The 60,948-nt window shown below is 27.1% G+C and overlaps 5 protein-coding genes across 6 annotated transcripts in view; 1 reads left to right on the top strand and 4 right to left on the bottom strand.

The window, feature by feature from the left end:
• alpha-Man-IIb (alpha-Mannosidase class II b) overlaps window positions 1–3,925 on the bottom strand; it is a 31,991-nt gene extending 28,066 nt beyond the window's left edge. The window contains exon 1 of one of the 2 annotated variants that reach the window (XM_011497681.1): window positions 3,356–3,925. In XM_011497681.1, coding sequence (XP_011495983.1) covers window positions 3,356–3,655 — 300 coding nt within the window. In that variant the 5' untranslated portion in view covers window positions 3,656–3,925. The remainder of the gene's footprint in view (window positions 1–3,355) is intronic. The other variant, XM_011497682.1, reaches the window with a different exon arrangement.
• Window positions 3,926–23,022: 19,097 nt separating this feature from the next.
• Window positions 23,023–29,770, bottom strand: LOC105360701 (aquaporin AQPAe.a). The gene is made up of 4 exons (XM_011497683.1): window positions 29,586–29,770; window positions 26,371–26,514; window positions 23,549–24,010; window positions 23,023–23,120 (listed from the first exon to the last, which is right to left on the bottom strand). Exons 1-4 carry the CDS (start codon window positions 29,760–29,762, stop codon window positions 23,112–23,114), a joined length of 792 nt encoding a protein of 263 aa, XP_011495985.1. The 5' UTR covers window positions 29,763–29,770; the 3' UTR covers window positions 23,023–23,111.
• Window positions 29,771–49,367: 19,597 nt separating this feature from the next.
• On the top strand, window positions 49,368–55,756 carry stc (nuclear transcription factor, X-box binding stc). The gene is made up of 12 exons (XM_011497844.1): window positions 49,368–49,454; window positions 49,537–49,614; window positions 49,682–50,009; window positions 50,295–51,264; window positions 51,337–51,507; window positions 51,796–52,185; window positions 52,661–52,942; window positions 53,199–53,489; window positions 53,898–54,361; window positions 54,560–55,090; window positions 55,168–55,274; window positions 55,511–55,756. Exons 3-12 carry the CDS (start codon window positions 49,716–49,718, stop codon window positions 55,626–55,628), a joined length of 3,618 nt encoding a protein of 1,205 aa, XP_011496146.1. The 5' UTR covers window positions 49,368–49,454; window positions 49,537–49,614; window positions 49,682–49,715; the 3' UTR covers window positions 55,629–55,756.
• A 2,385-nt stretch (window positions 55,757–58,141) lies between these two features.
• On the bottom strand, window positions 58,142–58,648 carry LOC105360845 (transmembrane protein 203). The gene has a single exon (XM_011497845.1). It carries the CDS (start codon window positions 58,646–58,648, stop codon window positions 58,235–58,237), a length of 414 nt encoding a protein of 137 aa, XP_011496147.1. The 3' UTR covers window positions 58,142–58,234.
• Window positions 58,649–58,715: 67 nt separating this feature from the next.
• Rpp20 (ribonuclease P protein subunit p20) lies at window positions 58,716–59,873 on the bottom strand. The gene is made up of 4 exons (XM_011497684.1): window positions 59,782–59,873; window positions 59,238–59,418; window positions 58,924–59,089; window positions 58,716–58,852 (listed from the first exon to the last, which is right to left on the bottom strand). Exons 2-4 carry the CDS (start codon window positions 59,409–59,411, stop codon window positions 58,734–58,736), a joined length of 459 nt encoding a protein of 152 aa, XP_011495986.1. The 5' UTR covers window positions 59,412–59,418; window positions 59,782–59,873; the 3' UTR covers window positions 58,716–58,733.
• Between the last annotated feature and the right edge of the window lie 1,075 nt (window positions 59,874–60,948).

Genomic DNA, 60,948 nt, shown 5'->3' on the forward strand with positions numbered 1-60,948 from the left:
AATGCCTAAAGCATATTTATTAAAATCTTATTGAAACATTTTAAAATTAATTTCGTCTTTCATTGTCAAATATCAAAAAGGATTAAGTTTTCGATTTTTTATTACTTTTGTTATTATACGCAAGAAGAAATTATATTCTATTCAAAATTATTTTTATAATGGATTTTATATCGAAGTGAAAAATATTGTAGTTAATTTTTAGGAAAGCAAAAATAGTTGAATTCATTATTATCATAGATCATTATTATCTCTGTTCGGAAAATAATCCCACAATTTGACTAGTCAGCCAAACGTGCAATAATTAACGTAGAACAATAAAACCCACTAGATGTTATGTGGGGTTGCCGGGCAAGTAAAGGGTGAATGCACTGATTAATAATTAACACATGTCTTTATTATTTCTATTTATTTGAATTGATTTACAAAAGGGTGAATTACAGACGAACTTTATATTTCTTGATAATCTTGTGGTGTTGAAATATATTTACTATGAATGAAGCAGGTTATAATCTATTGAATATTATCACTAAGAGGTTATCGTGATTGTAGTGCTCTGATCGAACACTGGAATGCCATTGTGTTTATCTTAACACGTGTGTAGTTGCCTTTAAATATCGGTCGTAAGAGAGCCGAGATGGAGGTTATGCGAAGCTGTGCGCCATCTGTGGCGGGAACAACTTGTAGTTGGAGGGATTGAGAAGCCAATGTGGCATTTATAGCTGGTCTTGTTCAAGAGTATGTCCGGGAAGCTTCCGTAGTTGGACTTTATCCGTCCGTCTTCTACATAAGCCGAGAAATCAAGAATGAGTACTAGCTGTAAGGACTTACTTGCAGTGTATCGTGATTTTCCAGTCTCTCTTCGATGGCTTGTTATTACGTTCCCTTGCAATGTTGCAACCCTTCAGTTCTTCCTTGTCTCCAAGTGAGACCACAAGTGGTCAGGTCCCACGCAATCCAGTCTTGATGAGATCAATTCAACTGTACACTAATTCACAATAGTGGAAAGAACTTATTATTAAAACTCAGCTAGCTAAACGACTCATCTCTCCGGTCCTCCTCCGTGAGAGTTGGTCGTGACTTATCCTTCACTGTAAGAAGTATTTGGAAAGAGTAAGTGAGGGTACATTACGTAGTCCCTTCTTAAAATGATTCACTGATCCCGCTCCACTTGGGATCCCTTCTTCCTTTATTAATTAACCAATCAGTGGTTGATCTTGGGTCGCACAATAGATTATGCACGCCTTCATTTCCACTTCCTTCCGGGCTCAGTTCCGAATTTGCTAATTGGGAAAGTGTCGGAAGGTGGCGAGCCTTTTCCATTGGTCACCTCTCTTTGGTTGCCTCATCCCTCTCTGGGACTTGGCTAGAAGAAGGGTCCGCTTGGGCGTGGTCAATTTTCCAATACGATCGACCAGATGTGGCATAGCCAAGAACAATGCAAGCATTGTCTTAAAGGCCGAGTGCGCACGTATCTCAATGGATGAAAAATGGCATGTAAAGAAAACAACCATGAAAATAAGATTATGTAAGATTGAAACTTATCAGTAATTTATTGACTGAAATTCTTTAAATAGTTATATGTAATCAGATTAACAGCTATTATTAAATTGTATTCAATAAATTTATTACTTGTTACTATTAATCGCTTTAAATGTAATAAATTATAATTTCATACCAAACTATATTCGCTTTGTTCTAGTAAAAAATCCTGTGATTTATTGATCAAAAGATTGTAGTTAATATAATATATAATTGATATAACTCATTAACTAAAAGATATGACCTATTATTTATTTGTATGAAAATTGAAACTATAAAAATTTATTATTTTTAATTCAAATTTTTTAATAAAAATTAATGCAAGTTCTAATGGTACATTACTATTTATATATAAATGGAACAAAAGTTCAACAAAACTTATTTTATAAATTAGTACATGTATAACTATTTATTAGAAATTTGATGGGTTACAAATAAACACATATAATTTGTTGTATATACAAATTATTTATTTCAAATTGCATAAATATATAATCTACAACGGTTATATTTACTTTTGCAAAACTGTTGTGCTCTTCACATATTCAGCACATATTCACTTGGTAACAAGATTTGAAAATTAGCAACCATTTTAGTTCTGTTTTAAATTTATATTTGTATTTATTTGTTATTTATTTGCTTGCTTTATATTCTTTTTTTACTTACCAAAACCTTTATATCAATATATATTTTGAGAAAATAAAAATATTGTTTAAAATATTAATAGAGCTTTCAATGCAAATTATGTAAGCTTTATTAAGTCTTTATTAAACATTCCATTTTTCAGCAAGAAGAAATATTTAATCGTTTATGACTGAAGAATAATATCAAAAGACAACCCATACTTTTAATCTAATGGATTTTCTTTTTACCAATATTCTATATGATAGGATATTTTGTGATTTAAACAGTGAAAATATTATTACTTAGTGTTTAACATATATAAAATTCTGATTCTCTATTATCATCATTTTAAATAATATTTATTATTTTTATTTTAACCATAAAATAATTTTAAATTCATTTTTTTTAATTCTATATTTTTAAGTATACACTCATTTATACTATAAAATTTATTATAATTAAAAAATATATAATAAAATGACATGCCTATTTTACCATCTGTTTAATATATGCCGGGTTTAAACTATTTATTGTCTTCTATTAGATAAAATGAAGAAAATCATTTAAAATTTTCCTTTTAAACATTTGATTTTATACACTTACCGTTTATTCTAAATAATATTCATAAATCATTCATATCATACAACATAGGGTAAAAAAGAGTGGAAAGCTAAAGCATTGTTAGATTGTCTATGTCCAAAAGGAGAAATTGTCATAAATTTTTTAATAAAACGAAATATATTTTATCAGGTAATTTAACTATACAAGATATTTTTAAATATAAATAATAAATAATTTATTGGAAATAATAAACTTCCCATTACCATAGTTTATTATTTAATGAGTGTTAAAAATGAAAGAATATTTTATTGTAAAAATGTGATTTTTATCTCTATATTGATATAAAAATGTAATTATAACATGTTTCAATTATAATCCTTGTGGTCGTCTATAACGGAATAGTTCTTTTTATTGTCCCTATTTCTTTTATTATATAAAAATGAACTTTTTGTACATCTGATTCAATATTTAAAGTTAAATCAAGCTTATAAAAAATTTGCTTTTTATAATTAAATGTTTAATCATGTAATTAAATGTTGAGAGAACAGTGTATTGAAAACATATATCTACTTATTCATAAAAATATGTATTATCGGTTTAATGAAAAGAATTAAAGTTTGTATATCCTTACCTGAAAATCGAACTTTTTGAATTCAACCTGAGCGTCGATATCGGTTTTTCTGGTCAAAATAAGCGGACATGTGCCATGAGATAATTGGGAATCTGGTGGCCCGCTATAATCCGGCATAGCAGACGAAAGTACGCGTTGAATCATTCCACTTTCTGCAATGAAGTCAGAAACAGCGGCACTCGATCTCGTCGTATTTGAACGTTGCGTCTGACTTACGTAATATATACAGAGTAATATTAACAGAATTACGGCACCCAGGACAAGTATACGCCCAGAGCCGCGTCTTAAAAGTTTGTACATTGTTCCGTTCTTTCAGGCACTCGCAGTTTCTTACACTTTTCTTCTTTTATTTTATCTCACTTTTGCATGCCACTTTATTGTTTTATGTTAGCATTTCAAACATACATGAACTTTATAGTTTTATGTTAGTATTTTAAACATTCACAAACAGAATCAAACTTCTACTTCACTTTCTGCTGTTGTCGGTAGACTTCAACTGACATCTACACCTTTTTATTTATTTTCCTATAACAACACAATTAATGCCACCAATCATACTTGGATTTTTGGATATCAATTTATATGTAAAGGTATTATTCTAATTTTCTATTATGTTTACTATCAGAGAAAATTAAGAGGAAATTGTCTTTCATTAATTAAAAAGAATATACATCATACTAATTATGTAGATAACATAGACGATTTTGTAAAAACCTAAAAAATTTTCATTTTTTATATTAATAATATATTTATTTCTTGATTACTGTATTTTAAATATAATAGAAATAATATAAATATATAATATATAATATATTTCTTTATTCTAGATTAGAAAAATTAACTTTTTAATAAATAATACTCAGCAATACATGATTCTGAAAATTTAATTGCTAATATTATAAAATTCATAATTTTTATATTATATTTATAATATATATTTTTTATAACTTATTAGATTCTGTTTTATTGTTATTTAAAAAAAAAGTTGAAAATTGTACAAAGCTACACAATTTTGTTTTGTATGGTAAAAAGTGTAATTCTTTTATGAAATTTTATATTTTAAAAAAAACTTTTAGCCATGCAAAACATTTTGCAAATAATACAATAATACATAATTTACATAAAGATATAAAATTTATTCAAAATCATATATTTGCTATTTATGTGAAATATTGTACTTTGTTGCTTCCCGTGAATCTATTCCGTATTTTAATAATATACAGTTTATATTGATAAAATAATAATTTAACGTCATACAATTTACTTTTACAAGGATATAGAAATTCAATGTGCACCATAGCCCACTTTTTACGTACTTCAATTAATTCACCGTCGTTTAGAGATTATAAGTTGAAACATTCTAAAAAGGTAATAAGCTAAATTATATCACTAATGAAATTATTTAACATCTGCCAAAATTATGACTAACCATTATAATATGTGAATGTTTTATTAATTAAAAAAAATAATTTAGTTTTCTTATTCTGTATTTAAATAACTACTTTCATTAAAGATATATTTGAATAACAATTTATTTATTTATTTGAATAACAACTTCATTTTGAAACGTATGAAAAATAGAATACTACCATTTTTTATATAAAATTTCGTGTAAAATCTTAGTTGTTGCAATTTGAATGAAAATGAACATTTTATATTTCAATGATTCATAAATTAGAATATTAATTTATTTGTTAATCTAAAAAATGCAAATTTTTTTTTATAAATTTATAATCAATTTTTAAACAATTATAAATGTTGATCCATTATTTTCTTAATTAATACATTACAGAAATGAATTTTTTAAATAAATTAAATATTTAAGCAATTTAAATCATAAAAAGAATGTAAAAACAATAATGAGCAATAAAAGACAGAGATAGTCGACAAACGGATAATTACTAAAAACCTAAAATTGATGATATGTTTGTAAACGGGTTAAAAGAAAACGTTAAAATTAAAAACGTTTAAAAAAGTTAAAGAAAAAGAACGCAGATAAAAATAATATACAGCTAAAATAACTCATTAATCCATTAGAAGCTTCAAATGATTTGTCTAAAAAGTTTTACATACTTAATTTAAATTGTAACTGTAATAAGTATTTCAGCATCTAACAGTGATACATAATTCAAATTTATCATACGATGTCTATTCATTTATTATATTCAAATTTTAAATTAAAACGTATAACAAATGATTTTAATGATTGAGATACAACAAAAATACTTTTTGTTATAATGAAATATTATTGAAATATTATTGAAATTTCATGCTATGAGAATAATCGCTTATATTATAAAAATATTCATTATAATATCAATTAAAATACTACTCATTTTACAACAGTATAGAATGTATTTTATGCTGCATTTAATGCATCAATTTTCAATTTACAAAAAAGAATAGTTAATATAATAAATAAAAAAAGTATTATTGTGTTTTGTTTAAAAAAAATTGTCAGCTTTTAAGAAGAAATTTAAATTTTTAAGAAAGCTTTAGGAAAGCTTTACTATAACTATAATATTACATTAAAAAATATTGCATACTAGAAAAGCGGCTCAAAAATGTAAACACAAACTAAATATAAATATATAGGCATACGTGGATATAAATACAGAAGGGGTGACGGTGTATTGAAGACTGAAGCTATAAACGGTAATGTTAAAGAGCGATATAGAACTTGAATCCAAATGATACAGGAAGCCCTGCGTATCAATGCCAAAAAAGTCAAAAGTAGATTTGAATTTCAGAATAAATGTGTGGTGAATACAGACGAGCTAACATTCACCTGAATGGTATCACGTCTGTCACTCACGAGTATCGTGTCGTTGAGAAAAAAATAAAATCGACCATACATCGTATTTAAAGACCACGCCGATACTAACGCTTTTATACTTCAAGGTTACTCGGGAAATATTGGTCGCTAGCATCGCTAGCGTTGATTCCTTCAGCGCGCATGTGTCAATAATTCATAACATGTTACGCTATAACGAGCTATATTGTAATGTATAACATATTAAACATGTAGCATGTTAATTAAATTACTAGTACGATTTCATATATAGCTGTTGAACTCGATAGCGCAATAATTGTTTTATGGTCAAAGTTCTACTTATTCAAATGAATTTATCGTTTTTTCAAATTTATTCAACAAAAGTGAAATATGTAACTTAAATCTGTCTATTACTAAAAAATTAAAAATAAAGAATTATTATTTCATAAAGCTTAAGGACATGTAAATCAGATATAAATGTATATATTTACACATTTTAAAGCAAATATAAACATTAAAAATTATTTTATATAGGTTATTAGGATGCATACAAAAGAAATGTTAAATGAATTGTTCCATTTCTTTATTAATTTAAACGAACATAGGCCATAAAAAACTCTCGTGTAATACATTATGTAATAAATTTGTAAACATTGCAATACATGTAATTTTGCTTAAGAAAATAATTCATTTCAAAACTGTTTCTTGATCTTAAATTGTATCTTTAAATAATCAGATCTTTTTTATATTCTATATTTGTATCTAAATTCCATATATTCTAAATTTGTATCTAAAAGAATCACTAAATTCTATTTTCAGTAAACATTTGTTATCTTCATTTAAAATTTTTTGTTCCTTACAAAAAATGTCAATAAAATAATTAACATTTCAGCAAAGGGTAGAAGCACATTGAGAACATGTTTTATTTACATATAATAAATATTTATACAATTAAGATAAATTAGTTAATAATTAATAAACACAGTTGAAGGACATTTTATTTTTAGTTTATTGTTATCTAATTCAATACATATAATGTATTGTATGAAATTAAATATTTTTACATAATTTAATAATTGTGAAGATCCATAGAGTAAAAATAAATTATTTTTTATTTAAATCTTTAAAGCAGAATCACAAATAGATGATCATTAGCTTGACACATTATATACTTGAACATAAATTGAAATTTATTAAAATGAATAATAATATATGTTAAAAATGTATTCGACTACAAAAAAATATTTTCATTTGTTATTTTTAAAAAATTGCAATAAAAACTAATAGTTTATAGTATAACAAATATAATTAAATAAATGAGTTTTCTCAATTATTGAAAGAAAATTATACATAATTAAATCTTCTTGTTAAGAAATCTTGTTATGAGTATGTTAACAAAGTTAGAATATGCACTCTAAATGAGGATATACGAAGTGCTATAAATACTTTTGTGTATAAACATCTCATAAAATTGATGTTATATTCTTTATCTTTGTTAATATTTAAAAAATTTTATTATTTCTACTATTTATAAATTTCTAATTTTATACATTTTATAATTCATTTTTACATTATCTAAATACTAATTATCATTTCATCTGTTTTTCTTGAAAGTGTTCCCTCATTATCGATATTGCTGTAATAAATCAGTGAATACAAAAATAACCTTTGGATGACAATGAATGTATCCAACAGCAGCAAGACCAGTATTATTTAAATAAACAATAAATATCATTATCATCTATAGTAGACAACTGTGAATAATGAGTAAGGGGGTGATGCAGATTGTATGGAAGTTAGCCATAATTAATTATATCCATGGACTTAATTAAACTATGGAACTTAAAATAGAATGCTTATCATACTTATAAAAACTATATATAAATCTTGCACATAGTTAATTTAAAGCTAATTTAATATGAATATATTAATTGTGGGTGTCCTAATTTAATTAAAAGAATTTGTTATTGTATTACAGTTTAAAAATAATGAACATAAGCAAAGATAAATGAAGGTTTTTAATCATTAAGAAAAAATAAATAGTAATTCACTATTTGTAATGAAAAATTAAAAACATATTTTTAGAGGAATGAGAGTGAAATATTTTATTATTTTTAAAGGAATTTATAAATAGTTTTTAAAAGTTATAATGTAGTCAAATGGATAATAAAAAAATAAAATATTATGTATAATATTCATCTACTTTGAAAAAATTTTTCTTTCTTAAATGTAATAAATACTTTGCACATTGCAAATCATAAGTATAATGCATCAAGTGAATTAGGTTTTTTTTAGCTTCAAATGCTTTGTAACTATATCAACTTGGTATGTAACTCCCAACCTATTACAGATAAAATAACTTTATATTTTCATAACTAAACTTTTAATAAATTATTATTTTATTTTTATTAAAATCATTCATAGTTGTAGTTACTAATTATTCAATCAAATACTTTATATAGACAAACAAAAACAAAATGAATAGAAAATTTCAAATATGTAATCATTTTTAAATATTCTATTAATATAGATTTTATTTCTAAAACTTATGTTTGATGTATTTAACCGATCGTCCACAATATATCTATTCAGTATTTATCCATATTATATATTATTATATTTATATAAATCATAGCAATAATTTAAAAATGGAAATTCTTTGACTGGTACACACTTTACATTACATACACACACATTACATCTTTCGATTACAAAATATATTTTACAAATTGGAAAATACAATTAAAATTTTAATTATCTAGAATAAAATCATTTATACCTTTTTGAATCATTGTATTAATTAATGAATAAATTAATGAATCACACTTTTGTTTCATTGTATTTTAAAGACTTTCTATAAAATTCTTAAAATTTGTTTTTGAAAAAATAAAATTTTATAAAGTTCATTTTAATTTACTAAATTATTGTTGAATAATTATAATAACTATAACAATATGAAGAGAAATTAAAGATTTTGGAATAATTTTATTGTGGTTTAATTGATTGAAATTTAAAAAATTCAAATTAAAAAATCTAAAGTATAAAATAAAGTATGGTTGGTAATGATACATTTTTGTTATCAATATTTTATTTTTAATATTTATTATTATTTATAATTCTAACAAATAAATTTCTATTTCTTACTTTATGTTACAATTCAGTATCTAGAACAATCTCATGGAAAGATGAATGAGTCTCATGATAGAGGAACTAGATCTACCTGAATATAATTGGATCATAAAAATTAGAAAAAATCTAGCTTTATTTCAATTAAAATGTATTTTCCAAAAATATTGCTTATGCTATCCCTTTATAAGTTTTTTTTTATTAATTTTTAGTAAAATGACTGTTCAATACTTACCTGCTATTTTTAAATATGAAAATCCATTAAATTATAAGTACACAGAAGTGTATAATTCTTATTAATTATTAAATAACTGATATTTTAATATGGATATTTTAGACAATTATTCCAATTATATCCTAGTTAGTCATAGGACTCATGGAAACTGTATGTATGAAATGTTGATGTAATGGTTTATTCTTAAATTGTCACGATGATATACTATATCATTCTCAAACTTATTGATTTAAATGTTTTTTAATAGTATTATAAAAGTTTTACATAATACATATATTAATTTTTCATATTTTTTTTTAGTTTGAATCACTCATCCTACATTTATGTATTTATTTATTTCCTCTAATTATTTCTATTTTTTCACATATATTTGTATACACTTTATTTCTGTTTCTGTCCTTAACTGACAAATTGAAAAAAATTGTTCTTTTTTTTTTAAATTACATTTTTAATTATCTTTACTTCCCTTTTTCTGTGTAACAATCTTTTATATTTGATTGTTATATATATATATCTATTACTTTTATTTCATTATTTATCATTTTATCTTAAAATATTTTAGTCATTTAATATCAAATTATTTTATATATAATTATATATATATAATATTTTATTTTCTCTGGGATATTCTTTATAAGTTCTTATAAATTATTTTTTTTAAATCCCTGTTCATTTTTGTTTTTGTCTGTTTCTTCATTCTTAATGGATTTTATATTAATACTGCCAAGGATTTTCATTAGATTTGATATTGTTCATATTTTAAGTTTATTTAATTTAATTTCTTCAAATTTGTTTTTGTTTCAGGGCAAAACTGTTTACTATTGCTTTATTCAACCTGAGTGATCGTTTTATCAGTATATATTTTATATATTAATTTTTATATTATTTAAACTGCTTATTTTAGTTTACATATATGTATATCTACATAGATGCTCTAATAACACAGTGCCTGTCAATTATACTCATTATATAATATAGTCAAGCAATTTTAGCATCTATCATAATTTTCATAATTATTTTTAATATTCCTTACAATTTTTCGCCTTGGCCTATCAATATTATTTACAGTAATCATTTTACAAGTAATCAGTATTTTTCTTCTATTGTTATTTCTCAAATTTGCTCTTTCTATTCACGATAGAAATATACACATATTAAAAAGAATAGATACACAATAAAAAACACTTTCTTATTACTCTATAAAAAATTTAGCATTCCCTTAATTTGTTTTTTACTTTCTTATAAATTAATTTGATTTGGAGTTTCTATAATTCTATTCATAGCTTTGTAATCAAATCTATTTTACAAAATTCTTACTATAAATGTACATATTATTCAAAGTTACTTCTAGATCTATGAAAAATTTATTGTAACTTGGTAATAATTACAAAAATTAAACTGTTTTTATCACTATTGACATAATTACGATAATTTATATAGAAATATATGATGACTCTTTTTATATGATTTTTTCAAATTTGTTTTCTTACATTTCTTTCTTTTTAACCGTTTTTTGTACGTAGTTTCTTTATCTATATATTTTTTTAAATCTTGCATATTTATTTTATATATTTTTATGGTTCTTACATTGTTTTTATTGTAGCTAATTTTTTTTGTATTAAAATTATACTAAAAAATATATAATATAAAGTTTTTTTACAAACCACATAATACACCAATCCTAGATCATTCCATCCATTCTTAGATGACGTCATGAATATATAATTTTAAACTTCACATCTGTAATTCTACTAAACCAATATTTAAATTTTGAATACACCAATCAAACTTCTTTATTTTGTTTATAAGATAATAAATATTAATATCTTATTTTATTATATTATTACAGTGATATTTGACCTTTCCATATCCATGTAGTATTAATAAACATTATATACAGTTCGATATTTCTATCTATTTGTTATTATGTTCTAAATGAAATTTTTATTGGAAATATCTAAAATAATTTTTAATATAACGTATATTACAAAAATAATTTATCAGTACTTTTATAAATTTATTTTGATATGAAAGTTATTAGTTTTATATAACATTTAAATTAATATTAAAAATAATTTAAAAAGTCAAAATATTGCATCAGTTCAAAAAAATCTGTAAAATGGATTTTATCGTTTTCTTATTTATTTTGTCTGATAATAGTTATCATTCTATTATCTCATAAAATAATGATTATTCAACTAATATTATTATAATTATTATAATAAATCATTTTAGTATAAGATATTTTAAAATACTATGAAACTCTATACAAAATTTAATCTTTACTCAAAAATTAATGTTAAGTTTAGAAATTCCAAATCTTATTTTAAAAATTCAAGTATGTTATTACTAAATTAATAAAACAATCTCGATGTCTCTAATTAATTTTTTTTCTTTTGGTACTTTTCTTCCATATTGCACTTTGTTCGAGATTGTAAGACTGTAGAAAACCTATGTCGTTAAGCATCTGGTAAAAACATGTCATTCAAAGTTGTCAAAAACTAGTCATAAAGATATAAGAAAGACCCACGTCGTTTGACATCTAGAAAACGGGTATTACAGGCAAAAATTGCAGTATTCGGCACACAACGCATATGTACAATGTAGCTCGGATAGTTAAACAAGAACGTGTCAACAAGTCTCCCTCATGGTGGAGATGCAAGTAAGAGGCGCTTCGATTGGAGCCGCTAAGAAAGAGGAAATTCGTAAAGACCACGCGGTTGTCGAGAGAATGCTTTTAAGAAAGAGGCCGACAAGGCGTAACTGCTTCTTCTTACAAAGAACGGCAAAGATCAAGGATGTAGATATAAATAGTAAAGTATCCTGCTCATTATAAGTGCAAAATATACACTCTCAGCACTGCCAAGAAAAGGAAAAGGGAACAAGGAAACAGTGGTGCACAGAGCACAATACAAGCAAAACCTACAAGCTGCTGCACGAGGCAAAGCCTACAGACATCATGAGCTTCCATCAAGAGCACATAATCTGCAGAACTTATAAGATAAAAGCCCTGTTCAGGATTGACGCCACCAATAAAAAAGATTCATGAAAATTTAAGACTACGATTCGCAATATCAGAAAAATTCGCTACGAAAATTCTCAATAAACATTAGTCTAAGAAAGCCCTATCCGCATAGCAACTAAGGAAGAATCTCGAACCGGCCAAAGCTATTACTGCTAGACTCTACATCTCCACTGTTAATAAAGTAAGTGTAACAAGTGAGTAACAAAGTGTACACAATCAACTTTATCAATAATTGTTTTTTGTTTTAACTGATTCAGAGAATGAAATTTTCCTAATAATTCAATATAATTTGGTAGATAATATATAACCCATATACTTATTTTTTAAAAGCTTGTATTCCTGCACAATTAAAATCCTGTACAAATTAAACATTTATGTGTTTTGATAAAACAACGGCGGCTCATAACGCGCACTTAAATAGCGGCGTCTCACACGCACACTTAGAAACGACGGCTAAAGCAGCGACGTCTCACACGCTCACTTAGCAAGCGACTGAAGAAACTTCATAGATTTAAGTCACTCATAATCACCATTCATATCCATCTATAACCATTAATTCTTATTATATTATTATATTTAATAAAGGAATAACCAAGATATACTATGTGTAGAATTAAATAATTGCATTTGCCTCCTTCACTTGCCAGCAACACCTCCACCTAACATCACCGGAAGGTTTTAAGCCTGCTTCCAGACAGGAACTGTTTATTAAAATAAAATAAAAGTAGCCACAAGTTTGTAGATTATTATATTTAAATTTAATACTTGTTAGATAAATTAATCTTTACATAAAAATAAAGAAATGGATAAATTATCAAGTACTAAAATTTGATGTAATTTAATGAATAGTCAATCTGTTTAATTAGAAAAAATGAGTATCCGATCAACAGAATATATAAGGAAACAAGTCCGGTCTAAAAATGTTGTTCGGGATTGAAGCATTTTCCAAAACCGTTGGCTCTCGGCATCGCTAGTCCCTCTAGCTTTCAAGTTTCTATAAACACTTGGGTACGAGCATTTTCGTGTACTTGTTATGTTTTGGTTTCAAATGGTCTACAATGTTTATAGTCTTCGAGCAGTAATGTCGCTTGGAATATTCCAAATTTCTTACGCCTTGTTTTTTTCTTAGAATTCTCGAAACTTCTAGAGTTTTCTTTCTGCGCCTCATGTAAGATTCCAGTATACCAACAACGGTGCTTTATTGCCAACTACGATCAGAAATAAGCTACCATGCCTGACCGACAATGTGGCGATATATCGTAATAACAATAAATGATGATAAGTAGCTTGCTGGTGATGCCAGACTATGTCGTCGCCCACAATGCGGTCTGACTACAGTTAAGTTACGGAGGGCACAGCGATAGCTGGCCAGCAATAGACAATAAGTAATGTAAACAAATAAGTATACCTTGCACGGATTTCTGTCGCTCCTTATATATGATTTCGTGCATTTAGAGTTTGTTATTCTTAGAAATTCTGTCAAATCCTCGGAAAGCAAGCTTTAGTAGATTCGAGAATTTTCCTTTGTTGCTATGCAGATACAGCATAAGGCTTAAATTTCATTGTGAATTTTCGTAGCAAATACTTCAAATATTACGCATTAATAATCAATATAAATGTAATGAAATCATATTAAATAAAGCAATAAATTTTCATTGCTGGGTAGTTAAATCCTGAACACACCAAGCAGAGCCGCTACAGAAGGTCCTCCTCATTCTTCCATAACACAAACAGATTAGAAGAGATCAGCAACAAGTTACCATCACGTGGCACTACACAAAGAAGTATCAAGAAATTTACCTTTTACCTATCAGTGTAGTAATCTATAACACAAGCACGTTACGTCAAAAGCCTTGTACTTACTCGTACTTTTTCTCCCACCATTACATAGGTGGTCTTAGTCAAATTCTAAACAAATGTGCTATGGCAAACACAGCTACATTAAAATACTACTGGTAGTACAAAATATGGAAAATATAACTTAGCAATATTATTGACCTCTACTCTTTTAATACATATCCATTCTTTGAATGTTGAAAGCTTTGTAGACTCAACTTTGTAGTCTTATAGTGAAAACTATAATATAAGGTAATTAAATATTATTTAAGAGTGAAATAAAAAAAGTATAAAAAACCAATCAGTGTTCAAGAATGACACAGTTTCCACGAATTTAAGAAAAAGTGGGTCATACGCACTGTACGGCGCACGGCACGCTCGGATCGGGACGCGCACTCGGGCGAATGTTTATAAACAAAACTCAGCAAGTCCAAGCAAGTTTTACGACATGAAATCTAATATACTATAAGATCACATAAAGGTATTACGCCCTACTTTTCTTTCGTCGAATTCTCGAAATTTCTAGATTTTTCTTTCTACACCTTGTGTAAGATTCCAATGCAACAACGACGATGCTTTCTTGCCAGCTAAGTGAACGGCCGCGTGGATATATAAGGCAAGCTCGCGGCGCGCCTTGCTCTCTCGCTGAAAATCTCTCTTGCTGACAGCCACTCTTACTGACCGGCTCTCTTGCCGAACCACCCTCGCTCAACTACGGCTAACATCTTGCCGTGACCGGACCGCAGTGACCGACAATAGTGAACCGATTTAATTATCTACCAGTAGAAGCTATGGCTCACGGGTCTCGATCTGCCCTCAGCAGGACCGCCATGGAACGGTCGGTATTTTCAGCAGAGCCGCCACAGAACGATCAAGCCTTCGGTTTGTGCGCGTATTCAAAAGGCTCATATGCTTATTGTAATCTTACTTCGCGCTCACTTAAATGTAACGGCCGCTTAGTGTTTTAATATACTGTGAAGACAGCACGTGTCCATATATTCAGCATTCTAGTTAATAATACACGTGTGCATTTATAAAGGGAAATGGGCAAATTTTAGTGGTGATTACAGTGAAGTGGAATGCAGTGAACTTGTCAGCAGTTTACAAGGTACATCTTTTTATATTAATAAATAAGCTAGTCACACTTGTACAAAAAGTCCTTCAAGAGCTCGAAGGCTTATTATTAACCACTCTTACCTGTGACTAGACTCTTTTACTGCCCCCATAAATAATTAAAGACACAAATGATTACTCACTAAATTCCAGTAAACATCTTACACCATATCAAATATATTTATTCATACATCAACCATACTTGATTCAAACATCATCTTATCATGCTACCGCATGTGCATGATTGACGGACTACAGCCTTACCTCAATTACAAGACACGCCGTAATATCTATAAAATCTACGATAATCAATAATACAAGAATATACAGTCATTACTTCAATAGAATAATCTTCGTTTTCCACAACATTGCAATATTATTATAATTATTTACAAATAATAAACATTGTTTTACTAAATAGATGATATTTTCAGCTTTGTCACTTATTATTTTCTTTAAAGTTACCCTACGAGAAATTAGTCCACTGAATTATTGAATTGGTAGTTCGAGCCTTAAGCTAAGCCTTTAAAATCGAACAATCAGAAAAACTGGTTTTACTGATAATGCACTTTTATGTGAATACATTTTTTTATAAAAGCAATATTAAAGTATTTATATTTTCATTGGAATTCACACATAAATACATTGATGCTTTTTCAAAATTTACAGAAATATTTTGAATAGTAACTTTCTACAAAAATAAATAGAACAGACAATTTACCTTAATTACTAATAACAACTTTTTCATTGGCAGTATTACTATATATTTTTAATTTGTTCAATGATATAATAAATACATATATCTAATTGTAATTGGATTAAAAAAAAATTTTTATTTTAGAATTTCTATCTAATTAATTAACAAATCAGATTTTATATAATAAATATTATACAATTACAGTATATCGATCGATACAAATTAATTTTCAAAAACTGTTCTTTAAACTATCAACAAATATTCAATGTAAATATATTTATATAAGTTTATTGAATATTATATATATAAGTATTTACGATTCAAACTACAATACAAAGTATGTATTGCTTAGAATTAGACTAAGTCCACTAAAATACTGGTGGAAGAAAAATGTAGATAAGTGGGAGGGGTAGCGCATCAATTCAGTATGTAACACATCTGCTTTTCATGCTATTTATTACGTTTTATTTTATAAACTGCATTATAATGATCCTAAGTTGTGCCACGTAATGGTAACTTGATTGCTGTTCTTCTCCTTGAGAAAGTGCGCTGTGGCACTCAATATGAGGTTCTACTTGAGTAAGTGTATGAAACTATTGCGTGTACGTTCCTTAGTAGCTCTATTGAGAGTGTGTGCGATGGTATCTATTATGGGAAGGACGCGACTACTTCTTCTTGAAAGTATCCTTCTTCCTTAACATTCCCACTGTCAAAGAGCACATTCGTCTTCCGCGGCGTCCATTGTAAGAGAAAGCGCTTGTGACTTGTGGTCGTCTCCTTTAAAAGTTCTTTTCTTATCATGGCGTCCCCGCTAAGAGGGATGCTTGATTGAAGCATTCTTGCTTTAACTATACAAACGACGGTATGGCTAAATTTGACAACGTGTGCGCAATTGTGTATCTGTTAGAGAATGCGAGAACATTTTTCCTTTTTTTGTCAGTGCAATAAAACATCTGGCAAGTAACATCGTAAAATTTGTATTTGGATTTCAAAACTTCGCTTGCTCAAAATTATCAAGCACTAGTGTCATAAAACATCTAGAAAAACAATACCATAAACACGGGAAAACCTATAGTTTTGACATCTGCATTTTCGTTCCGCTCGGCAACTACATCTAGCATTACTGCAATCGGACCTTCCTTCCCCTTCCCGCTGTCTACAAGTTGCAATGCTGTCACCAGATGTGTCAGCGAACCCCCCTGCCGCTGCCTACATGCTGTCGCATGCGGTAGCAGCAATGAGAGATCTGCTCATCATGAAGACCCAGAGACGACTAGGCCCTTAATTAACTCGTCTTACTTAACTAACTTAACTTAACTAATTAAGTTGCCGCTTGATCAAGAGCCCCCCGCGGCGCGAAGTCGAAGAGAAGTATGAGTCTTCCAATTCAAGGCGATACCGCTAGAGGCGCTCTTGAAGTGGGAACACAGGCGCGCACGCCCAGTTATGCTGCCGGAAGCAGCGCGTCCTGATTGGAAAAACTAAGGCATAAGAGCTCCTTGAATGGGGACTCACTGCGAGAGGCCTTAAAAGTGGGAACGATTCAGATACAAGAAACTGTCTAAGCAGAGAAGCCAAGAACAATGAAACAATAGTTTACTTATTACGAATAAATTTACATTGCCATTGCCAGCCCTTTCGATGCTGAGATAACAATGAGCTACCCTTCACAAGAAAAGCTCAAGGCTACTGCAACACTGTGAGTACACACATCCGCATTGCCATCGACAATCCGTGTGAGATTAGGATGACGCAATCATTAACCAATATAGAACATTCGACAAAGGGAAGTGTGGAACTCAATTGTTTATCCTTACAAAATCAACAACAATTCATAGAAAACAAGGAGCATATTGTGTAGTAAAACATCCATCACAAAAATCATTTCAAGCAATTTCATCTTTATAATTAAACGTAGGATACATCCAATATATTAATAACGGTATTGTAAATAAATTGCAAAATAAACCATATATTCATCAAAACGCACGATATTTTTACAGCCTTTCCACTTAACTCCTTCCCATGCATTTGCTAGGGCAGCAAATATAAGCTATTGAAGCATTGGCAGTTCGAGCCAGTACTACAACTTTCAAAACTACAACTTTCGAACAATTATATACATTTCAATTAATTCATAGTATTGTAAAATATATTTATTGATGAATACGAAAAACGACAATATAATATAAAATTATCTTACTAGATTATTGTAAGTTCACATTTTAAACAATTTTTAGACATTCATTAGGTTTCCTATCATAAATAGTAAAATTTTATATAGATTCTTCATAATAAATGTTTATTTTATAACATTTTCTAATTCATGAAATATTATTCTAAAAAAATACGAAAAATTATTCTTTTGAAATGAACTGCATTTACCAGTGTTAAATTAAATAATACTATTTCAACAACAGTTGAAATTGAATTTCTCCATTACTGAAGAAATACACTTCGTTAAAACGTTTCAACGTAATTATCAAAAGTGGTATGTTATTATGCAATTACATCATCAAATATATATATATATATATATTCTAAATGTGATCTGTTAATGACTAAAAAATGTAATCACACAAATAACAATGAAAGAAATTTATTTTCTATGTGAATTTATGTGTTCTTAATTTGTTTCAATATTTTGACTAATAAGTTTCAATTATGAGTTGTGTGTATAAAAATAAGTAAATAAAATACAAAAAAACTAACTACATCGTATTATAATACTATTATAATGTTCAAATAATAATATAGCATTTCACAAAAATTTTATTATGTAGATTATATAGACAGAAAAATAAATTAAAAAATATAATATTCCAAATAACAATTTCAATCATTTTAAATATAACATTTCAAATATTTTAAATTAATTTATAATCTAATAATCTAATCTAATATTATAACATAATCTAATATAATATAATTTAATTATTATATATAATGACATAATTAAAATTAATTTTGTTTCAAACTTTATCATAATTATAATTATAATTTTATTAATTCATTGAAAAGGAAATGAATAATGTATAATAGATGTGTGAACTTTTCTATAAACTCTTCAAGGTTAATATTTTCACTTTATCTTCACAATATAATTATGCAGAAGCAGATTTAAAAATCTGTTATGATTTTTATAATTTGATGAATATGCATATTTTGTAAACACTCTTCATATAACATTATCAAAATAATATAAATTCGTGTTTATTTGTCTTGTATTGCCATGGTAATTATCTTATTGATTTGATATTTGTTCTTATTTATCAAATCTCATTTGGATCATGAAATATCTGTAATAGTTACAGTTGTTTCTTCATTAATTATATGGCCGACAACAATTTAGACCACCATAGTTTAACTTAAAACAAAAATGTTTACTTTGTTATTGTTCGAGACAATCTCTCGAATATTATCATTTCGGGGAAAAATCCCACCAGTTATAATTTCTGTGAAATTTTCCAACGGTCGTTGGAATCTTACTCATCTATAATGTAATCTATTTAGATTAAATGTAATATATTTACAAATGTTTTATGTATTAAAAATTTCTTATCTTTCATCTCTTTTTTAAATTGGCTTTATACATATATTATATATTTGTAGCCTTTTGTCTAGATTTATCTAAAATTTCATACATCTTTAGGTTAATTATCAACAATATATAATATTAATAATAATAATAAGCTTAAATTTAGAAAAGTTATTACAAATTCGATTTTGTCAAGAACTTGCAGATAATTAATATACATAATTATGTAAATTTATATTTGCAGTGTTCAATATTTATTAATTTTCAGCAATATAATATATACTTTCTGAAAATATTATTATATTTTATTAATAAATTAATGTATAATTTTTCAGAATTAAATATGTTAATATAATAACATTTAAATATATATAAGATTTCGATAAATCTTAAAATATATAAGAATTTAAGATGATTATCATTTAATAAAATAAAGTATAACTGTTACGGATTGAAACAGTTGAAAGCAAAATACAAAAATGGGAGAGGCATGAGCTCTAATTTGTTTATAAACACAAGCTATCGAATTCGAGAAAGGTTTCTACGCTGAAAACTTGAATATACGGTTATAATTCTGAAAAATAATGCCAATGAACCTTCCAAGGCTATACCCTGTTGACATCACGACAAATATCGGCATAGCAACAGACACCGGATCGCTACCGGCGTCGCAAACTACCACGAGAATATTTAAGGGCTGTGCTTGACGCGCAGCGCTCAGTCCAGTCTAGTAACAATTACGCAGTCATAATGACGGGCTCACTATTCAATCTTCAAGCTTCTCTCTACAGTCATCATTCACTGTAGCGATGCACGTACGTAATCATCAAACAGTAAGCAATCTAATAATCCAATAGTGACGCCACACTATCAGAATCCGTTAACTAAACGTAAATTAATAAAGCGCTAGTGCTAACATAATCGAGAGTGAAATTATCGAAATCATACTACATATATTAACGGATCACACCGACGCCTAAGGCACCAGCAAACCGGTGCCCCTTTAGAAAGCTTCGGTACGACAGCGACGGCTTTCACGCACACTACTATAGCGGCACTTCTCGGCAGGGAAGGAGTCACTCCTCACATCACGGAGAGTATACACACTCTTCTCAGCACGTAAACCAATTGAAGAAATTTCTCCAAATTATTCGCTCACACCTTCATTCATACACTTTATAATCATTAACTATTTTTTATATTATTATATTTAATAAAGGAAAGATAAGAAACACTGCATGTATTATTGAATAATTGCATTGTCCCTTCCACTTGCCAGCAACACCTTTACCCATGATCAAAGGGAGGTTTATAGTCTGATCCCAGACAATCCATAAAATTTGTTACAATACAGATATCGAAATTCTACTTACAGCTTTTAAAAAATGAATCACACAAAATGAATTTTATATTTTGATTAGAAATAATGAATTATTCATGATTTTCTTATTTTTATAGCTTTTTTTATTGGGCCGTTAATTTCTGTGGAATAGTAATTCTATAGATAAAATTTTTTAATGGACAAAATGCTCGAATAGTAGTAATATCTTGCTAATGAAAAACTTTAAGGTATATAGATAAATGCAATAAATTTATAAATAATAAAATAACAATGATCAAAAAATTACATATATGGTTAGTTTTATGGCATTTAAGAAATTGTTCATGCCTCTCTTTATTTGCCGCTTCAAAAACAATTTCTATTAAAAAAATATATTAAAATTGATTATGATATTAATTTTTAATATAGATGACGGAATAGAAGATGCAATTGTTATTAGAATTGTTTTAGGCCTTCATATTATCACAAAATTAACTCAATTATTGAGAAAATTATCTTTAATGTTAAAATAAATTGAAGTTATCAAGTGAAGTATTAGCATTGCAGATTAGCATGCATTACTAAATGTATAAAAATAATTAATTTTATTATAAAAATAATAAAATAATTCAGATATGAATGAAAATTGTAAGTCGCAAAAAGAGTCTTTTTAGTATATTTATATCTTTTTTTATCTTTAAAACAAAACTAATTTATTTAATAAATTTATTTAAAATTACAAAACATGTATTCGTAATTAAAGTTAGAATATTACTTTAAGAAATCTCTAAGATGGGTAACTAAATTTCATATTTAACTAATAAACTTCTTTATGTTGAATGTTGAATGATCTTTAATGAAAATTTATTATTTATCCCTGTATCAAAATTTTTTTTATTTTTAAAATTTTATTATTATCGACAACAAATATTAACAATATAAATATAAATATATAAATTGAGCAATGGTTGGTTTACCTGCATAACCGTTTTCAATTGTCTTTGGAAAAGTTATCCATTAATACTTTTAAAGGTTTATTGCATTCTTTATAAGTTTGATACGAATATTATAGGAATAATTTCTAATTTTTACCAAAAATATTTTCTTTATATTATTAATTTATTTATATTTCTAAAACTCTATCAAACACTGGAATATTCCACCTAATTTTATAAATACTAAATACAAAAATATTATTTTACAATAAAAACTGTATAATTAATATATCTTCAAGGAAGTATTTACTTATAAAAGCGGAAAGATTATTGCAATCATTTAATAGAAGTAATAAAAATTATACTTGCGAATACATATTTTTCCTACATTTACCAATTTAAATATTAATTTATATAACAATTTTATAAAGATTTAATTACAATATTTATTTGTCAACTTAATATATTTATCAAAGCATTCTTTTATGTATTGTAATGAATAATAAAATATAACAAAAATTTTATATAGATAGAAGATTTCGTGAGTTATACAAATACATGTAAACATTTTTCATTTTGCGAAAGCACTATTTTTAAGGATAAAATGACTTTATGCAGTTCATTACACATTTACAAAAAGAATGACTTATTACTTACACTATTATAAAGTGATCATAAAGTTTTGTAACTTCATGTAATATCAATGAGCATTTTATCATACCATATATTTTCTTAGCAGTATCTTCATTGTATTTTTCTCTGAAAATAATGAGTATTTCATAACTCTTCTGTTTATATATATATTTTTTTTCTATAATGTGCGTTTTCTATATTTTTATATATGTGGATACTATTTTATAGCAAGCTTTTTTTTTTATTTCGCAATATGTAAGTTTATAAGGAATTTTGTTTCACATCTTGAGGTATTATTATTAATTTTAATGTTTTTGGTATAAATTTTGAATATGTACACCATATTTTATGTCATATTTTTTATTTTTTCCATTGATGCACTACTGAAGTAATTTCTGAAAATTCTTTATTTATAAATTATATGACTTGAACATGTTACAATCGAACTCCTAGTCGATTTTTTATCTAATTGCTTGATTCAATAATGTATAAAATTGTAGTCATCCTTCAAAAGCAATTAAACTCTATATAGTCTGTAAGTTATATAAAAAATTATAAAATTTATAAAGTGATTCTTATACATTAATTAAACGAGTTTTTACTAATAAAACTTTAGGTTTCCAAAATTTTAAACTATTCATTATAAAAAATTAGAAGTAGATTTTAATAATATAAGAAAAGTAAACCAAATTAACATTACTTATAATATTTTCATAATGTATTATTAATAACATTCAATTTTATCTAAAAAATTTATAAATATATTCCTAAATATATAAAATAGTAATGATATAGAACAATGCAAACAAAATAAATTATTAAATCACGATACCAAAATAATTTCTTAGCTTTTTAAGAATTTAACAAATAGTTAATAAATTAATTTGTGGAATATACGGTTTAATTTATCAATACTTAGTTCAAATTATTATTCATCGACTCGCCCTTCTTTGTTACTAACCTGGGATGACTTCTGTAAGTTAATGCAATTAAGAGCTGTATTTTCTGCAATATTTATTTCTCTATTGTCTTGATCATTGATAGAGAAAATTGTCTTATAAATTAATGAAGCAAACAATGCACCTCCTAATGGTCCTAACCAGTAAATCCAATGATGACGCCAATAATTATTCCATATTGCAGGGCCTAACGATCTCACAGGATTCATACTACAGCCAGTGTAAGGTCCAAATGAAGTAGCTAAGGCCGTAACACTTAAGCCAAATTTTATAGAAACCGCGTCAGTGTCCTGACAATTTCGAACATCCCAAATAGAACAAGCGATGAACATAAGAATAGCAGTAGCGATACCTTCTATCAAAAGTCCCTGCATTAATGATACATGTGGATGAAGATCCGTAATGCAAAATTCATTTAATGAGGAGTTTACACTTGCTTTCAAAAATCCTATAGGTGTAATAATCTGTGGATGACAAAAATAATAATTTCTTTTAATCTTTTAAATATTTCAACAATATAATAATGAAATACTTATATAAATTAAGATTCGTCTTTATTTTTTAATTTTTTTTTATTGCATGCGAAAATATAGTATATATAGGAGATATCTCATAAAACAAACATAACACGTCGAATAAAAAAGGTATATGATGATTAATTTATATACCAGTATAACTAAAAGGTACAAATTAATGGTAACGATAATAATTAATAATATAGTCAATGAAAATGTACATATAACATTATTTGCTCTTTGATATTAATTCCTCATAACAGCCTTAAAACTCCCACTTTATCTCTCTCCATTTCTTGTCTATCAGTTATTACACACTTGGTGTCCCTTTTCTTAATTCCCAATTCTCAATTATAAATTACTTAGCTCAGATTAACTTAATGCATTACAAACTCGTATTATTATTATCAAATAGTATAAAAATAAAGATAAATTGCAATAAAAAAAATAAATTGTATTCAAAACATTTTTTAATATTTTAAATTACAATATTTGCCAAAGACGCTATGTATCTAAAGTATGTATGGAAATATATACAGTTGTAATGTTAATTACCAAAGTGTATTTTTTTCACTCTTCCTCATTATCATTTTCCACTTCTCTTACCAATTTCATTCTTAATATTTTCTTTCTCTATTCAAGGCATTCATTTTCACTATATGTATGCTTTTACTCTTTAGTCTTTTTGCGCGTGGGAAAAATCCATAATGCGCTAAAAAAAAGGGGGACTATATATGTATATAGCTCAATTTTTGTCTTTTCTTCATTGTCTTAATTTGAAATGCAGGATAGATATTAACCAGAATTTTGGTATATTTATCATCGTAAATTTTTTCCCTGTACAATGCCACTCTTAATATCACAATATTTTCGTGAATAAAAGAGCTATAGTCTTATATTTATTCTACCTTATACAATTAAATATATTATGATTTTATTTGGTATGCGCGCAAGACTCTAAAACATTAGTTCCTTTCTATAAATGTAAATATATCGTAGATTTAGGTCTTATATTATTGCAAATCTGTGTTATTTTATAACGTAATTATAAATTTCTTTTCTATATAAGTCGATTATAATATAATAAAATATAATAAAATAATTAGATAAAATAATATAATAAGAATATATTTTTTAAATATCATTCTGTAGTTCCCCATTGTTCGAAATTGAAGCATTTTCCAAGACTTTGGTTCTTGGAAAGGTATAAGCCTTCTAGTTGTCAAAATTTGTATACATTTGATTCCGCGAATTCTCAAATATTCCGAAGCCTTACTTTCAAATATCCTACAATGTTTATCTAGTCCCATAGTAACGTCGTTTGGAATTCTCAAAATTTCTAAAGCCTTGCTTTCCTGGAGTTCGCGAAACTTCTATAGCCTTGCTTTCCTGGAGTTCTCGAAATTTCTAAAACTTTAGTCTTGCACGTCATGCAAGATTTCCGCATAGCAACATCTATGCATTGTTGTCATTTAAGTAAGTTAAGTAAGTTAAGTAAGCAGTTAAAGGTACTGACTGCATTACAAGAAAGTATACGACTGTGAAAAGCACGGTATACTTTATAATCATTCGGGCCAAACGTCCTTTTAGAAGTGTGCACATATTCCTGCTAATATTTACAACAGTAACAGACGTCACATTATATAAAACATTTCGGCCACACGTCATCTCCAGGAATGTGTGCATATTCCTGCTAATCTTTACAACATTAGCAGATATCAGGTTATGTACAGAACAAGGGGCATACTCCTGAAAAAGGAGTGTTTAACGACGGTTGGACCTTTCCCAAATGTCTAACGACAGTTGGGATTTTCCCAGATGTCTAACACTTGGGAAATTCCCGAAACTCAAATTTAATTAAAATCACCATTTTATTTCTACAATATTGCAGGAACTATATTACCTGATATTTTTCTTATTTAATTCTTAATTAGTTTATTATTCTATATAAATTCAAAAATATTTTTATCTATATATTAGACATATATAATAGCTAACATGGCTAAAAGAAAAAACTATTAGTAATAAAAATAATTTCCAGAAAATATTTTTAAAATTAACTTTATTTATAATAAACTAACAATATTGTTACACAATAATTTTTATATTTCTAATTTATTTGGTTTTAATATTTTTTTAGTATTATTTTACAAATATTGTAAAAAAAGTGATATAACTTTCAAATATAATTTGAAGATTATAGATTGTAAACAGAAAATATAATATATCAAAATAAAACGTTATCATGGTTATGCTAAATATGTAAATTTAAATATAATATTTATATAAATAATTAAATTATTATGAACCTTGAGTAAGCCAAATCCAACTATAGTTCCAAATATTTGTGCAATGAAATAAAGGAATGCTTCGTAAACAGTTTTTTTTCCAAGTATTACAGCACCAACTGTTATTGCTGGATTAATATGTGCATTACTGATGTGGCCAAAACACTAAAAAAATTCAAATGAATTTTCAATTACTTAAAAATTAATTTATTAAAATTTGTTTTAATAATATTGCCATTTTTTTAACTTTGCTTCGCTTTATATTTACCATAAATTATGCAATGCATTACAAAATATAAGAAAGTTGCATACAAATTATTGAAAATTTTTAAATGAAAATGTTACTTAAGTGAAAGAATTAAAAACAACAAAATTCAATAAAATAACATTATAATTACATTGAAATATAATCATATTCGATCATAATCTAAGATGAATCTGAATAATCAACGTCTCTTTATAAATATGTTGTGTGTTTTTCAAAATATAGTGTATATGTACATATGATGTAATATATACATATAATAATAGATATACAAAAGGAAATTTTATATATATGTGGAAGCATGAATGTAATTCTGCAAATAAAAGTAATTAGAATATAAAAAACTTCTTCGCATATGGAAAAATGCAAGTGTCAACGATCGATAATAATATTCCATACATCGATTCATGTATGTGTGTATATCTATCATTAACGATTTCAAACACAGTAGCTAATGCAGATACAGCGATGCTATGTTAAATCAAAAGTGCACATGCTGCTTTATAAGTCATTATAAGAATTAAATTAAATGGAACATTACAGCTGCCATTTGTTTTTAACTGCTCTTCCCGAACACATTCGTTCGTATAGTTTTTTTCAAATAGTTGTCTCCGTTCCTAAAGACTATCCTAAAGATTGTATTTTTATCAGGTGCATAAACGTGTAGTGCAATATTAAGTTTATGTATGTACAAATTTGTAAAATCATAGTAGCAGTCTTATTAATTTAATCGTATGGATAAATTTACATTCTGTCATTAGCAATAACATTTTAAAATTATATTAAGACTAGATAACCTATTTTCAGGCTAAATATAAGAGGGGGCTCAACTTTTATAGTAATTAATCAACAATTTATTAATCAAATTTAATGCATTTATATAAACTAAATAATAAATGACAAAATATATAAAATTTATAAATTTTATAAATAATTGCCCTAATTACATGAACAAATTTTTTTTGAAATTTCGGGATTGTACACTAATAAAATATAATCAGATTATTTTTATTTACTTTTATTAATTATTTTTGCATTTATTATATATTTTAAACATTTTTAATTTCTAATAATTGGTAACTATTATAAATAATAACAAAAAAAAATAAATAAAATTTTCTAATTTAAACAAAACAAATTAAAAACTATATTTTATGCCACTTGGGTTGTTATTGTTTTATTTTTCATTGAAATTATAGGTAATAATGAAATAAATATCTTCTTTCATCTAATGATTAATGAATGTTTTATGAAAATAATCGAAAAAATCATACTAAAAAATACAAAATTTTGAAACACGTATTGTGGGAAAAACGTTAAAAACCCACTTTTTATATAGATTATTAATTTATAATTATGTAAAGAATTTATTATAAAAAATATTTGAAATTTAAATAAAAATTATATTTATATTTATTCAGTTATAATAAATAAAATTTTAAGAAATATTAATTATTTTTAAATATTACTATGTCTTTGTTTAGAATTCCAATCATCCGGTGGTCGAAGGGCCATGATAATTGGATTTGACCATGGCCATCGGTTGGCTGGTGGGAGAAAATGTGCGGGCAAGTGGAATTAATTAAATATTTAACACATTTGCTTTTCGTGCTGTTCATTGCGTTTTACTTTACAAACTATACAATAATGATTCTAATTTGGTGATCAGAATCGTTGAGATCTTGCATTTCTATGCTGGTTGCCACGTGGTGTTGGCATGTACTACATGCAGAGGTAGATCGTCTTTACGTAGTGTGCTTAATGGTAAATTATTACACTAAGAAGTAAGAGGTCGTAACTGTCTTGATACTTCTTTGTGTAGTGACATGTGATGATATCCTGATGAGGTCTTCTCACTGGAAAGGCCTTGTTGGCCTTGTGCTAGATGCACTTTTATTGGAAAGGCCTTGTTGGGTTGTGCTAGACGCACTATTCTTGGAAAGGCGTTGTTGGCCTTTTGTTACTTCTGTATTAGATGCTACTGATACTCACAGCAATGCAGTTGCCTTGCCTGATCCTGTGATAAATGCTTTGATATCCCGCTTCTTGTCGTCGTGTACGTTCTTGTAATGAGGTCAGCACCCTTGACTGCTTGTTAATTGTTGCGCATTTGAGAATTGAATTTGTATTACTTGTTATAGCTTCACTGTTTTACCGTTTCTGATTGACTACCTTATAGCTGTAAACTTTGGCCAAATAACTTAATTACAATGAGCCCCTACAAGCCTGTTGAATACGCTGACGAAGCTGAAGGCATGTTCGGTCCGTGGCGGCTCTGCTGAGAGATAGCGACTGTTCCACGGCGGTCCTTCTAAGACGGACCGTGATCCGTGCCATGGCTTCTTCAATGAGAGAGTTTCACGGAGAGAGATCGAGGCTTATCGCGTGCTTGATTTATATATCTACGCGACAGTTTAGGTAGATGGTAACAATGGATAGATGTTGCTATGCAGAAACTAGATTAACTTGCGGATGTTTAAGAATATAGCTTTAGAAGTTTCGAGAACTCCAGAAAAGCGAAACTTTAGAAGGTAGGAGAATTCCGTGCTGTTTATTGTTGTTATGTTGGTTGCTATGCGGAGACAAAATGAACATTGTAGGAGGTGTGAAATAAAAGCTTTAGAATAATCGAGAATTCTGGGAATCAAAATATTTACAAAAATTCGAGTTTAGAAGGACTATAAAATTCCGAGCCAAAGGTCTTGGAAAGTGCTCCAATCTTGAATAGTCTTCATTGTCATTAATTTATGTGAATTATATTATAAAGAAACAATTTTCTATCAATTTTTAATTTTAATTTAATATCTTATTGCCAGAAATATTAATAGTGAAATTTATTTTAATATAACATGAACAAACTACGATATAATTATACGAAAGATGCAATATTAAGATTAATTAATATTATTTAACATTTTCTATTCTACGTATTAATTATTATTATTTTTAGAGACACTCGCAAGATAAATACCTGAATAATTATTAAAACTGTTAGACCAAAGTTCAATGTTATTTGAAGATGACTAGGTTGCACAGTTAAACTACCAAGGCATCCTACGCATCCTAAAAAAATCAACATAGCAGTCCCTAAGAACTCAGCAACAGCATTCGTAAATATATCTTTGGTCGAAAAATTTCCATGAAACATTTTTTTTAATTCTGTAAAGAAAAAGATTTTAAAAATTTGCTTCTTTGATTTAAATAAAATATTTAATAATATAATACATATTACTGAAATTCCCATAAATTTTAAAAGCGGCTAAATGTAGTATTCCAAGCTCTTTTTCAAAGAAACCAATAAACCATAATTTAATTCTGGAACCAATAGCATTCTAATATTTCAGAAACGTAAGATATGACGTCCTCTTTTTCGTAATAATTAAATAAAAAAATTGTATATATTGAGCAACTAAATACTAACATGGCTTACTACATATTTGATCAAAGCCACTATTAAATCTACTATTCCAATAAAATTTATTTACTTATAATAAACAACATCATTTATTTGACATTCTACAACTGAAGTTTAATTTTCTTTTGGACATAAAAATTAATTATTATATTACATAATTCATTTTTGTTAAATTTAATATTTTGGATTGCTTATATCCAACATCCGTACCACAAAAAGTAATATTTATTTATTTAATGTAAACAAAATTAATTTTTTGTAAAATTGGTATATAAATTATAAAATTCATATATATTTTTAAGTCTATCGAGTAATTTATGAAACTATGTTTAAATTCTGAATGCACAATTGTTTTTATATTTAAAAATTTTAAATATTCATTAACTTAGTTATAAATGCTTGAATTAATTAAAGAAAGTAAAACATTTTTAGGAGTTTAACAATGCATCGGCAATCTTACTCTATAACATATTTTACAAAATCCAAATTAATGTATTTTATTATGTTTTAATTCGAAAAATAACATAGAAAATATGTCATACACATACGAAAATTTATTAAATATGTTTAAACAACCGTTTATTCGCTGTGAAACATAGATTAATTGTTGAAATATAATATACTAATCAGTCTTATTATTTAAATCAATTATCATTCTATAAATGAACTTTAATAAAATTTATTTATATAAAATTCTCGTAGATATCGCTGATTAATTGAAATAAGCACGTTCTTATGCTGTAGAGCTACTAATTTACAAAAGCTATATATTACTAATACCTCAAACAACGTATATTACAATGTATACCTTGTAAGAAATTGATTTATCAAATTCAGTTTCTACGTTTTAGACTAATATTCTTCGATCAAATAATTGAATTTCATTTTATCAATCAACAAGCTTTCTTAATATACATAGAATAAATTGCTATTATTTAGTAATTGCTTTATAGTACTTTAAAATATTTGATGATATTTTAGATTCTACATAATTTGTCAAAAAAGAATTATTTATATGCTTCTCATGCATTCATTAAATGAAATATTTTATTATAAGTTTACGGTAGTTTTGATAATTTATTTACTAATAATTATATGTACAATTATTACGAATTTTTAATGAATCTAATTGTATTATTTAACTCGAAAAATATATTCACAATTTATGTAAATAATATTTACATAATAAAATGATGTTTAAAGTTTTATAACTTTTAGCAAAATCTAAGAATATTTAAACAACATAATAGAATCTCTTTTTGTGAAAAAGAATGAATTAATAATGATTTAATATTCGTATTCTACCGTTTATATTTTATTACACTTTTCGTTATTATCAATGCTGATGACATTAATTTAGTTTTAGAATTTTTTTTTTAATTCAGAATTTTGCTAGCTTAATTTATTTGTATTTTATTGACCATTTTTAAACATAATTCATTACAGTATTTACATCAAAGATGCTAAATTTTGAAATATTTTCAATCAATAATTTCTAACAGCGTGAATTTTTTTATTCCCCCAAAAAAGTGATGAAACAGTAAAAATCTATACGTTAAACTAATTATAACTCGCTTATCAAATTGAAAATGAAAGATATTTCTGCACTCCCTGTAAGAGGGCACTTTATGCGCATCCAAACATGTGAAGCACATCTATTGAATATCTTCACTCGTGTTATTTTTTTTTTAGTTAATACTTCTAATAATCTATCAGCGACGTTTTATCTAATATCGCATCACAACAGAAATTTGAGATGATAATTTTGTAATCCAATCCACACAATCTTCACCTTATCACTGTAATTGTATTGAAATCTTAATAGCGAGTGGTCAACAATATAAAATTAAGCTGTAATGCATTTAAATAATATTTTAATATCTGCTTAGCTTAAAAATGTAATATTTTTTTATATTTCTTAATATATGCATATCTTGTGCCTATATATGTACAATTACTTGGTTACATTAATATATCTAATTATATACTTCATTAATATATTGTTATTAAATATTGACAAAAACACGTATTTGATTTAGATTATGACGTAATACAAAATTAATATCTTAAAAGTATGATAATCTAAAATTATTAATATATATAAAATAAGATTTTTAAATTAATGATAGTAAGTCTGTTGTTTTTCATTAATCTAAATTACGCTTGAAAGAATTTAAATAAAGAAACAAATTTTTTTAATTTATACATGATAATATGTAATGAAATATTTATAAATGAAATGATTAATTTATTATAAATAAATTGAAAATATATGAATTTAATTAAACAAATTAAATACATGAAATTTAAAAATTTATTCTATGAAAATATAAATAGTTATTATATTAATAAGCAAAAACAAAATTTAATATATACATTTTTATTAATTCCTAAATTTATTAATAACTTGGTTATGAAAATCACTTTATATTTTCTGCAATATTTAACCACATATGATAATAAAATTTGAATTTTCAATTCATCATTATAATAAGTTATATTATAATAAATTTCTAAAATAATTATTATTACTTTCCAGATTCATAGCTAATTTGTTTTTTAATGAAAAAAATAATAGTAATAAACTTCTATTTTCTTTTTATGTAGAAAAAAGTAGAAAGTAAAAGTTAAAATTTATATTAAACAAATATTTTCTTTATTATTTTCTTTTATATATTTACCTGCATGAAACTATTTCTGTTTTACTCTTCCTATTTTCTATATTTTTCATATATTTCGATTCAAATGTTTTATTAAATCAGAATATTTTCAAAGCATAAATCTTTTGTACAATCCATTGTTGAAATTTCTAAAATATACAATCCCATTTTGTCTTTTAAATTTAATAATGTTAAAACCCATATATTCCAACATATTTTATATATATTTTTAAATAAAATTTTTTTTTATAGTAAGAAGATAATATAATTATAAAAAAAGTTAAATGCTTAGAAACAATATAAAACTTTTTTATTTTGGATTGAATCTTGCTTATATGATGTTTTTAAATTAATTTTGATTTGTTTTCATAACGTTTTACTGTATTTAATTACTACAAATCATATTTAATATTACAAAATTTACAATATTACTAGTTCAATAATAAAAATGTAACTCGCAAGACATCAACTAATTTATTGCTGTTATTAAATGCCATACTAATAAATATGAAAAAAATTAATTAAAATACTTGAGGTTTAATAACTTTTGTTAAAAGGTAATTTAATTGACTCAATTTCATATTAAAATTTTTATTATTTTCGAAAAAGGTTTTTCAATATTAATTATTTTAAAATATCTATCACGATTAAAAATATTCAGATGTATTGACAATTATTAATTTATAACCTTAAATTAGATTTTTAATGTGTGAAGAGATTACTTTCATTATATTTTATATCGAATATTAATCTGAAGTAAATGAAATTTCAAATTTTTTAATGGGATTTCCACTATTTTATATAGATTGTATGAATTTTTTACTATCAGATTAAATTACTTACTAATATACATTTACACAAAATTGTATTTTGATCTCTTAAACATATTGAATTCTCTAAAACATATAAATGAATTTTTTGATTATGAGTAGTAAAAAATAATATATTTTCAATACATGTTCAACTCAAGTTACATATGTAGAGTACAACTCAACTTGGTATACATGGATGGATGGATGGATGGATGGATGGATGGATGGATGGATGGATGGATGGATGGATGGATGGATGGATGGATGGATGGATGGATGGATGGATGGATGGATGGATGGATGGATGGATGGATGGATGGATGGATGGATGGATGGATGGATGGATGGATGGATGGATAGATAGATAGATAGATAGATAGATAGATAGATAGATAACTTACGGAAAGATAAAGTGGCAGAAGACATATCTCTATTGGTACTAAATGAAGAAAAGTTTCAATTTTCAATTGAAATATATTATCTGTATTTAAATCAATAGTCAAGGACTGTACTTACATAAGATTTTATACAGAACCAGATTGACCGACACTTCAGCAAGCCATTTAGGACTACAATAATAAATATTAAGGAGTGCGCTCCGGAGCAGTACGGTGACTCTAACCAGCGAAGATATCTAGGAAGGGGTCGCCACTATATAATAATGACGGAGGAGGGGGATCTATTCTAATATGTCAATATTCAAAATCGCTGCTTATAATCTGAAAATCAATCTGTTAAGATAAATTATATTAAGATAAATTATCAATTTATATTTTAAATATAAAAATATTTGAACTAAAGCAAAATAAACATGTTTCATACATTATTATAGAAATTAATTCATAAAATATTAACGTTCTTTTTTAATTTAATCCCATTACATTAATAGACGTTTCTAATAATTAAATTAATAAATATAGATGTAATGTTTAGACATAGAGAACTATAAAATTACTGTTTGTTACTTTAAAAACAATGTACTATAATAAATAACATTTCATATTATATATACCATTCAACACAAAGTTTAACGTTCGCTAGTGATTAATTAAAATTCGAAACAATTTTTTTAATCAAATTTGTTAATCAAACATACTACCTTCAAAATTTAATGTTAATAAGTGAAATAATAAATATAAATGATATTGGATGTAGACTACTCTAAGCAACGATTATTTTAAAAATAGTTTTTATAAAATTTAAAAATTTTCTCTAATTTTGTCGAATTAATTTTTATTAGCTTATACTGTATATACATAATTTAGGATTAGCTATATTTTCAATAGGTAATTCGTTTCCTAAATTGAAAATAGATGTCAACAATTAAGAAATTTTTGTATAATTTTCAACAGTTACATTAAAGACAAAAAATGAAATAATCGACATAATTGCCTTCTATAAAATATAAAAAAAATTTAAATTACACTCGAATTCTAGTTATTTCAACTATCAATATTTTAAAACACATCTTTTTAAAATGATCTTAATTATTGTTACATACTTTTTCATGAAATAATGCACATTAAAGTAATTTGTAACAGCCAAAGGTAGATTTGAATCTTTCAATGAAGTGATTGCTTTATGATGAATATGATCTTTCAATACATTACGATCTTTTTTAAAATTTAATATTAAAACATGAGTAAAAATTATTTAAGCACTATTTCTAAACAATAATTAGAAACTGCTTTTTTTATATTTGAAAAATTTGATTTTATTATTATGCTTGTTATAAATATCTGATATTAAAATACATTTCATTTGACAACACTTACTCTATAATGATTCCTTATTACCAGAGTAAAGCTTTTTAAACCAAATTATAAATTCTATTTATTTTTATTATTTTATACTTTTTATTAATTAATCAATCAAATAAATAGTTTCAGATAATACTTAAAACTGTCGAAATTTAATCTTTATATGTTCATATTTCATTAATCACATCTTTTTATAATGCCCATCATATTAATTTGTAATAATCGAAAGATTCTAACAATTATTTTTATTTTAAATATATTTTAAACTTAATTTTTATTTCAATTATAAATAAATTTTATAAAATATATTGATTAAAAAATTATAAATTTCACTCCACAGAGTATTATTGTAAATTAATATTATTTTTTAAATAGCTTCAAAATCATTCCATACTAAATTTATTTATATTTATTAGAATTTTAAAAATATTTATTTATATTTATTATATTGTTTTAAATATTTATTAAATTTATAATATTTTTAAAAATATTTATCTATTTTTATTATATTTTCAGATATATACATTTTAATTTGAAATGTTATAACTACATGATATAACGGTAAAAAATAATTGATGAGCCACTGAAATTTTGAAGTTAATGTGAGTATCTCAATGATGAATAATGAACAGAAAATAAATGATGAAAGAACAAAATTCTACTGATTGCAATAATAACTAAAAATGTTTTTCCTTGAGGTCACTTCACACTCTAGGTTTAGTTTTCAAGTTTTAGTGAAAACAAACTAAAAAATACTTATAAAAATTGTATGACAAATATAGATTGGTAGTCTGCATTGATATAGAAGATTAGAAATATCTCCAATATATAAATCCTTAAGCTAATAAAGGCAATAGAATACGTTTATTATGTATCCAGAGAATCTATACTTTATAAAATTAATAATAGGTAGCTGTCGTCTTAATTTCGTACTTTAATTTTAAACGGCATTGATTTTGTAGCATTATCATTGCACATTAATTAAGAAACTATCTCCACTGTAGATATCAAAACAAAAAATCAGAACAAAAGTCATCATTATTAAAAAAATATATTAATACAGCTATATAATTTATATTTTTATTTTTTCTAATTATAAAATACAATTATATATATTAAAATATAAAAAAGTTTTATATAAAATTAATCATAATCAGTATTATATACATTTTAAATATAAGTAGAAATTAATTATCTAAATATTTTATAATGAAACTAACGATAAACTTAGAAATGTCTTATAAGAAAATATTTAAAATTTAAAACAAAATTAAAGAATCGCAAGTATTTATGAAACGATATTTACTAAATTAGGCATACATATCTCAGACTATAAAATTTATTGTCATACTCTATTAATATATACAATCGTTAATTGTCTTATTGTCTAATAAATGAATTATTTAAAAATGTTAACTAATCATATACTTTTAGTTCTTAGCATATTAAGTCTCGTATTATTCTCAACTCACATTTTTAATGATTCATCATACAATGAAAAGAATTAATTATCTATTAAAGTATTTAAAAATCAAAATTAGAGAAGTTATAATATTACATAATTGATACATTTTATATAAATTAAATCCAAAAGCTTTATAGGCAGTAATTTGTATATGTCTAATGCAGACAAGCTTCTAATACCGGATTTTTTAAATTTAAATTTCGAACAGATACACCAATACATAGTAAGACTTATAAAAAAGTATAAAAACAATTATATACTATTTACGAGCAGGATGTAAAGTGTTATAATAGATGTCAGTTCATTAAAAAAGTCTATATAAAGACAACCCGAAGCTGATATATTAATTTATGAATGCACATGGTATATGAGAGTAAGCAACTTGATACTCATTTTCATGAAAAAGTCAAAATTCGCTATTAAATGCTGAATTCCAATAATTAAAGAGTTTACAACGTTAAAGTCGTATCATAAATTGTCTATCATTGTTCATAAAAAATGTATATTTAACGAAAGAACATAATACATTAATTGTTAAGGAATTTTTCAACTTTATAGCTAATATAACTCTATCTTTATAGCTAGTTTTGACATAATATAAGAAATATACGATCTACTTGTAATCCTTATCTATTTTATTTAGTATGTTATTTATGATGCTCTATCACTAAGAAATATTGTTCTTAACAAAATAAATTTCATCAAATTTACTTTCTAGTTAAATGCCTTTCTTCTATTGATACATTCTTTAAATCATTTCAATAATAACTATAGTCTCACAAATACATAGGAATAAGCTAAAGCTCTGAAGCAATTTCTCGTTAGTATATCTTTTTTTAAGAATCACTATTTTGCTCAGATGAATTTTTTATTCTATTATTCCTATTACTTTATTTTTGAAGTATATGCAATTTCAATTTTTACGAATAAAAAAAGTTGTTGAGTACAAGAATTTATATCATAGACTTAATAGCACCACTCCATTTTATCTTTTATTTTATCTTTAATGTAACATTTTTGTTGGCTGGTTTTTGATGCGTATGTTGAACTTTTAATTTTTATCTAACTTCTATTTAATTTGAATAAACGCATTTAAATTTTGAACTAGTCTTAAATTAATTTAAGTTGGTATTGTATAAATTATTGATACCTTTGAAGAAATAAATATTTTTAATTTAGATTTCATACGTTTGCCCTTCTAGTGCATAAATATTTATATATAGTGTTTAACGTTTGTATTATATATGAGAATAGAATATTTAAAAAAGATAATCAAATTTCTTAAAAAAAAAAATTGATTGAAAAGAGCACTGAATAAAGTCATGCATTTAAGTTTTTAATTGCATACATTACTCTTAGCTTAATGCATGATTTGCATGATAAATATCTGATAGGTATAATATCTTATATTTAATTATTATAAACTTATTAATTTTAAATCAAACCAATAAAATATCTATATTTAAATAATAAAAATAATTAGGTATTGATAACTTAATTAAATTATGTAAAGGATTTAAAAAATTTATTTAATTGTAATCCAATTAAAATTTTAATCTGTAAATATACCTAAGGTATTGGTTCATTTATCAGAAAAGAGAGTCTATGTATATCACCAAAACTATAACACATAATGAACTAACAGTAATAGTAGCAATATCGGCAAATCCTCGAAAGCAAGGCAGATTTGTATCGATATATCTATACAGCCTAAAAATTAAAGAATTGCAGTTCTTATCATCTTAGTAACGCATTTTTTAATATATTCCAACACCGAGCTGTCTTCTATACACTATAAAAATAATGAACAATAAAGTGATTATATTATTATTACAACACTTGTTTATTATATAAAAAAATATTATACTATTATAGCAATTATTAATTACATAAAAATTTTTTGTATTTAATAATAATGCATTAATTATATTATGAGTATTAAATGAAATATTAACACTTTTTAATTTTAATGTTATTGTTGGCGATAAAGTTGGGGGTGGGGTGGGCTAAAAATCAAAATACTCTCCAACATTTTAACATATTTTTAAGACTTATGTTCTTTATTCCCTTATAATGAATGTTTTGACATGTTTTGCGTACTGTATTTATAATATATTTTTTGAAAAAAAAACTGTACCAATTTTCTCGCAATCAACAAAGTATTCATCCATTTAATTGCTTAACTTTATTTCTAATTCCAATTCTTGCGTACTCCAAAATAATGCAAAATTCTTTGCATACTTATTTAATCTTCGAAATTGTATATATACACATATTTAAAAACCGTGAAATATTAGTGTTTTCTTCTTTTATCTTTAGCAAGTTTATCAAGCTTTTTAGTCCTTGCCTCCTAATATTCATTTTTTTTTAATTCATTCAACAGTCTATTCATTATATTAACTGATATCACAAATATTATTTAAGCAACTTAATTTACACTCTACTATTTAAATAAATCTAATTCCATATGTCAACTACGTATTACATTTGTATTTCCTGAATTAGTTTTCTTTTTCGGTTTCATTTATTTGTAACAAGTATAATGAATTAAAAAATAAAAAATATTTTGCATTATTTTTGGCAATAATTAACGATAAACGATATTTATAACATTATACAAAATAAATTATATAGATCAGAAAATTTACATTATTTTTTTAACATCTATAAATTTTATTTGTATCATAAACTGCAATTTAAATGATATTATTAAAATTAAATTTTTTTTATAATTTATTATTCAAAAACTTTATTTATTTAAATAAAATTATTTATTAAGATTGAATTTAGTGTGATATATAATCTACGTATTTCAATAAAATTTTTGACCCACACGATGGAATTTTTCATCTTTATTTATAATTGCATAATATAAAAATCTATAATTTGCGAAATTTCTTTTCGGAGGTAGCAATTAAAATTTCAGTTTTTAAAATAATTTTAATAAAAGTAAATTAATTTATTTGAAATATACACAAATATCTTTGAAAAACATTAAAAAAAGGTTCGATTAATAATAAATTTATATACTTTTTATGGTTTTTATGATTAACTCAAATCTTTTTTTGAAAGCTTATTTCTTTAAATAAATAAAAAATACAATATACATAATAATATGTATGTAGTGTTTATAAAAATAATTGAAAAGTGTTTATAAAAAAAAGGAGATTTATAAAAATAATTAACGTATAATGCTACTAAACTATTATTTAAAAATTAATTGTTATTTGAAAACTACAATGAAAAACATATTGATATAATTTTTAAATAACAATTCATATGGTACATTTATAGTCATCAAATTGTAGTTTACTATACTACATTTTTATTTTATATTTAGAATCGTTATTATTCCTTCGAGAATGTAAGAAAACTCCCAGCTCATTAGACATCTGGAAAATTCGAGATAAGAGTTCCAAAAAAAGCAAACTCTTGACTACTGTCTCGGATCAGACTAGAAGCCTCCCTGTGATTGTGAATGGGGGCTTGCTGGCAAATGGAAGGGACAATGCAATAATTCAACATTGCCTTGGATGTAGTGTCTTTCCCATTATTGAGTATAATAAATATAATGAATAGTCAGTGGTCTATGGATGTCGAATTGAATGTATGATACAATGAATAGATGAGAGTTTCTTCAATTAATATGAGCGACAAGAATCCTGTAGGTGTATTCTTGGTAGCTTGGTGCTTGATTCTCCTACTCGTAGTTATGAACTCGTGGTAGTAGTGGGAGATTCGCGCTGATAAGGGGCAGCGATGATGCCGCCGTTGCCGCTGACGAGAAGAGCTGTAGCGGTCTGAGTGAGGGACGTCTGTGAGACGTCACTGATAAGGAGGCAGCGTGGTTCTGCCGTTGCCGCTGGCGAGATGAACGCTGTAGCGGTCTGATGGGGGGAGGATATCCGTGTCACGTCACTGCTTGACGGGTGGGAGGATTCCTCGTACTGTATACCGCGTATTGCTGCTTACTTAGTTGGCGGAAGCCGTGTATTAGTGATCCGTAAGAACGTGTGTAATAGCATAGCTTACGTGTGTAGAGTCGATCTCAGTTGCATTGATGGTACGTAAAAACGCGTGTAATAGCGTAGCTTACGTGTGTTGAACTCGATCTCTGTAGCAGCGTTGGTAGGCCGAGTGAGCTTGGCTTCCGTTGAACTGAAGTCGATCTCTGCAGCGTTGGTGGGCCGAGTGAGCTTGGCTTCCGTTGGGTTGGAGTCGATCTGTGCTGTGCTGGGTGGCTGAACTAGCATGGCTTACGTTGAGCTGGAGTCGATCTGTAGAACGGCGATCCGATCTTGATGAATGCTTGATTGAACTAGTAAGAGAGCGAGAGTGTCAAGCGCGTCTCCTTAAATATCCTAGTACAGGCTTGCGATTCCGGTGAATTCTGGATCACTCTTGTCATGCTGATTGTTAGAGTGACGTCACTAGAGTCTAGCCTTGGAGAGTTCGTCGGCCCTCGTTAGTCGGAATTGTAATGTAATATTCGAATATTTTGCGTAGTGAGGTTTCCCGATTTCGCTGAATTGTGTTTATGACTCGGCGCGCAAATGTTTCTAACTAAGCACAGGTGTCTTTACCTCTTCCACTTTGTTTAACGCGTAAAATTGCTGTAATCCGTAACAACTAACTAAGGAATAAACATTCAAACGCGTCCCGGATTAACTAAATCTAAACAATTCAGCAAACCTTCGAATATTTAAAGAAATACAATTCATAAACACATCTGGCGAGAACAAAGGTTCAAGTGTCCAGTAAAAACATGTCATAAAACTAATTTGACTCGACCATGCCACAAAGTATCTATCGACAACTCATAAAACATCTGGCAGACAAGTCATAAAATTAGTCTGAAAAACACAAGCCAGATGATCCACTCAAAAACCACGCTATACCTAACTTTCACAACACTGACCGACCGCAACGCGCATGATTATCAGAAATGCATGCGATGATACTAGGATGGAGAGGGAAAAGCGCGGCATCAAGTCCCCCGTCATGGAGGGAAGTTGAGCAAGGCCCGCTATCATTGGAGCCTCCATCTTGAAAAGACTCATTGGTGGGAGACCCCACCACTCAAGAACGCCTTGATTAGAAATACCATAAACTAAAGTAGACTTCTGATTGGACACACTAATAAGACTAAATCTCATTGGTGACGCCATAATCGACAACACAGCTCTGATTGGCGACACCAAAAGAGAGGGAATTCTCACCGACCACCGCGTGATCGAGAGAAGGCTTTAAAAAGACGACGCCGGTAAGGCACAAGCACTTATCTTATCCTATCTAATAGAAAAAGGACAAGTCAAATAAACGCAGCCAAACAATCAGAAAATCCAAGCTAATCACGCAAAGTTATTCTATGCAACACAAGTGCTAGATAATAAAACATACACAACCAGAAGTAAAAAAGGGAATCGAGAACTACGAATAGCAGTTCGCACAGTATACATAATCAAACTGCAAGGAGCTGTTCGAGGCAAATTCAAGAAACAACACAAAACATAGCTAAACACAACGTGCAGAACTATGAGGTAACGTTCCATTCCTAATTAATACATAACTATAACAAGCCATACGCGCCAATCTGCAGATACGTAAAGCTACCTGTAAAACATAAATACAAGCAATTCAAGCAATCGCCACGTGCTCATATACAAAGAAGCGCAGAGGTTTACAACCTCGCTCTTCTGTGTATATCATTCCATCTACACGTGCATTACATATAAAAGACCAGCAAGGCATCAACTTCTTCCTATATATGCGATGTACGTGACCGCACAGTGGCAATATCACAAACAAATCAAGAAAAGCAAGTACTCAATCTTTAAAACTCATTATAATTCAACTAATGTAATTATATAAATAAAATAAAACTAAATAACAAAACTACTCTTTATTGAATACATGTACTATCTTGTCCACTAGCCTGCAATCCTCCTATCAACATCTGGGAGCTCACACCTAATCTCAGATACTTGGCCCTCCTCGCTCGGTACTCTATTTTTAGACATTATTAATTGGATTAATGCCTTTAGATCCTATGCGATTAACAATCATTATCATTTATTTTTAAAATACTTTGCAACAATAGTATTCCTATGTTTATAAATAAAATTCATATTAAAATTTCATTTTAAAACATAAGAATCTTAAATAGTTTTCGCTGCATATAGTTGTAAAAATTTGTGTTTATTAAAATCGTAACATTTAAAAAATTTAGACAAATATTTTTATCACATTCAAGTACGTTTAAACGAAGTGTTCGAGATTAAACCCAGTTTCAATACCGCCGATTGTCGGCATCGCCGGCCTTTTAGATATCAGATTTCTGTAAACACTTGGACGAGAATTTTTCGTCTACTTGTTATGTTTTGGTTTCAAGTGGCCCGTACTGTTTATACGATCTTTGGATAATAACATCGCCCGGAAGTTTCTATCGGTATTACGCCCTACTTTTTCTTTCATCGAATTCTGGGAACTTCTAGATTTTTCTTTTTACTTATGCACACGTGTATTTTTAACTAGGATGCCGAATATATGGCCACGTGTCGTCATTACAGTATATACTAAACACTGAGCTGTACTTACAGTTAAGTTGGTGCGAGGTAGAATTACAATGAGCCTATAAGAATATAAGCCTATTGAATACGCGCACGAAAACTGAAGGCTTGATCGTTCCGTGGCGGCTCTGCTGAAAATACCGACCCTTCCATTGCGGTCCTGCTGAGGGCATATCGAGACCCCTGTGCCATGACTTCTACTGGAAGATGGTTAGATCGGTTCACTGCGGTCGCATCACGGCAAAATGTTAACCGCAAGTGCAGTTGAGCGAGGGTAGTTGGGCAAGAGAGCCGTTTAGCAAGAGAGCTATTTAGCAAAAGAGGGAGGAGTGCCGCGTGCTTACCTTATATATTCACGCGGCGGCTCTCTTAGCTGACATCAAAGCATCGTGGTTGTTGCACTGGAATCTTACACGAGGTGTAGAAAAAAAAATCTAGAACTTTCGAGAATTCGACGAAAGAAAAAGTAGGACGTAATACCGATAGAAACTTCCGGGCGATATTATTACCCAAAGACCATGTTAACAGTACGGGCTACTCGAAACCAAAACATAACAAGTAGATGAAAAATTCTCATCCAAGTGTTTACCGATATCTGAGATCTAAAAGGCCAGCGATACCGAGAATCGGCGGTATTGAAACTGGCTTCAATCTCGAACATTCCGCCCGCCATCAACAATTTGTTGATAATTAAATTTAAGCTTTCGGGATTGGTAGCTTGCAAGGCTCATTAATTGTCTGGAAAACATATGAATTGAATTTGAGTGAGCCTGCTTTTCATAGCCTTTTTCTGATGTGTGAGACTTGATTCGTGTGAGAGTTCTCAAGAATCTGTCTTCAAAGGTGTTACCATTTTCCTTAGGATCCTTGCTCCTTCTTAATGCTTCCTTGTTGTGTGGAGTATAGACGGCAGCTCGTTTTTTTTTTTATTTTAACGGGTGATAAATTTTAAAACCAATGACAATCCTTAGTAATTTTTCCAGCGATGAATATCTGTATGTTTGTCTCAGTGAAAATTTGATCTAGTTTCCGTAGCCAACAATGTTGTATCGGATCTTGGTTCTTGTTGAAATTGTTTATCTAATGTAAGTCGCCATGGTCATGATTCTGGCGATTTTGATAAGTGGTGGTCCGGTCCACCACAATGGATGTTCTTGAATTTATGTTGCACGTATGTTTCTTGCACCGTCTGCTGAATTCAATTTCTCAGCGACATATCTCCAATGTTTTCTTGATGTTTTGTCTTAACTGCTGGTTAACCCTGTTTTCACGTATTTCTTTCAACTTGATGGATGGGACTTTATCCATGTGAGGGTTACCCGTAAATCATTCCAGCAATGGATTGTCTTGACGTCGATTTTCAATGTGGCGAGGTCGTACTATATGAACTATATGAACTTGTAGGAGTAATGCTGCAGCAAGCTTTGGTCTTGGGATTATCCTTGGCATGATGGGTGTCTCCTTTGTCTTGGAACACATTAACATAGCCATTATTTTATATGACTGCCAACGTTGCCAATTTTTATGCATTAGAGTATCCATGTAGTTCTCTGTAAGAGGTGCTCCTTATGTTGAGCCAACGTGATATGTAAGGTCGGTCTGTACAAAATGCACCTCGTCGTTCCGATTTGTTTTATCAAGGTCGGTTCGACGGATACAATTTGATGCCGTTGATAACTCAGAGACCACGGGTGTTGTGTGGTAGCGATGACAGGTCACAAGTGGAAGGGTTATTATAATAATACAAAAAGATATGGCTGAAGTATGCTATTTATTCTGTTATTTATTAATGACAAGGTTGACTAATATTACTATTATTAATTGTAGAACTAACTTTTGTGTTGAATTAATGTGTTTGCGGAGGCAAACGTTTAGTAATCTATGCAGCTTGATTGTTGAATACAAATGGCGAATGGCGCGAAGTTTCGTTCATCGACACTAGCGCCTTTTGAACGAGCACGTGTGTGGTTGAGGTTATGAATGCAGCTTTATGATTGAAAGATATCGCAGAGTGGCGCGAAACTGGATTGTCGACACTTGCGCTGGGTTTTGCTTACTTTCGTAAGCTTCCGAACTTGAACTAAGGTGAGGGTTACGAAATGACATGTCCTTGGCGGGCGCGAAACTTGACGACGCGTACTGGAATTTATTCCGCACTGTCGTTTTAAGAATAGCTTCTTCGTTCTTAGTGCTTGTCGATATAATACTCTTAATCTCAATATATATATATATATATAATTATTTTAGTAGATACTACTTACAAAGACTAATCGTTGACTCGTCTTCGGACTCTGATAGGCGGATTGTAGTAGCTCCCTTGGAACAAGTAACTAAGGTTTCTTGAACTGCGTTAGTGGACATACGGGTTTATATCGTAGTTCTTCCGGAGCAGTAACTACTGTTCCAGTAACAGTGTTAATGGATAATCCGAAAAAGTGTAAGTCATTCCCGATATAGCGCTAAATAGACTTTCACTAAAAACTTAACTGAGTATGAAATGTCTCAAGGGTTTAATATATTGAGAGAGTATTACTAAAAGAGAGATACCAAAAAACTGAGAGACACTTCGAAAAGAGTAATATCACGAAAATACTACTAACTGAAAACTATCAAGAGTAAATATCAAGACAGTTAAATATCACGAGTGATAAGGATTAAGAGAGTTAAGTATCGAGAGAGTAAGAGTTTTACTTGAACCCCTTCCCTATTTTCTGTCCAATCAGAGACTCCTCCCTTATAGTGCGAGGGCAGCGCCTCTTTTGGCTTCGGAGTTAATTAAGGGCCTAGTCGTCTCTGGGTCTTCATGATGAGCAGATCTCTCATTGCTGCTACCGCATACGACAGCATGTTGGCAGCGGTAAGGGGGAGTTCGCTAACACATCTGGTGACAGCATTGCAACTTGTAGACAGCGGGAAGGGGAAAGAAGATCCGCTTGCAGTAATGCTTGATGTAGTTGCCGAGCGGAACAAAAATGCAGATGTCAAAACTATAGGTTTTCCCGTGTTTATGGTATTGTTTTTCTAGATGTTTTATGACACTAGTGCTTGATAATTTTGAGCAAGCGAAGTTTTGAAATCCAAATACAAATTTTACGATGATACTTGCCAGATGTTTTATTGCACTGACAAAAAAAGGAAAAATGTTCTCGCATTCTTGAACACGGTCAGATTGGTGAGATAGCTTTTGCTTGAATATGTTTTTCCCAATTTAATCGACGTCTTTCCTTTCTTGACGTAAGCGTGTCCTGTTGAAGAGACCATCTTTTGATTTCAGTGTACCAATCGTCCAGCGTAAGCCGGCTAGTCTTCTTTTAATTTGCTCTTAGTGCGGTGATGATATCTTGGTGATTGCATGCCATTTTTCCAAGGGGAAACCGCCCGCCATGCGACAATCGATCTAAAAGGCATACGTGCGACATTATAAAAACATATTGCAACCAGGGTAGCAATCGAACAGTGAAGCTATTGGGATCGTAATTATTAATATGCGCCAAACACGTCACCAAACCGGCGGGCCAGTACGGTAGTTCATAAGTTACCTCCTCTCCATTAATTGTACAAAATTAGTTACTCGCTCGAATCAAGCTGCGCGCAACATGTACAAACCCATACAATACGCTCTAGCAGGCCACACAGGGCTGAGACCGTGCGCTCACCTTCTTCAAGTATTTACATTATCGAGGCTCGAGTTCAGCCATTCACGCTCGGTGACAAGTCCCTTCCATCCTTGAACTTGAGTAACACTCAAAAATTCCCACTCTCCGTTGGAGTACAGTTGAATTACGTAACAATTACTTCCTAAAAACCTTATACGCCCCTATAAAATCGTGTTCGAATTCTCAACGAATTCTTATTGATTACTATTACCACTACCATTATCATCTTCCCACGCTCATGAAGAGCATCTTCGACTAACTCATGCTGATCCCTACAACATCAGCATAAAATCTATATTGAACATCCACATAACCTCCATAGCATCAACAACAACCAAGAACACAAGAAAGAACTCGCACCACTACAATAGAATAATTCTCTATCTCAATAGAAACAACCAACAACGCTACAATATTATTATAATTCATAACCAGAATAAACAATAATTGAATTCCAAATACATTACATTATACTTTTCAGCCCTACCACTTGTCCCTTATTTCTTCCTAATCGCTATAGCGAGAGATTAATCCACCGAACTACATAATTAGCAGTTCGAGCCATAAAATAAACATTACATTTCGAACAATTTTATAATATACAACAATTTTTTTTTTACTATTAATGTATATATGTTTTTATCTATGACCAATAGAAAATGTATGAGGCTATAAACAATATATCATCTAATAATACTACTTAGTTATATCTATATGTCTGGGATCAGACTAAAAAACCTCCTTATGATGGTGAGTGGAGGCTTGCTGGCAAGTGGAAGGGGCAATGCAATTATTCAATACTGCTTTTAATGTTTATTGTCTTTCTTTTTATTAAATATAATAAATAATGAATAGTCAATGATCTATAAATGGCTTAATGAATGTATGATAGAATGAATAGTTGAATGTTTCTTCAATTAATGTTGGTGGCGATAAGTCTGCAAGTGTATTCTTGATAGTCGGGAGCGTGATTCCCCTTCTCCCATGAGTCGAGTAGTTGTAGTGGGAGACTCGTGCTGGTAAGGGCAGCGAGTTGGTGCCGTCTGAGCCGCCGGCGTAGGGTGAGAGCTGTAGTGAACGAAGTCAGATGTTGTAGTGGTATTGGTGCACGTTCGTGGTGTGTTGCTGCTTACGTAGTTGACAGGACCCGATGTGTTAATAAGCCGTAAGAACGAGCGAAGTGGTGTATATTACGTGCGGGCATGAGCCGATGAGTAGAGGTAAGATGTAAGAACGAGCGTGGTGCGTTGCTTACATGCAGGCGTGAGCCGATGAGTAGAATGGCGATCCTGTCGTGATGGGTGCTTGATTGAACTAGTAAGAGGACGAGAGCATCAAGTGCAGCTCCTTAAATATTCTCGTACGAACTTGCTGCGCCGATAGCGCATCGGTGGCTGTTGTTATGTCAATATTTGTCGTGACGTCAACAGGGCATAGCCTTGTAGGGTTCATTTGTTATTACTTTTCGGAATTATAGTCGTATATTCGAGTTTTTCGGTTAGAAGCATTCTTCGAGTCCATTGGCCAGTGTTTACAAAACAAATGTTCGCGCGCTCATACCTTTCCCACTTTTATTCCGCTTAAAACTGCTGTAATCCATAACACTATACTTACCAATTTTACTCAGTATTTATTTATATTTAACACTATTTAAACCTATAGTAAATATAATAAAATATTTATTATTATATCAATCTATATAAATTTCTTATTACCTATTTTAAATTAAAAATAAATAGCATAGTGGAATCTTAATTCTAATCCGTGTCACAATCTAAATTACTAGTACCATTCTACTATTACCATTTGATAATGACTTTATCAATATTAGCTCATACATCAAATTATTATTAGTCTTATAAATTTATATTTTCTAAAATATTCTGTATCACGAAGAATCAATTTTTATTTACTATTATATTATCATTTTATTTACTATATACATTTTTTAATAATTATATTTTTATTTACCAAATGACATAAACGATTAATAACATTTAAATTAATAGAAATAATTAAAAAAAAACTCTTATGATTACGAACGAGGATACAAAACTGGAATAGTTCTTTTGTAGTCATTATTTTATTTCAACATTGATGATAACCGATGCTTATGTAATGGTAAAAATAAATTTCATTTTGACTTCATTGAGAATAAAAGTTTTCGTTAGCATCTTATTTAAATCATTTGATTAAAACACGGTAATATTAATAAGATTACAAACAAATATAAATTTAAATGAAAAGATGATTTATTACAATAATAATGATAAATAATAACAATGTTTATTAAGATATTTACAATGATACAATTTCTCGAAAGAATGAGAAACTTTAAACGAATAACATGCAAAAACCAATCAACATAAAGTTAATACTGCGCAGAATCTAACAAAATCCTCGTTTGCCAATTACCATCAATAATAGTAAAGCACAAAAGAACCATGCTTTTCTGATTATTAATATAAATTTATATTTAGTCATTATAGTACATAAATTTAAGGTAAACTTTCTATATTAGTTCTATATATAATGTTTTCCTTTAAAATATTACTTTTTTAATTAATATAAATATTAACTTTCAGTTTCAGTGGCAATTGTTTGAAGGATATATTAGGTTATAAAATAAATGCTAAAAATACACATGTGCATTAGTACATAAGGTATTATTTGGTTTCAATTAAATATTTGATTTCTTTCAAAATAAAATTTATAGTTATGAACTTTTAGATATAAAGTACTTTAACCAAGTTTTCATTTTTAAATGGCCACCTGGGATGGCTCATATTCAGAACCAGATGGACCAAATTATTATGTCAATTCTAATAAAAATCAAATACCAGTAAATGTTCCAACATGGGACTATCTCTCTAATATTAACAACACTTGTGCACAAGATAAAACTATCCCATATGTATTAAATACTTCTATGGTTTTTGAATCAAATATACCTAGTTTTTATAATAGTGTTAACAGAAATAATATTCCTTTTTTAAGTTCAAATATAAAACCAGAAAATTTAGAAACACGTAATGAAATACAAACTTGTGATAACAAAGTAAGTTTTTAAAAATTAAATATTACATTGGGGTAATTGAATAAATTAATTAAATAAATTTATATATATGCTAATAATAATAATTGATATAAAATTTATTGTATATATCAAAATGCATGCATCATATGAATCAATGAGCAACTTTTTTTAAATTTTATATATTTTAATTATATGTGTTTAAAAGAATATTATCAATAAAGTTAATTATTGGTTTAATATTCATATTTATAAATAACTAAATTTAAAAGAATTAATATATAATATGTACAATTCGAAATATTTCAGGTCCATGTAGAATCATCAGAAACACATTTTAAAAATAATAACGATCAGCTTCCAAATTTCTATGAAAATAATAAGTCAGTAGATCAACAATTATATTATTACAATAAAAGCAAATTCTATAATAGTAGAAATAAATATGTAAATAGAGATTATAAAGTAACTGATATTGTACAGCATTCAAATTTACATGCTACTGCTAATGAATTTTTACCAAATTATAATAAAAAAAATAAAGAATCCAATACAAATTCAAGCAAAAATGAAACAATACAAACAAGCACATTAAATCAAACTAAAAATGTAGATCAATCATTTAATATATTTTTTGAAAATAATAGAGAAAGATATAATGATAAAAAATTTGATAAAGGTGATGCTAATAAAATGTGGAGGGATAAACAAAATAATCAGAATTATAAATATAATAAAAAACACAATATTAAAAAGTATCAAAATGATAAATGCACTCATAGAAAATTTTATGATAAAACACGAAATAATCAATATAGAAATAATAATGAAACTACTACTTTTGAAACCAATGCAAATAGTGAAGAAGATAAATTACTAAAAGAATTTCAAGATAAATATATTGGTAGTAATATATATATTTTACCTTTTGAAGCGGATAATTTACAATACACAAAAAATTCAAAAATATTTTCAAATAATGGTGGTAGATATGATAAAAAAATACGATATAATTCTAAAAACTCTAGAAATTTTAGAGATACAAGAGATTCTATTGATTTAAATCATATGTATTCCAGAGACAGAAAAAATAATTACTTAAAATTTAGTGGATGCAATCAAAATAATTATAAGAAAGATAAATATGAAAGAAGAGAAACTAAAAATTTATTTGGAGAGAATCGAAATACAGAAGTAACTGATTGGAGGCAAAAAGCAAATAATGTAGAAAATAAAAGTGCTTCATTGAAACATATTTATTATAAAAAATATGAATTAGGTAAGTTATAAAGATTAATTTATTAATCTAACTGATATTTAATAGCAATACATTTTTATTATGTTTTTGAAGATGATGCAAGTCAAAGAGAAAGATTGACAGAGCAATTAAATCGTGGTCAATTAGAGTGTTTGGTTTGCTGTGATTTTATTCGACAAATTGATTATGTGTGGTCGTGTAAAAATTGTTATCATGTTTTGCACTTGAAATGTTTACAAAAGTGGGCCTTATCATCACAAGATGGTAAGAATAAGAAAAACACTAAATTTATATATTATATATACTATATACTAAACAAATAATATTGAATTATTTTTAGTATTAATGTATTTATCATAAAAAAAATAAAACAAATGTAAAATAAAAATATATGTAAATTTAATTATTAAAATATATGAATTGGAATAAGGCAGAGTTATAGTTAATTGAAAATTAATATTTTATTTACATAACTAACATTGATTTTGAAGAATAATTAGTTTATTGAAATAAATTAATGAATATAAATATATATATATCTATGAATTTCAGAAAGTGGTTGGCGATGCCCAGCTTGCCAAAAGGTAACTTTAGGTGTACCATCTTACTATGAATGCTTCTGTGGCAAAATTCAGATGCCAAATTGGAATCGACACGATACTGCACATTCTTGCGGTGAAATGTGCGGTCGCATACATTCTGATTTAAATTGTGTTCATAAATGCACACTGCTCTGTCATCCAGGAGCATGTCCGCCCTGCTCAGCTATGGTCACTAAATCATGTGGCTGTGGTAAGATGTCTCAAATCCAGAAGTGCAGTACTGGACTGTTACTTAAATGTAATGATACTTGCGATAAGCCTCTCAACTGTGGTATACATAAATGTGAAAACAAGTGTCACCATGGCAATTGCGAACCCTGTGACAAAATTATCAAGCAAGGTATCTAAAAGTACTTAAGAATTCCATTCCTAGTATTTTTTTATAATTAAAACATCTATCTTTTATTTTTTACTAGTATTAACATAAAACTAATTAGAAAATTCTAATCTATACTTCACTAATTATTTTAAAGTTTTAAAATTTTGACAATTTTGATTTATAATTTAACAGTGTGTAAAAAATCTTGAATACTGTAAGGAAGATCTTACAATTTATATTGTGACAATTATTAAATCAGACTATTGCTTACTTAAGTAATACTATAAAATAATCCTAGATTTTAACGTTAATATATGCATTAAATAAAAAGGAAACATTGCAATCCATAATTTTTAAGGTTTAAATTTACTTTCATTAATAATTCCATTCAAAAATTATAAAGAATTATTTTATTAAAAATTTCATATATTTAACTTAAATTTTAATTGTATGTATGTTTATGTTTTTATAAATGTTAATTGGAAATTTGTTTCAGAATGCTTTTGTTTAAAATGCAGTCGGGAAGAAAAATGTGTTTTGAATTTACCTTCAACATATTCATGTCAAAACATTTGTAACAAGATATTAGATTGTAATAATCATAATTGTAAAGAATTTTGTCACCCAGGTGAATGTAGATCATGTGTTTTAAAGCCTGAAGCAATTACAAATTGTTGCTGTGGTGAAACTATTTTAACTATTAAAAGAGCAAACTGTTTAGAACCAATTCCAACATGTGATAAAATCTGTGGAAAACAATTAAAATGTGGTCAACCAAGTGCGTTTATGATACTTTTTATACCTAATAAAAATACATAATTAAACTTTTAATTTGTATCATTAGTATCTTAAATCATTATTAAAATTTTAATATATTATATAACACTTTTTAAAAACATTTGAAGGTAAAAGATTCATATATAATTATATGAAAAAAAAAAAAAAATTTAGTTTTATTAGATTCCAATGATGCAGATCTCACTGAATTGTATGTGTATTGATAATATTTGTAATTATAATAAATTAATTTATAGGTAAGGCTCATACCTGCCAATCAAACTGCCACCAAGGGGAATGCCCTGAGTGTGAGTTATTTACAAAAGTAAAATGTCGATGTGGTTACATGGATAAAGAAATTCCTTGCAAAGAATTAATAACAAAGGCGGATGATGCTCGTTGCAAAAAAAAATGTACAAAAAAGCGTTCCTGTGGTAAACACAAGTGTAATCAAATGTGTTGCATTGATATTGAACATATATGTCCTCTATCTTGTTTGAAATATTTGAGCTGTGGTAGACACAAATGTGAACAAACGTGTCATGGAGGTAAATATATAATATAATTATAATGCATATACTACGAAATTATTCTTATCTTTTTGATATGCAAATACAGCAATATTCTAAATTATTCATTTTATTTTGTAAAAGTATTACTAATTTGACGTCAAGAATTCTGTAAATATTTTTAGTGATTTTTTCAGAATTAGCTTTTATTAAACAAGTATAAATTATTATATTTTGATTTTAATAAACTATTTAATTAATAATTCAAAGAATTTTATTTTGATAATTTAAATTGATATTTTATAATCATGTTTTTGGAATCAATAGATGTGGTTGATAATGCACGTAAATATTTTTACTAATTTATCATCTAATAAATATGATAATTGTTAGTATCTCACAAGTGCAATTTAATGTTTTCATTTGAAAATACACTCCTTTCAATAGGTAGATGTCTGACTTGTTGGCGTGTTAGTTTCGATGAACTCTACTGTGAGTGTGGTACAGCAGTAATTTACCCTCCAGTAGCATGTGGCACGCGTCGACCTGCTTGCAACAAACCCTGTTCCCGAAGTCATTCTTGTGATCATGAAGTTCTTCATAACTGCCACAGCGATTTGAACTGTCCTCCCTGCACTGTTCTTACTCAGAAATGGTGTTATGGCCAACATGAGCTGCGCAAAGCTGTGCCTTGTTATGTTAACGAAGTTTCTTGTGGATTACCATGTGGCAAATCTATTTCCTGTGGTAAACATAAATGTATTCAGATCTGTCATCCAGGCATCTGTGAGAAACTTGGATATACATGCATACAACCATGTATGAACCCACGTGAGATATGCAATCACATATGCGCAGCACCTTGTCATAAGGGAAAATGTCCTGATGTACCATGTAAGGAAACGGTCAAGGTTAGTTAATAGAAAATTATAAATAATATGTTATTGAAAATAAAAATAAATATATATATATATATATTTATTCATATATTTTAAATGTTATATAGAAAACGTTAAGTAAAGAAATTAAATTAGTTTTAATATAACTTCATCGATAGCATTAATTTTAAATCTTTTTTTTTCTCTTAATAAACTGTAGTTTTTTTATAGGTTACTTGCCAATGTGGAAACCGAACTATGTCTCGTTTATGTGCAGAAAATGCCAAAGATTATCAACGGATAGCTAGCAAAATTCTAGCCAGTAAAATGGCAGATATGCAGTTAGGGCATTCAATTGATCTTGAAGAAGTATTTGGTCAAGGATTAAAGAAGCAGAACCAATTGAAAACCCTTGAGTGTAATGATGAATGTAAAATAATTGAGAGAAATCGACGTTTGACCCTTGGACTACAAATTGAAAATCCTGATCTGTGTGGCAAGTTAATGCCTAGATATAGCGAGCACATGAGACAATGGGCTAAAAGGGATTCTGTCTTCTGTCAAATGGTGCATGATAAACTTACTGAGCTTGTACAGCTAGCTAAAGCATCTAAGCAAAAATCTCGCAGTTATTCTTTTGAAAGTATGAACAGAGATAAAAGACACTTTGTGCATGAGTTATGTGCACATTTTGGGTGCGAGAGCCAGGCCTATGATCAGGAACCAAAACGTAACATTGTTGCAACAGCTGTAAAAGATAAGGTAATAATCATTTTAACTATTAACATATTAATTTTGTTTTATGTAAAATTTATGTAGTTTCAATATGATCATTTTAGTGTTGGTTACCAAGTTATAGCTTGATGGAATTATTACAAAGAGAAAATGGACAACGAAAAGTACCAGGACCAATGTTGAATAAATCGAAAATTAATATTATTGATAGGTAATTATTTAATTTTGATAATTTTTCAAATTAAAAATATGTGTATGTACAATATATTATTAATAATACATATACATATTTAAATACATTTTATATTATATTTTTTTAATAACATTTGTTTTAATTGATCATTGTCTGTAATCATTAATTATTTAACAAAGTTTTTACGTTGCTCATACTTAAATTTACAGAAATTAATATGTATAAATATAACTAATTTCGATTTTCTATTGTAGGAGCAATAATATTTTGCAACTAAACTCAAAGAAGAGTTTAAAGTCTTTGTCTATAATATCAGTTTCACCATCAATGTCTCCAGAACCTGAAATAGATTACTTTAATTATAAGGGGTGAAGAGATTTATATTTCCTTTTTGGCTTATTTTAAATTAAAATATAATCATTGAATGAATTCAATAGATACAATAATGTTAAGTATTTTTTATTTGTATTTGAAACAGCTACATAATTTAATTTTTTAAATGACTGCTAATGTGTATTATTCATTTTTGATCTTATGCAATTAATAATAAAAATATTAAAATAAAGATGTAACAAATGTTAGATTTTATTTATTATCTATTATTTTTTTAATTTAATATTAATTACATTAAATTTTAAATGAGACAAAAATATATTTACTTTTTTATAAATAAATATTATGACTTTCGAATTATATAGTTAACGATTTCTATTGTTGATTGTAATTATACAATTACGTATCTTAAGGAATTGTAAATTAAAACAATTATATGCCTGTTTCTTCCTTGGATCTTTATATTTTCTTTTTTTTTCGGTTTTCAATTTATAATTTCACTTAGTCTCACTATGCTATATATAACTTCATTTCATTGTCACATTCACAATTCAATATAAATCATGTTCTTTAAATAGCAATGATAAAAAAAGCTCTTGCAATGTGAATGTTTCAGCATACCTACATACATCTTTCTGTTCCTGTCTCTTTTTACTATACTTATCTACTTATTATATTAACGATTCTTTTTTAATATTTTTTTATTCATTATTTAACTTTTATATGTATTAGCCCAAAATTAAGCTCATGGGATAACTCGATTCATTGAAGATTTAGAGTTTTGCCATAACATAAAATATGAGTTCTTAATTCTGTTTCTTTTTACAAATATAGACTTTATTTTTCTATTCATGTAAATAAAACAAATGTTTCAAAAAGAAAAGAAATGAATTTACAAAAAATTTAATATTGATTGACATGTTTGCAGACATTTATATTGGTACCACTATATAAACCATAAATCGATTTAGTAGCCTATTTATAGCCTTTTAACTCTTGTAACAGTTTTTTAAGATTATTTTTAGTTTGTTCGTTCTGCACTATTCAACTATTTTAAAATTCAACAAAAATATTCGTCATTTTAAGATATTAAAAATTGCTTCTCATCCAATGTCACTTGCACATTCTAATGCATGCTTCAGTTAGTACTATCTTCTTTCTGAATTTTGAATACAAATATTAACTTTGGCTCGATCTTGTTCAATTATTAAAGAATAAGAAAACATCTAATGAATGAAAATAAAAAATAGAAATTAAAGAAGAAATCAATAAAAATATTAAACTGTCAAATACACAAGATCTTATAAACATGACTGTTTACCACTATCTTTCAAAAATATCCATTTAACTTTACAAATATTAGTAAAAAAAGCTTTCACAGTCTTGTACAATGCTTACAAGAATATTAATTTTATTTAAGGGCTTAATTTTCTAAGAAAAATAAGTAATTATAAATTTATCAATAAATTCAAATAATTAATTGCAAAAGAAAAAATTATTAATAGCAAATATTTTACAAATTTCTCCTAAGTCAAAAACTTATGCTTCTCCAATGAATTTCTCTACTATTGTATACTATTAATTATCTACTATTGTTATTGGATAAACAAATCAAAATTTTGTAGAAGTTATAATACTGTAAGAAATAAGTAAAACTGAATGAATGATTTATTTAATTTACCATTTAAAGAGATAAATTGTTATTGTTATATATTATTTAAATAATATATAAGAAATGATGCATTAAATAAAAAATTATATTACAGTATCCATTTTATTTTTATAATTCTATATTATTACTCAATTATATTTTATATATATAATTCTAACACAAAATATTTAATAGTTAAATAGTTTCTGTTACAATAATTTCAATTTTATATCAGTTTAACTTTATAAATTACTATCAAAATAGAATTGAATTTAGAAGATTAAATAATAAATATCAGTAATTATTTAATTTCTATAAAAATTATTAGTGTATTTAATTATATTAGTAAGTTATTACAAATACATAACAGCAAATTATTAGATACCTTTATTAATCATATTAATTTAGTATTTTAATGATTTAAATTCTTTTTAAATTTCTGATTGTATATATATATATATTAACATGTTTATCTCTAATTAGATCATATTTTTATTAATAAAGTGATTTCTTATAAAACTAGATCCAATATTTATATTATTACCTACAAATTTCACATTATTATTGCATAATTTTAAATAATAAAACTTTTAATCAAAAATATAGAAAATCTAAAAAATATACAAATATATTTTATTTTTACAAATTTAGAATGTCAATACTTTCACAATTAAATTACATCATATATATATATATATAAATTATATAAGATGAAACAAATTAAAGTAACAATTTTTAATTTTACTAGTGAATTATATTTACTAGTACAAGCTAATTTGTATGCATTTTATTTAATCTTATGTATTACAAATTATGTATTACAAATTCATATAGTTAAATTATTTTTTCCTTATTTTAGTAGTATTATTTTAATGTTTCAACGTAAATTATAAATATCAATATTTAAATAAGTTTTTAAGGTCTTATATTAAAATACTATATTGACTATATTTTATTCTATATTTACACACATTTCCCTGGTTGTATGGTAAGGTTAATGAAGTTGACAAGCTCTTATAGCAATTAACTGTAGAAGAATAAATACAGGACTTAGCACTTCTGAATATTCAAGAGTACTTTGTGCTGATAATTTTTTACATAACAAATATTTAAAAACAAAAACTAAAAGTAATGAAATTAAACTCCACAATGCTCTCAATATTCCAACTTTAATCATACTTCCCATATGCATTCTTATAAAAATAATTGCACAAAAATAGGTATTTAAACCATCAGCAACAAATAATGGAGAAAACACTATCCACCAACCAGAATTATCCATAAAGTATTCATTATCTAGTTTTAATGCAAGTAATATTGTAAAAATTGTCAATGATATTAAATTTATCCATATTTCAAATATTGTTAATCCTAACCAATGAACTAATTCATTTAAAGAAAAAATCATATTAAAAAGATATTTATAATCTTGGCTAAATATATTAAAAACTCATTATTTTATTTGCAATTAAATAAATTAAATTATTTAAAATTCAATTATCAATTCTAAGAGGTTTTACTAATTCAATTGGAAATACTCGAATATGAATTGCTGAATTTAACCTTTGATTTATTTTATAATCTGCATCATCTTTATTTGGTTCTAAATCATCTATAAAATAAATAGTTAAAATTTTTAATATCATTATTATCTAAAATATTAGCTCTACAAGAATAGCTTACCAACTAAATTAATAGACGAAGTTTTTATATCTAAATCTAAAGTATCACAATGGATTTTCTTAAGATACAATGCCAGATTACAAACTCGATTAATGGTTGCTCCAAGTCCATGCAGTGTTACTTCTTTTGAATCATGCAAATATTTTTCACATATTTTCAAGTACACCTTTAATGATTAAAAATATTAATTTTAAATCAAATTGTATTTTATTAAATTCAATTTATTAACTATAATATAAAGTATTATTTAGAAATAATATTGATACAGTAATGATAAAAATATAATAAAATAAAGGTTATGTTTGAAGTAATACCTTAAAATTTGTTTTATTATTAACATAAATATCATTCTTTTTTTTATGAAATCGTAAAGGTTTTCTCTTTTTTAGAATATGATCATTACTAGTTATTAACTTTTTCTTTGACTGGTTTAAATTTTTTTTTTTAAAATTATTTATTAACTTTTCTTTCTTCTTTTGATTTTCCATTCCAAAACTTAAAAGTAAGTCAAGTTCATCACATAACACGATTAAAATTTGTGTTATATAAATAGTAAAATAAATATTTAATAGTAATATTAAAAGATAATAGGAACATTACCGAATTATGAAACAATTATTGCTCACTATATATATCAACTTTAAGAGCTAGTTACTCGTATAATAAAATCCTGTAAAATAAACCAAAATCCAAGAAAAGATGCAATAAATCAAAATTTCTCCAAATTTAGATACACTATCACAATGCTCTAATATTCATTTAAAAGTAATAAATATGAAAAATAAAAAAATTTTTTTACCGTATACGCTCAAAATGAAGAGTATACCTTTATGCGTAAATAAAAAAAATGCAGTTTACCTGTTGCTGCAAGAAACTTTCGTATTTTACCAGTAAACAACTAATTTTCTATTACTATTCTACTCTGTAACATTTTCTATTACTATTTGTTAAAATTTTCATTCAAAATTTTGATTTACTATTTATTTTTAACGTTCAGCATAAATATATGTCAGTAGTTTTGCAATGTTGTATAGAATTGATTTTTCAGAATACCTATGATATTAATATCACGTTTTTTAGAATTTTCCGGACAGTATCAAAATAATAAAATATTTTAATTGTTGATGCTAATGGCAAAATATTAAAATTTTATTCAAAAATATTAATAAAGTGGAAGGTTAACAATATTTTTTATAGTAATAATTTAGTAATAACTTAAAATAAGTAATGACTGTTACAGTTCTAGAAATTTTAATTCAATACTAAAGAAACTTAAATAATTATATTTTAAAAATGCTGTAGTTAAAAATATGTATAATATTTTAGGCTTGTTTTCACCTATAAAAGAATATAATTATAATACTTATATAATAATAAATATAAAATTAATATATATATTTATTTATTTATACATTGTAACAATATGACTGTTTCATTAAATGACAATTATTCTTAAGAACAATAAAATAAAATGGAAAATGCATTGATAGAAAGATTACAAGATTATCTAGAATTTTGGGTAAAACCAAAGCAAAGCAGAAATGGGGATGAATTAAATAAAAATTATAAAATATTAATATAATTAATGTGTACATTGGTACGTCGTAAGACTCAAATAATCTTGCATGACTGAAATTTAAGATGATGAGTTAGCATCAGGTCAGTGACCATATATGGAAGTAATTTTATTTTAATCGTTTACAAATAGACGATGTGAAGTGCATGACCAGTGACATTCAGCGCTGTAATAAATTGCGTGTATGCAAAAACTATCACGATATTATTTAGCATTATTAAATAAAATATAAAACAATAACATTAATTTAGTTATTACTTTAAATTTTCTCCCTTTTTATTAAAACTTTAATATACTTATTATATTAATATTTGATTAAATATATTTGCTTTTTAAAAATACTAATTTTTTTCGGGATACAATATAGTATAATAAATCGTAGATACAGTATTATTTTAAGTTTTTGTTTAGTATATGGATTATAAATTATCCAAAAAACTTCCTCTACA

The sequence above is a fragment of the Ceratosolen solmsi genome, unplaced genomic scaffold, assembly GCF_000503995.2.
Source record: "Ceratosolen solmsi marchali unplaced genomic scaffold, CerSol_1.0 scaffold47, whole genome shotgun sequence".
NCBI lineage: Eukaryota > Metazoa > Arthropoda > Insecta > Hymenoptera > Agaonidae > Ceratosolen > Ceratosolen solmsi.

Coding starts and splice junctions, on each gene's coding strand:
- stc (XM_011497844.1), top strand. CDS start 49,716: ATGGCCACCTGGGATGGCTCATATTCAGAACCAGATGGACCAAATTAT. Junction 52,186..52,660: donor TGACAAAATTATCAAGCAAG/GTATCTAAAAGT, acceptor AATTTGTTTCAG/AATGCTTTTGTTTAAAATGC. Junction 52,943..53,198: donor ATTAAAATGTGGTCAACCAA/GTGCGTTTATGA, acceptor ATTAATTTATAG/GTAAGGCTCATACCTGCCAA.
- Rpp20 (XM_011497684.1), bottom strand. CDS start 59,411: ATGGAAAATCAAAAGAAGAAAGAAAAGTTAATAAATAATTTTAAAAAA. Junction 59,090..59,237: donor ATAATAAAACAAATTTTAAG/GTATTACTTCAA, acceptor TAATCATTAAAG/GTGTACTTGAAAATATGTGA. Junction 58,853..58,923: donor TTCGTCTATTAATTTAGTTG/GTAAGCTATTCT, acceptor TTTATTTTATAG/ATGATTTAGAACCAAATAAA.
- LOC105360701 (XM_011497683.1), bottom strand. CDS start 29,762: ATGTTTCATGGAAATTTTTCGACCAAAGATATATTTACGAATGCTGTT. Junction 26,515..29,585: donor CAGTTTTAATAATTATTCAG/GTATTTATCTTG, acceptor GAATTTTTTTAG/TGTTTTGGCCACATCAGTAA. Junction 24,011..26,370: donor TTGGATTTGGCTTACTCAAG/GTTCATAATAAT, acceptor TGTCATCCACAG/ATTATTACACCTATAGGATT.
- LOC105360845 (XM_011497845.1), bottom strand. CDS start 58,648: ATGATTTTTTCTTTAAATGAATTAGTTCATTGGTTAGGATTAACAATA.